This window comes from Tasmannia lanceolata, unplaced genomic scaffold, assembly GCF_043159265.1.
Source record: "Tasmannia lanceolata isolate RefF3 unplaced genomic scaffold, GAP_Taslan_0.1 ptg000007l, whole genome shotgun sequence".
NCBI classification, from domain to species: domain Eukaryota; kingdom Viridiplantae; phylum Streptophyta; class Magnoliopsida; order Canellales; family Winteraceae; genus Tasmannia; species Tasmannia lanceolata.
Genome location: NW_027518684.1, coordinates 1,664,291 through 1,735,875, shown reverse-complemented (window position 1 = coordinate 1,735,875; position 71,585 = coordinate 1,664,291). Strand labels below are relative to the sequence as shown.

The 71,585-nt window shown below is 38.9% G+C and overlaps 5 protein-coding genes, 1 non-coding gene and 1 pseudogene across 6 annotated transcripts in view; 6 read left to right on the top strand and 1 right to left on the bottom strand.

Annotated features, from left to right (window-relative positions):
* The window catches only part of LOC143880774 (H/ACA ribonucleoprotein complex subunit 3-like protein), a 15,068-nt gene extending 732 nt beyond the window's left edge, over window positions 1-14,336 (top strand). The window contains exons 2-4 of the mRNA XM_077383751.1: window positions 5,069-5,139; window positions 9,683-9,725; window positions 13,929-14,336. Coding sequence (XP_077239866.1) covers window positions 5,086-5,139; window positions 9,683-9,725; window positions 13,929-14,026 — 195 coding nt within the window. The 5' untranslated portion in view covers window positions 5,069-5,085 and the 3' untranslated portion in view covers window positions 14,027-14,336. The remainder of the gene's footprint in view (window positions 1-5,068; window positions 5,140-9,682; window positions 9,726-13,928) is intronic.
* A 1,783-nt stretch (window positions 14,337-16,119) lies between these two features.
* TRNAQ-CUG (transfer RNA glutamine (anticodon CUG)) lies at window positions 16,120-16,191 on the top strand. Its single transcript has one exon. It is a non-coding gene; the product is annotated as a tRNA-Gln (tRNA).
* Window positions 16,192-20,381: 4,190 nt separating this feature from the next.
* LOC143881242 (putative invertase inhibitor) lies at window positions 20,382-20,930 on the top strand. The gene has a single exon (XM_077384231.1). It carries the CDS (start codon window positions 20,382-20,384, stop codon window positions 20,928-20,930), a length of 549 nt encoding a protein of 182 aa, XP_077240346.1.
* A 1,486-nt stretch (window positions 20,931-22,416) lies between these two features.
* LOC143880773 (putative pentatricopeptide repeat-containing protein At3g01580) lies at window positions 22,417-25,032 on the top strand. Its single transcript, XM_077383750.1, has one exon. The coding sequence runs from the start codon at window positions 22,596-22,598 to the stop codon at window positions 24,945-24,947; it is 2,352 nt and encodes a 783-aa protein (XP_077239865.1). The 5' UTR covers window positions 22,417-22,595; the 3' UTR covers window positions 24,948-25,032.
* A 2,240-nt stretch (window positions 25,033-27,272) lies between these two features.
* LOC143881376 (protoporphyrinogen oxidase, chloroplastic-like) lies at window positions 27,273-54,647 on the top strand. The gene is made up of 10 exons (XM_077384416.1): window positions 27,273-27,621; window positions 27,710-27,848; window positions 29,125-29,310; window positions 29,489-29,573; window positions 32,927-33,074; window positions 33,208-33,288; window positions 33,842-34,013; window positions 43,322-43,481; window positions 53,002-53,105; window positions 54,059-54,647. Exons 1-10 carry the CDS (start codon window positions 27,314-27,316, stop codon window positions 54,356-54,358), a joined length of 1,683 nt encoding a protein of 560 aa, XP_077240531.1. The 5' UTR covers window positions 27,273-27,313; the 3' UTR covers window positions 54,359-54,647.
* A 5,105-nt stretch (window positions 54,648-59,752) lies between these two features.
* Window positions 59,753-61,584, top strand: LOC143881375 (auxin-responsive protein IAA4-like). Its single transcript, XM_077384415.1, has 4 exons — window positions 59,753-59,954; window positions 60,683-60,888; window positions 60,989-61,085; window positions 61,330-61,584. The coding sequence occupies exons 1-4, from the start codon at window positions 59,791-59,793 to the stop codon at window positions 61,382-61,384; spliced, it is 522 nt and encodes a 173-aa protein (XP_077240530.1). The 5' UTR covers window positions 59,753-59,790; the 3' UTR covers window positions 61,385-61,584.
* Window positions 61,585-62,370: 786 nt separating this feature from the next.
* LOC143881374 (putative pentatricopeptide repeat-containing protein At3g13770, mitochondrial pseudogene) lies at window positions 62,371-65,145 on the bottom strand (annotated as a pseudogene).
* Between the last annotated feature and the right edge of the window lie 6,440 nt (window positions 65,146-71,585).

The following is a 71,585-nucleotide window of genomic DNA, read 5'->3' as shown; positions in this document are numbered from 1 at the left end:
CTTAGAACGATGATCAATGCAGTCAAAATAATCTTGGTCTTTTCCTCATATAGAAAAAAATATTATTACACTAAAGATACAAATGGGATTACCAAGTAAATGTTAACATTGCATTGTTCAAATTCTATAAGGGCCCGTTTGGATACTCATTGGATTTGGATTTGGAGGTGAATTTGGATTTCTAAAATCCATTGATTTGAAATCAAGAATTTTAAAATTCACAAATTTATAAATAATGCCGTTTGGATGACCACGTATAGATTTGGATTTCAAATCTAAATTAATTCTTTTTTTGTTTGGATGCTCTTTGGATTTGAATTTGAAATCTAACAAAACCAAAAAGCCCTAAAATACTTGATATATGGGCATTTCAGCCATTTTCCATGATCCAGGGGTATTCTAGTCATTTTACCCTATATGGGGGTATTTTGACCGTTTTTTATGTCATAAGGGTGTTTTAGTCATTTTCCATGACTCGGGATATTTGGTCATTTTCACCCGCTATAGGTGTATTCCGGTCATTTTGCATGGCCCGGGGGTATTCTAGTCATTTTACCAAATATGGCGTATTTTTATCATTTTTATCTCATGAGGGTATTTTTAGTCATTTTAGTCATTTTTCATAAGCCATGATCTTGGGGTATTTTTACTTGATATAGGGGTATTTCGATAATTTTCTGTGATCTTGGGGTATTTTAGTCATTTTACCCTTTATGAGGTTATTTTGATCATTTTTATGTCATAAGGGTATTTTAGTCATTTTGCACGACTCGGAGGTATTTTGTCATTTTTACCTGGTATAGGGGTATTTCTAGTCATTTTACCTAATATGGCGTATTTTTATCATTTTTATCTCATTATGGTATTTTTAGTCATTTTAGTCATTTTTTATGAGCCATGGGTCATTTTTACTTTATCTAGGGGTATTTTAGTACTTTTCCATGATATTGGGGTATTCTAGTCATTTTACCTTGTATGAGGTTATTTTGATCATTTTTATATCATAAGGGTATTTTAGTCATTTTGCACGACTCGGGGTATTTTGTCATTTTTACTTGGTATAGGGGTATTTTGGTCATTTTGCCTGACTCGGGGTTTTCTAGTCATTTTACCTAATACGATGTATTTTGATCAGTTTTTAATGTCAAGTGGGTACTTAAGTCATTTAACACTTTTTTGGTATATTTTGGTCATTTTAACCCCTTATTGGTCAGATTTAGATTTATAAATAACCTCTCGCAGAAAGGATTTATAAATCCAAAAAATTACACTAACATGAGGAATTTGTAAATCTTGTGGATTTCACTCAAATCCAAATCCAGATGTCATAAAGGCTTGCCAAACGTCGAATTTGGATTTAAAAATCCAAATTCACCTCCAAATCCAAATCCAAGGGGTATCCAAACGGGCCCTAACCTCATTTGTTTATTGGGAATGCTTCATGTCATGTTGTATAGCTGCTGAAATTATTATCACACCTTTGTATGAATGTTACGAATACATGTCTCTCTCATTTATTACCATCAATTACAAAAACTAAAATCAAATATTACGAAGGCTCTTTCTCATACATGTCTCTCATTTATTACCATCAATTACAGAAACTAAAATCAAATATTACGAAGGCTCTTTTTCTGTATAAAATAAAGATTTAAATAAAAAACACAAACCTTCAAAGTTACTTTTTTTTTTTTATGAATGTTACGAATACATGTCTCTCTCATTTATTACTATCAATTACAGAAACTAAAATCTCTCTCATATATTACCATCAATTACAGAAACTAAAATCAAACCTTTCAAACTTGCTTTCTTTTTACTTCTGCATTGGATTCCATACTCTTGACTTGTGTCTTCTCTTGTGGGAAATCATCCTAAATATTAACCTTGCCAAGGCTCTTGAAGAAACGATTGCTCAAAGCAATGAAAGTGGAGGAATTCTAAATTAATTCAATATTAAAGATAACTCCAATTAATGCTAAATTCAAACGTATACAGAAAACTATTTCAGAAAGGAAACCTTTTTGAGATAGATACGAAAGTAATTCTATTTGGCAATAAATCCAACAATTAACGTTTTATCATGCATAAAGAGTAACTGCAATTTAAATTTCCTTTATGGTAAAACTTAATTAAAAGTGAGATAAATAGAAAAACCAAATTTTAAGGAGGAAAACTATTAGTAGGATATCTTGGTTAATCTCAAACCGATTGAGCAGGTAAATCCAAAATTATAGGGGCGATTTAAATTTCAAATGCAAAACCGTATTGATAGCATGAAATTCAATTTTGAGGGACGTGGGCAATGAAATTTATTGCCGCAAATTCAGTTTTGTACGGGTGGCAAACCAAAATTAATTGTGGCAAACGATTTTGAAGGAAAAAACTTTTTCCAGAAAAAACTTTGAGACTTTTTCCAGAAAAACTTATCCCGGAAAAAAGACGAATGACAACGGAAAGTTAGCTGCTTAGTATATATTATAGATACCACATTTCACATGCTTATAAATATAATTGTTTTTTGAATGGTAATAAATTTATTAATAGCAAACGGGACCAAGATGGTCAGAACAATAAAGGAAAGAAAAAAGATACAAAAATTGACAAACCAACAAGAGGAATAAAGAACCGAAATCAAAGTGGCAAGGAATCATAGATTTCTAACAATTCCTTATCCACGCTCTCTCTCGCTAAACTGTCTGCTACACTGTTGGCAGATATTCTAACGTGAAGAAAGGCTGAAGATGAGGATCTCATCTAGTCTTGAATTCCGTCAAAGTAACGATCAAATCTCCAAGGATGATGAGGAGAGCGCGAAACCCAACGGATGTAATTATGTAGCACATATTAATATAATATACCATTATACCGCTAATGCATTTGCAATTTTGATTTGGATGTGCATTTCGGTTTCGGTATCATTTTGGTAGGGATGGAAATGGAAACATTTCAGTCGTTTCGTGTCGGTTTCGATGAAAATTTAAACCCATGCAGTGGAGTACTTAGTGAGTGACCTATTGTTTCTATATAGAGCATATACAAAGATGACATAATTAGTTTTTGGAAAGACAGTTGGTGCAAGAGATGCCGTTAATGAATATGTTCCCAGAACACTTTGCTATAGCTACAAGTAAAAAAGCAAGAATTCAGGATTCATTTGTTTGATTAAACGACAGGATTTTGTAGAAATTGACGTTTCGGAGTAACTTTTTCGATAGGGTGATTGATAGGGTTGCTATGTTTATAAATTCTTTGGATTCCGTTTTCATTAAGAGGGAAGGAGATGAAAAAAGGGTTTAGATATGGAACTCCATCGGGGTTTTTAATGTCAAATCCTTCTATCATCACTTCTCTCCGATCTTGTCGTCCTTGCCAGGAAACAGAATTTGGAGGATTCCTACTCTACTTACAGTGTGCGCTTTAGGTTGGGCGACTCTTCTGGATAAGATTATGACAGTAGATCACCTCAAAAACCGAAACTTCTTAATTTTTTATCATTGTGAGCTTTGTGTAGAGGTGGGAGAAACAGTAGATCACCTTTCCGTTTTGATGTGTCATGGGTTTTCCCTTCTTCGCTTGATGAGCTCTTTAATAGTTGGTTCCTTGTCCCTTGCCACAGAAAAGGCAGAATCCTTTGGAGATTGGTACTGTTAGCCACCATTCGAGTAATCCGGAAAGAAAGGAGCAATCATATCTTTAATAATATATCCAGAGGCGCCCTTATTTCATATATACAAAGGTGATCCCATTAACTACCATTTGGGCAAAAGTTTTATCGCACTTTAGCCACGTCTCAAGCTATGATTTTTAGATTGTTTTGGAAGGAGGTTTGCTTAAGTGTGGAGAAGATAGTCATTATCTCCACACCCCAATGATCCCCCCTCTGGAACCAGGCATGTTGAAATTGTATTTTGATGGGTCAAGTATTGGTAACCCTTGACCTGTTGGAGTGGGTGGGGTTTCTTAGATATGAGTACGACATGAACAAGTGGTTATTTTTTTTCAGGAGCCAGTTGAGGGAATTCAGTCATTTTTTCATCATGTGAGGAGATCAGCCAATAGCAACGCCGATAGATTGGCTCAATCTGGAGTTGGTAGGCCTTGTTTCGAGCCTTTTCGCCATCTTCCGCGTTGATTTCCTTATGTTGTAGATTTAGTTTGACTTAGTCGCTTTTCTTTGGTCTTTCTTTTATTGAATTGACCATCTCGGTCGATGGGGTTTCTTCACCTTTCTTTTTTATTAATAGATTTATCTATAAGATTAGGCCACGTTTGGATACCTCATGTTTTTGTTTTTGGATTTGGATTTGAGTTTTGGATACAAAATACATCAATCATCCTCTTGCTGATGTTGTACGAGAGACGTCTGGCTGCTGCAGCGGCAAGGTCGAGGAGCAGTGAGGGTGAAGGTAATTGCCACAAATATTGATTTCCAAATAATGTCTTGTGGAACAGATTTGAAAATTGGATTTTTTTTTTCACCGTGGTAGCTGATTTGGAAATCTAGGGATCTGATACAGTTCCCAATCTTAACTGCAAATGTGAGAAATCTAATTGAAATCTTGTGGGTATCCAAACATGGCGTTAGGGAATTCCTGAAGGGATGATTTCTCTTTTAAGTTAATTTTTAATTTTTATGATAAGGCTTATATAATAATGATTGATGTCATATCCCTCCCAATTTCTTTGTTTTTTTTTTTTTCATTTATTTTGCAAAGTATGATTGCTCAATATATTGTGACTTTGGATGTCATATCCCTCCCAATTTATTCCGTCTTTGCTAGTCTATGCAATTTGATTTTGTTATTTTCTAGTCTGAGGTTTCATTTACATTATCGAAGAATATTAAATCAAGTCGTTACGAATTCTTAACTGAATTTATTTGATACATATATTAGTGTACAAAATAAGAATCTAGCTTAGATTTGTGTACACTTTCTAAGCCTTACGTCGCAGCTTTAGTATACCTAAGCGTGAGTTTGGGGTCTACTTGTATGGAACTGAATATTCTGCCTATCCTTTTTGTAATTGGGCTTGACTATGCTTTTATCATATTTGAATTTGACAGAACGAAAGTTTGCTACAATGTATCTTCAGTTTTACATAAATGAAAATGGTGATAAAGTTTACACGACCAAGGTACATTTCATTTTCTGCTTAGCTTTCTTTACTTGCGCTTGTACACATATTTACTTATCTGTTAGGCAGCCCATCTTTGTGAAGTTATTTGTTTAATTATTCTGTGTTATATTTTCCCTTAAATTTAACTTTTCTATGCAAAACTGGAGAGTTGTACCCTTGCTTGGCTCTTGAGCTTGGTCTATCCTTTTGCTTTAGTTAGCATGTGATGGATAGGGGACCTTAATGTTAAGTACATCTTCCTTGAAGATATGATTTTAGGACATGTGTCATTGCAAATTTGCAGTAATTAATCACGACCATGTGACTTTTCAAGCCCAACTTACCTACAAGAAATGTCATTGTTGGAGGATTTATATGTTGTTGCTTATGAGAAAGAGGCTTTTGTCAGTGACTGCTTTGCTCGTAGCCAGAGTAGCTTAGTTTGGTCTCCTAAGTTTAGGAGAAATTTCTTTAACAGGGAGTTGGATTCAGTATTCCTTTTTCTTAAGCTTTTAGATGGGTGCTATACTAAGAGGAATGGGCTGGATAAGAGAGTATGGACTGCGGATTCCTCTGGTATTTTCACTGTTAAATCTTTCTATTTTGCCTTGTGGTGCATCCTCTATCTCAGCCAAGGTATGGAAAATTCCTTGCGCGCCTAGAGTTCGTATCTTCGGGTGGGCGGTAAGTTGTGATCGGATTCAAACGATTAATTTCCTTCGGAATCGTGGTATGATGCTTGTTGACCATTGCCCCCTGTGCTTGGAAGATGGTGAATCTGTGGGTAATCTCTTCATGCATTGTTCTTTTGCCCGTCAGATAAGGAGTCTCATATTTCAGAGGTTTGGAATTTGTTGGGTTTTTCCTTTTACTATTTCCGAATTGATGCGCCATTGGATTTTTGTGCTGTGGAAAAAGAAAAGAAAGGGAAACTGTTGTGGAGTATTTGCCTTCTTGCGACTTGGTGGGTGATTTGGAAAGAGAGAAATTCTAGAGTATTTGAGGGGATAGCCAAATCTCGGTATTGGCTATATATGAAAATTATTGCTCTCACTATATCTTGGGCGAGAAGCCTTTCGGCTTTCCGTTTTGTATCGGCCTTTGACTTATGGGAGGGTTGGATGGAAGTATGTTTCAGTAGGGAGGATCGGCCTATGGTAGCGCAGCGGTGGGAGGCTTCGCCTAATGGGATGTTCAAAGTTAATTTCGACGGGTCGAGTCTTGGGAACCCGTGCCAACTGGGGTTGGTAGTCTTTACCGTGATGCTTGCGGCAATGTTAGTTGGGCTTATTCCGGCCCTCTTGGGGTATGCAATGCCTCGGAGGCAGAGATGAAAGCGTTATATCAAGGAATGAAAAGGCTTGATAGAGTGAGTATGGATTGTACTTGTGGAGGGTGATTCACTTAATGTGATTAGATGGTTGCGTGGATCGGGGTTGCCACCTTGGAGATTTTCTTCTATTTTCGATGAAATAGACGATCTAATATCGGGTTCTTCTATAGATTCAATCATGTGAGGAGATCTGCTAATGGGGAAGCAGACTCTTTGGCTAGGAGTGGGGTTAGCCGTTTGGAGTTGGAGTGGTTTGACTTTCTACCTCTTTGAGAGTTTTCTTGCTTTCTTTGTATTTGTACTTTCTTTCTTTTTTTCTTTTTTTCTTTTTGTTGGGGGGGGGGGGGGTCATCTCGGCCCTCTTCTCTTTTAATGAGTTCAATTTGCCATTTCAAAAAGAAAAAAGAAAGAGAAAAAAGAAATGTAATTGTTGGCGTAGTATATATTGAAGAAACTCAAAATGTTGGCAGGAATATATGGTATGTTGAACACTTTATGTATAGGAATTAGTGACAAACTGACATTGTTGTCAATAAGTGAACCGCTTTTGAGAAACTTGATTTACTCAAAAAAGTTTCTTTAATCTAATTGAGAGAAAGATCTTGGTTTTTTGGAATTAGAAAAACCTTGATCAAATAGTCATAGAATCAAACTACAATATGAGCGTTTAAACCTGAAAATTTTCAATTAGTCAACGATGAGCTTAAGTTTATCTTATTAAATGTTAGATGGAAATGATAAGATGTAATTGGTTCTAGCTGCCCCCAACACCCTTCTTACATTTGGCAAATGAGGACAATTAAGCCTAAAAGTTCTTTGATCTTGAATGTGTGTATTTTACTATTTTTAGTCCACTTGATCTTGTTTAGGATTCTTTGGCCAAGTATTCACTTGTAAAACTCTAGAGCCCCACAACAATGCCATGCAAAGTGAGATTTACCAACCAATCTTTTTAAGAGCTGATCACATGTTCCACTAACTTGAATAAGAAGGACACGAGCAAACTAAGCTTTCACTGATGGTTCTACACTTCTACCCAAGGTTTCATGTTTCGCTTTCGGTATGCATTTTGTTCATGATGGAAATAGAAATATGTCAGTTTCGAATGGGAATTTCAGTGGAAATCCTATGAAATTGCGGAAACTTATGGAAACTCCAAATGATGGGCATTTAAGATGAATCTTTAGGAAGTGATAAAATAAGCACATACACCCACTAAAAACCATCACATAAGCAAAAACTCCCCCCACACCTAGTGACATGCGTTGTTGCACATATCTGATAATTCAGTACATACCACTTTTCACATGTAATTCATATAAGTATCTATCCATAATACATAAACTACATTTCACATGTAATTCATATCAATATAATTCTGATTTCTGCAACATATAACAGTATAGTATGCCACTAAACTAATACACTTGTATTTTTGTTTTGGTATGCATTTCGGTTTCGGTATGTGTTTAGGGATCACCATTCACGCCATGCTTCAAGGGCATCCTCTTGAATCCCAAAGAGGCAGCCTTGAACTAACCTAGGCTGTATGTTGATTAACATCCGCATTACTTTCTTGATTCTGAATGTATGATTTTTCAAAAGGATATTGTAGACTATTGTTTGACTATGATTTTTCAAAAGGATATTGTAGACTATTGTTTGACTAATGAGTTTAGACTCTTTGATGCTTCTAACATTCGTTGGTGGTTTAATGAAACACCAAAAGCATCATGGCTTTTTGGGAGAAATAATACCTTTTAATATCCATAATATCTGTGGGTATCATCTCTCAAAATTTGTGAAAAGAAAGCTTCCAAAAAAAAAAATGTGAAAAGAAGCAAAGTAAAATCTTCAAGTCTGGAATATCTATCCCTCTTAAAATTTAAAGCTTTTGTTGTAAAAATCTTCTAGCTCAGGTGCTACTCCACGTATTGAACCTTACACACACACACACACACTCTCTCTCTCTCTCTCTCTCTAGCTCCCACTTCTAAACCTCTTGCTTCTATCACCAATTGCCATTATGATACTCTTAAAATTGAAGGCCTTAGTGGTAGAAATCTCCTAGTTCAGGTGCTGCTGCTGCTCTCTCTCTCTCTCTCTCTCTCTCTCTCTCTCTCTCTCTCTCTCTCCTGCGATGCTCCCACTTCTAAACCTCGATTCTATCACCAATTACTCCTATGATACCTTTTACGAGGAATGCCTTTTTAACTCAATAGGTTGTATATTGTTTGTATTTTTTTCCTTACTTAGCTACTAGAGACTAAATTACACAGTTAATAAGATACATTTTTGCCATTTCAAAAAAAGTAAAAAAAATAAAAAATTAAGATACATTTTTTTGCAATGTTTGTCACCAAGTTTCACTAATTTCTATCTTTTATACATATGTAAATTTGACACGGATTCCATCTTTTTATACATTTTAATTTCATATACACTTGCCAAGTGCTCCTGCTTCCTACTTTTTTAGGAACCAACACCTTTTCTGCATCCACTTCATCCAGCTACGTGGAATAGTATGTTAAAACTTTGGGAGCATCTTATGAACTATTAGTGATATTTGAGGTGACGTCGTAGTTGGTTTTGAGTGTCGTTTAAAGGTGAATTAGAAATCACAATGTCCAATGTCTTTTAGTCTCTATATAGTCAAAATGCCTATTTCTAAGACATGCCAGCAAAGATTATTATCCCATCGAGAATGATTTCAAAGCGCCTCTTGTGATTGCTTAGCAATGTTAGTTCAAACTTTGCGACATATATCCACCTATTTCTAAGGAATGCCTGCAACTGAGGCATTTGCATTCCTATCCCACAAACTTCCTTCTCAACTCTAAAATTCACAATGAGATAATCCAAAACTTTGCTTGTCCACAGATTTAAGAAGATTGGGAATCACATCAAAATCTGTTGTTTTAAATTGGCATTAGGCCTAACTCAGCAGCAGATTTGTCATCAAATACCTGTTGTTTTGGGCTCAATTAATGATTTATTGTAATTAGAATTTTGATGTATAGAAAGATTTTTGTCCATGGGTATAATCTAATTGGAGTTATTTTTAACGCTGTTCATTGATTGGCACAGTAGAAAATAATTTTTCAGTAGGTGTTTCTTACATGAAGTTCATTGATGTTTAGTTACTCTTATGCTTAACGATAATGTTTGTTCCCAAATTATCTATATATATTATAGTCTCCAATGAATGCTTGATTGTTCTGCTTGCAGAAAGAATCACCTCTCGGAGTGGCAACTCAATCTGCTCATCCAGGTAACTTGAACATGACTCTCAGTTCATTTCTTTTAACACTATTTTATAGTTTACTAATGGTCACTATCTCCTTCAATTTTCATTTTACATTAAAAGGAAAAAAATGAATTATGTTGTCATGACCTCTTCAATGATAATAAGTATTACCACAGTCAAGGAATCCAAGTCATCTTCCTTTACCTGGCTATCCCCAAGGTTCATTTTTGCTCTGCCATGCGAGCGGTAGCCTATCTAGGAGAGGTCTTACTTGATGGAATCTTGCATTTTTTTTAATCTTTGCCCTGGATCTACGCATAGATGACTCCGAAATACCCTGAAATGCAGATAGAACTCCTACCCAACTCACTATTGGGGAGAATATCTTTTGTTTGATGGTGTGGAAATTCTGACTCATCCTTTGAACTCGTTTGTTTCTTTCCTTCCATAGAGCCCAAAAGATCTCTACTAAAGTCAAGTACCAAAGGAATTTTCCTTTCTTAGTACGGGGGGGGGGGGGGGGGGGGGGGCAAACGACCATTCCTCCACTACCTCCACAATGTGATGAGGAAATTCTCACTACACCTTCGAGTGGTAAGCACGAAAGTCCATATTTTCTGGCGAACCTGGAATGAATGAATAGATGGTCCATTGATTCTCTTGCAACTAAGTAAAGATCACAATGATAGTAGTCTAAAGAAGGGATCTTATTAAGGGCACACTGGCCAAGTGAATGGGCAAGCCGTAAAGGGGTCGGGATCCTCCATATTCTGCAAGCTGGGGAATAGGTGTCAGGTGTCAGCTGCTTGTAGAATGGATGAACAAAGAATTCTCCCACTTGGTCCCATATCCACACTCTACTATCCTCTCCTCTGTTCTTGATGAAAACCAAATCTTGGCTCTCCATTAGCTGTTCCAAGCCATTAGTAATTGGGCAGATTCTTTCAAGCTTCTTTGATGATGTTGTTCAGTCTTTAATGACTCTTACCACATTTTGCTGGAAAAGTTGTTTTTTACCCAATATGAATAATTTTCTTTAACAGTTTCAAATATTGTAGCACTATCTATATCTACACAAAAAATAAGGGACAAGTAACTATCAACAGAACAAACATAAAATATATCAGAAGCATAAAAGGATCACTGTCAATCGCAGTTTGAAATTCAACATATTGTAGCACTATTTATATTTTCACAAAAGCAACCTCTAAGCATAAAAGGTAACAGAAAAATAACGATCAATATTACAAAAAATCAATTATATTATTGGCACCTGTTTTTATCATGAATGGTTACTATCCGAAGCATTATTCATGTAAAAGGTTCACTGCCCATTGTAATTTGAAAACTAGACTCAAGAGTGAATATAGTCATTTCCATTTGAGCTACTCATGATTCAATACAAGCATGAGTGGGTTTTCTTGTTAAATACTCATATTTATTTCTTCATATATGTGTCCTGATAATGTGAGACAACCAAATTGCATAGCTCAACGGATAAGTTGCTTGACTTTACTCTAGAGGTTGTGGGCAGTGGACCTGTTTTTGCTTGATAAGCATTCCCAAGCAATCTGATGTTGACACCAAAGTTATCGGAAACGCCCACGGAATGTGGGAAGCATGTTTCGGAAGCGGGAAACGCCGTGCTTCCCGAATATTGGAGAAGATCATTTCCGAAATGCCCCCAAGATGGGAAGCACATATCCTCATACGTTTCCCCAATATTTGGTTTGTATCAGTTATAGAATTACAGGAAAACAATATTACAGGGAAATACCATGTTCATTGTATTTTCATGCAAAGTTATTTAAGTATTCATGCAAAGTTATTTAAGTATTCATCCCCATTGGATTTATTGAAAATAGTTTCAAGACCCAATCTAAAATGATAAAAAGTCAACTTTCCGGTTCTTGTACAAAATCCGACATTTTTCGGTCATTCTGGGTATCTCCAAGCGATGGGGTATTTTGCCAATTTTAAAATTTTATAAATTCTATCATGTCCTAATATTATTAAATCCTAAAAGTCTTGTAAAAAAATCTCATAATTTGGTCTTTAAAAAAATTCATCTAGTCAGGCAGTGGTCAACATAGGCATTTCAGTTGACAATGATTTTCGTTTAAGTACATGTTGCATGTAATTTATGATGGTTGGATTCAAATTGCTTATTCTGGTTGGAAACTAGAATTTACTTGTTTTTTTTCCAGTTTTCCACTTATTTACGCTTCACCGCCTCTTCCCTTCATGCTTCCTTGACCCTTCACGCTTCTCGCTTCTCGCACTAGCAACTATGGTTGACACATGTGAGACACACTAATCACTTGACCGATATCATGTGCAAGTCTTGTCGCTAAACTATATGATTTGTCATAATGAATACAATGACACCTTTTGTCGACAGCTAAAACCTAAACAAAACTTCTCGCTTCCCACGTTCCTGAGAGCCTTCGCTTCCCGCTTTCACTTCTTTTCTTTTTTTTTCTGCACTAGCAACTATGGTTGACACATGTGAAACACACTAATCACATGGCCGATACCATGTGCAAGTCTTGTTGGCTAAACTATATGGTTTGTCATGACGAATATGGTGAAACCTTGTGTCAACACCTTAAACATAAACAAAATTTAGTTTGTGAGCAGAAAGCTACATTTGAAACCACATAGCTATAACTCTGAGTACCTTAACCCTTGTACACTTGTCATTCTTCTCAAACGGGCAAGAGAGAAACATCTTTGTTTTTTTTTTTGAATGATGCAAGAGCGAAACGTCTCCCATATGACATCCCTCAAACAAATGATTTTTGGAAGGGAGGATGAGACACAAAATGGACATTGAAGAAATGACAGGAAAAGAGCAATTAAGAGAAAAAAGAGAAAAAATATATGAGGCATGTGCTTCCCTCATCTGACTGTCGTTCCTCTTTGTTATAATCGTGAAAGAGAAGTGTCATCTATTTCATGGGAAGTGGAAACTAATTCAACTTTTGGTTCTTATGAAGAAAAATTCTCCATTCTGAACATTTTGTTAATTCAAAGAAAAGATAGAAAAAAAAATGATAGAATCAAGTCCCAACATTTTAAAACCTTGCACCTTCAGACTTATTTTCGAAGCCCAAATTGTTGAATCGTCGAACCCTAATATTCCAAACCAAGTTACTCATATATTATTCTTTGGGGGGTTCTTATTAACACCCCCTTTCCTATGATTTGTGGACACGGACACGAGTGTCACGTGTCGACACGGACACGGAGTGTCGGACACGGCAAACCCCCAAACTTTAGAAACGGGGACACAACTAAAATTGGAAGTATACGTAATCATGATTTGTGGATATGGATTCGTGCGTCCAGTTTCGACATGGATATGAGTTGTGTAAATGAGGTAAACACAATATTCAATAAAAAAAACAGAATGTCACACTTGAGATGGTACAAAAGCATGTCCACACACCCACATTAAGTCTAACACTTTCGGCAATACAAGTAAAAGTGTCCAAAGGATTTCGACATACGTGTTGTGTCGGACACGGCAGGACACGTGAGTCGGCAATAAATTCGAAGTGTCGGCCAAATCATAGCCCCTTTCTTTCTTCTAATTACTTAGTTAAGTTAGTGCCGCATTATTGTTGGCTATTACAACTTTTCTCGGAAAGAGTTATTGATGAGTCAACTCTATTTTTTGGTAAGTGGAGTTGACTCAACCAAGATCTCTGCTAATCGAGTTGACGTGCTAACTATTCTCAGTTTTTTGTTGAGCCAACTAGTTTGTAGAGAATGCAAAAAAATTTGTAGTAAAAGCGACATAAAATATGGGTAGATTAATAGTGCTAGTAAGTAGTTTGGTTTGTAGGGATGCTATTTATGAGCCCAACAGGTCAATGGATGACCATCAAACTAATCTGGAAAAAGGAGATCAAAGTGCAAAATTCTTGGAGGAGATGGTTCTACAGAGACTGTTGAAGAAAAATGGCCGAAACGAGTGACTCATGGGTGAGTTCAAGGGATGTTGAACACATGATTTTGGTATATCAGAGGGGTCAAGGGATGATGGACAGAGTCACTTTTGTGTGCCTGAATTGAGTCAAAGATGAAAAATCCTGTGGAGGACAAGCATTGATAATCATATGCTTATTGTTCATTATTTCCTCATTTTATTTTTTCTCATATGAGCATTGGTAATCATATCATATGCTTACTGTTTATTATTCCTCACTTCATTTGTCACAGCCCGCTTCTCCCCCGATGACAAGTTCTCAAGGCAAAGAATTCTTCTGAAGAAACGATTTGGTTTACTGCCCACACAGAAACCCCCTCCCAAGTATTGAGGGACTGGTATGCTTCAAAATGCTTGCCATTATTGTGTTGGGAGCAAATTTCAATTGCTAGTTGCCAGAAATTTTTTGGAGATTGTTTCGAGTTCTTTACAACATGCAAGGTTTTTCAAGCCTTTCTTCTCAGTTTGAAGAACAAGACTACTATTTATCACTACAACAGAGTTTGTCCAATGATTGATGGAATTTTGATCATAGCATATATGGAACATGTAGTCTTAGATATATTGTTGAAATTTCAGTCCTATATTGGGAATGTGGATTGACATGGATTGTCTTTGAAATTACAGAAATTGTTTTCTTATTATTATGTTTATAGGAAAGGTCTGGGCTGGTCGGTGTTTCCATATTGTGACACGGCGCACCTCATAGGGATGGAACAAATTACAGATTTTTTAGGTGATGTTGCGGTTTTCATGTATGAAACCCCTTGAAACAGAGCAAAGTTGCTCTACACCATGACCTTGGTAACCATACAATCTGTTTGCCTTCTGTTGAGCGGCAATTTTCGGTTTTCCCTGATCCGTCATATTTCCTTATCATTTTCCTATTTTATTTTATTTCTATGTGCCATTTTGTGTGACCAAAAAAAATCCTTGGATTTAGTTTATGAGATCGTTAGGTTCCTTAGTGGGATTTGCTAGCCAATTTCGTGGGAAGCCATTTTGCGGCTGACTTTTGCCCGAGTGAACAACCACACAGGATCTTTTTTAGCAGATTTTGTCTTAATTCATTTAATTTATCTGAGAAGGCTGTTCTCTAGTGCAAAAGTCAGCTGCATGAAATTGCCTAGCAAATCCTTTTTTTTTTTTAAATATTGCCTCTTCTTCTTAGGGGATTTTACTTATTTGCATATCTTTAAACTACGCAGACCCCAACTAGTTTGCCTTTATTCTAAAAGTCCCTAGCAAATCCTTAGTAATATATAGAGTCATTCAATATAACTGTTTGTTGTGCAATGTGTTTAATAGTTACAAAGAAATTTATGCTTATAAGGTATTTATTAAGAGAAAAGAGCGGCTACTCTATAGAGTAGATAAGTTATCTACTCCGACGGTTCCAAATACAGTGGAGTCCGGCATTTTTTTGGTGATGCAAACCATTCATTTGATGGGCCCTGACGTACATGGGGTGTGACCAAAAAATCTGCTCCATAGGATCATCCCAACCCTTCGATTTGTGGAGGTTATTTGTTCAATTTTTCTTGAGGGTATATTGGTTATTTTGTAAGAGAAATGAGCATTGGCATTTTTATTATTAAATATGGGAGTTTTTGGTATTTTTGGTCAGTCCCCACATTGTAGATAGTTCACAAATGACAAAACTCCCATGAAGATTATATGCAAATAAGTTTTAGAAATAATGGCTTCTAAAGAGGTCTCATTTGAAAATAATCTTATTTGCAAGGGATTTGCTAGGAATTCTCCTAGAAAGGAATTTCTCGGTTGGCTGTTGCCATCTCAGATGAAAATCTATTGAAAAGTGAAACATTAGACAAAATCTATTTTGGGTTGCCTTTTACATTAAACATTAGACTAAAAATACTCGAATTAGGAAATATCTCATTTCTGGCATTCCGATTCTAGTTATAAAAAAAAACCTCAAATCCCAAAAATTTCAGCTGAGTTTAGGGATCTTTCGTTCTGTAGTATGAAGGATGTTTACATTTTGTTGTGATGGCATGTAGGATAGAGGGTATGCAGGGTGAGCATGAAACCCCCATCTAACTATGTTATAATAGATTTCTTACGAAATATGGTTTTCTAGGCTTTTTTTCTTCATCTTCTTATATTTTGTCCTGTGTAAAAGTGAAATTCCCTCTACCATAATCGAGTTTGTTATGTTAAATTCATAAGTTAGGATTGTTCTGTAAAAGATAGTTGCTCAACAAATTCTGAATAAACACTTGTTCTGGAATAAGTGTTGTCCTCGAAAAATATACAGTAAATTACAAACTGATTCTGTAGAGTTCATCACGGGTAGTTGTTTGGTTAGCGTGTGGCAAATGTTCACATGAGGGTTCTGTACCCGTAATTTTATTTTTTTGAATCAATAAATATTATTTGTAGTTTTCGTAATAACAAAACGGTCCCATGGTCTAGTGGTCAGGACATTGGACTCTGAATCCAGTAACCCGAGTTCAAGTCTCGGTGGGACCTTTGTTTTGCTTTTTGGAGAACGAGTAAGACGATTGACCTAACTGTTTAGAAAAGCCATAAAGACGTAGGAGCAAGTTGTCTCACCCCAAAACAATGCAGTTTCTCTAGGGTTTCTCTAATATGAGAAAACATGTTTTAAAGGCTAATGTACGACCACCAATTTATGACGCTCGTCCGCCGAGGCTATTGGACGACCGCCAATTTATGAAGCACGTCCGCCGTAAAAAAACACCATGCAGGAAAAATTTTCCGATGATTCATCGAGTGACCGCAAGGTAAATGCCTGTCAACCGCCATTAAACCTGCGTTCTGTAGGTTTGTAACCAAGAAAACAGCGGACGACCGTAAATACCGATTGACCGGCGACGAGTTTTCAAATTTTTTTAAAATCACTCCGGAATATCGCGAGCGACCGGACTTCATCTGTCCCGGCCGTTCAAAACCCATAACGGCTAGTTTTTGCCTAAAATTTATATGAACTCATCTATACTTCATTAATTAATGATGGATTTTCACCTTTGCAAAAACCATCTATGAACATTGAAATCAATCTTCTACCTCCCGGGTGATAAAAGTTCTTCTTTCTCTCATTTATAACCCCTAAAGTGCCCTAGTTTGAGATCCCTTTGAGAGGATTTAGGATCATTGCTATAATCTTTATTTTGAGAGAGATCTTGTTAATATTGAGTGTTGTTTTAAGCCTAATAAGAGGCTAAGAGAGCTTTTATTTTTCTTGATTCTACTCAAAGCAATAGTGGTGTGGTGAGAGAGATTAAATTCCCAGCTTTAGTTTGTAAGAAGCCTTCTGATCGCTTGGTGTGGCATCGGAATTTTTAGTGGAGTTCGCCGGGGAGACAAACTTGCAAGTGGAGTAGGCGTTCGTGGAGAAGCTTTGAACCACTGTAAATCGATCGCGTCATCTCTATTGGCTCTCTATTCTCTCTCGTGTTGTGATTGGTAATATCGTTACTCATCTTTTATTATGCAGAATTAACCAGGATTGTCTGTTTTTAGCTATAGACTCATTAAAATAATTTTTTAATTACCCAATTCACCCCCTCCCCCACTCTCCTGGGTCGTCCTTTGGGATTTTAGGAAAGTAAAGAGGGAAAAAAAATTGGTTTTGCGCTGGAGAGAAAAAGTGAAAAGTGAGGGTTGGGCGCAGCGAAGATAAGGTTGTGCAAGGTGTAAGCCCTTGTAGTCCCGTATTTTTAAAAAAAATGTTGTACAAACCACACAATAGGATAATCCAAACCGTACATTTGATGGAAGACAACGTAAATAGGTTGTTCCCCAAAAATCATTTCCATAGGATGATCGTAGCCCTCGAGTCTATAGATGTTTCATAATATGCAGTTCCACCATAGATCAGAGGGCTAGGATCATCCTGTAGTAATGACTTTTTGCGTACACCCTATTTACGTTGTGGCCCATCAAATGGACAGTTTGGATCATCCTATTGTCCGATCCATACAATATATGTTGAAAAATAAGGGACTATAAGGGCTTACACCATATAAAAACTCTGGTAACATTGGCATGCGACCATTTTTTTGGTAACAAAGTCTGGACCATCTTTGGCAATCTGTCGTGCTTGCGTCCACTGATCTAGTGGGCCACCCACTAGTCTAGCCACGGTCAAGCTTTACTACTGACTGAGTACTTCCCTATATGTTATGAAGTATTGATCCAGTCTGATTCTTGCCAGCGATCACATGTCTAACCCATTTCCCTTGGTCCCACGCTCATAAGATGATCCTGCCTACAAAGAGTGTTGCTACAGCCTTCCCTAAACATTGCTTGAATGTCACTTAAACCTTAGCCATTTTTAACAATGTTTACCAAGGTATCAAATAGAAGTAAACGAAGCTAGATCAAATAGGAAAACACTTACAAACCGGATTTAGTTGGGAAAATAAAGACAGAAGTGGATGTATAGAAAGTTTACACTAATATTATTTAGTCACTCATATTATTGAGTCAAAATTCCGGGCCATTGCATAGGATTAGTGACGCTGTATAAAGTCGCCACTAGATTAAATCTTTAGTGGCGACTAAAAAGTCTTTTCACTAAAATCTAATTATTAGTGGCGACCTATATTTCGTCATCGGAAAAAGATTTTCCATCAGACCATTTTAGTGGCGACTTATGAAAAGTTGTCACTAATATTATTCCCGAAATGTTTAGTGACAAGACAAATATTGTCGCTATATTTAGGCAATTACATAGGATTAGGGATGAGATATAATGTTGCCACTAAATTATAATCTTTAGTGGCAAGAAGTTTTCAATTAGCGACAAGATAAGAAGTCGCCACTAATGTATTAAATTTAGTGGCGAAGGTGTTTTTCTCGTCACTAAAAACTTGTTATGAGTCGCCACTAAAAAAATCGCCACGAATGGCCCAATTTCTTCTAGTGTATACATGCATTCAATGTTTGTTTAGAGATAAAGAAGCAAGCAACATGGTCATTCAAGCTATCTTCTTGGACGACATTGTAGTTTCTAGGAAATGATCAAAGAAAAATTGATGCAGTAGAAGATATCTGTAACTGCATGTATATACAAAGATCTGTAAAATTTGAATTCCTTTCTTAGAATTAAAAATTTTTCCATTGAAACTTTGTATCAATTTATCGCAATGAAAGTATATATGTTATTTCTGCATTGTAGGAGACAAATGTAGTTGGGAAAACCTAACGTAATTTTTTTTAAAATGGTAAATAACGATAAAATTATTAAAGGAAGATTGAGATGGGATCCGATAGATTTTGAATGATTTTCCTTTAGAATCGTCTCTCTAAGGCTAGGGTTCTCTGGTGTGCTTCTCAAGGTAGACAAAACCGAATAGGGGAAGGGATAACTGTGCATAGACAAGCCAATGAACCTTGCGCTAGGGGTGCAACTCGGGTCGGGTTCAACCCGAAAAAAGTCAGGTTAGTTCGGGTACGGGTTGAGTTTTCCCAACCCAGGTTGGGTTTGGGCCGGGTTCAGGTTGAGGGTTTGAGCAACCCGACCAGAGTGAAACCCGACATTTTTTTATCGAATTTTTTTTTGTAAGCGTAAAAACTCAGGTTGTGTCGGGTTGGAAATCGGGTCGGGTCTGGTTCGGGTCAGAAAAATGGGTTCCTTGGGCCAGGTTGGGTTGACCTCAACCTCCCCTACCTTGTGCACATTGGGCAGAGGCAACTGCCCAACCAAGCCACCAGCGCCCACCAAAGGTGTTGCATATGCAACCCTATGCACATAAGGGCAGGGGCAATTGTCGGACCAAGCAAGGAGTTCTCTCCCAACCAATCCATGCTCACAAAGTGCAAGGTGCAACCACAAGTCATCATCCCTACTGCCATGGCATTGCACTCTGCCATGGCCTTACGCCCAGGGTCTTTGCAAGCCAACCTACGTGCCCCCCAATAGTCCTAAGGCAACAACATAGCCACGCTAGGATCATTATAATTGCTCGGTATTTGTGCTCTCGATATGTTTGCTTGCGAGGGAACCCATGCCAAACCCAACTAGAACAACCCTGTGTTACGGTAAGTGCGGGCCTGCCTAGGTGGAACCCAGCCTGGCATGGGACTAGGTGGAACCCAGCCTGGCATGAAGCAGGTTTAAAGGGCTTAGCCTAACCCGTTCCATTATCTCTAGAGCTTTTGGCGCATTGGTTAGGTACCTACCACACTGCTACCAAAAGGCAGGGCAATCCAGAAGTGCCCGGAAAAAGTGTTGTGGCAACATACTTCTGAAGACACAACAAAACGAGGCCATTTGTGATGGGAGTGGGGGCTCACGGCTGAGGCATTCTAGTGCAACATGTATGGCAGCTAACTCAGCATTTCATGCTAGTACCAACACATTAAGGTGGACTATCACTTTGGTAGAAATTAGTTGGCAATGGTAATCTTCATATCTACCAATAGCCTGCCGGTGAGTTATAATAAGGCGCCATTTAGTGTTGATTGGCACAAATTTCTCCATTAATTTATAGCAGCCAGCACAGAATCTCCCAATTTAGAAAAAAGATAATCTCCATGATCTTTTTCTCAAAATTAAGAGATCTTCTCTTGATTTAGGAAAGATTTGCATATGGGCAACAAGGCTATATTGTATATAAATAACTCCCAAACCAACAAAAAACCAAGCCCTTTCAGTTTCAGCATCCAAAAGCTCTTCATTTTAACCAAAGGGAATGGAGATCAGCCCCATCTTCTTCCTCCTTAGTCCCCTCACTTTCCTTCTCTTGTTCTATCCTTCTTCCTCATTGGTGAATATAAATGATGCACAAACAATCCAAGAAATGTGCAAACAAACAGAGAATTCCAGCCTATGCGTCTCTTCGCTTGAATCCGATACTCGGAGCAACACCGCAAATCCCCATGAACTTGCAAGGATTTCAATGCAATTGGCACTAGTAAATGGCTCTAGTGTTTCCTCCTACATCTCTCAGTTGGAGAAACAGGCCACCCAACCAGACATGAAGACTTGCCTTGCCTACTGCACCCAACAGTACGAAGATCATGTCCTCTTTGCCCTCAATGAGGCTCTGGGTAAATTCGATTCTCATGAAAATAATTTCGCAATTCGCTTGGTTTCGGGTTGTGTATCTTCAATTGTAGCATGTGAGGACTGTTTTAAAGAAACAACGCCCGTGCTGGAATCACCATTATCACAAAGGAATGAAGTTCAAAGTCACCTGTGTGGTATTTCATGTGATTTGATGCTTCAGCTTATTGAATGATTTGTCATTCTTTACTGTTTTTTCTACACCCCTTATTCTGCTCATGATATTGTTGGGTTCTCTTTGTTTACTCATCCATTGCTTTTCATGGGAAGTTAGTGACTATTTGTTTTTTGGAGGACCATGGTTTTATGTACTTTTTTTAAGAATGTGAATCATAGTAAAGAGAAAGAGGGACATTTAGGCCATGTTTAGCTGTCGTGAAAGTTTTTTTTCCATGGAATACTAGTTTATCAAGTGGTGGGAGAGGGACAATGGGGGTCCAAGAGGGAGAGAATCAAGAGGGAATGTTTGACCGGCATGAATGTCTTTTTTCCATGGAATATTAGTTTATCACGTTGTGAGAGTCTGAGAGAGGTAAAAGGAGGATGGGAGAGGGAGAGAATTGAGAGGGCATTAGTGAGGTGAGGGTGAAGTCCCAGGAAAATTAGGGAAAGAAAAACTCTACTCAAAATAGAGTTTTTGTTTTCCTTATTTTTAAAACTCTTCGCACCAACTCCTCACTCATGCCCCCCTTTAGGGCACGTTTGGATTAGGGACCAGAGCCCTACATCATCCTCTTCAAATTTAATTTAATAATTTCAAGTTGTAAGCAAGTACTATAGATGAAATAAACTATATGAGGAAGTCTGGATTGAAGGGAGCCCTTGCAAATCAGAGGTGAAAGGGCTCCCTCATTAGCTGCACATCACCATCATGTTTTCCTATTGGCTGCACATCACCATCATGCATTAATAACAGCTGAAAAGTCAAACATGATGGTGATGTGCAGCCAATGAGGGAGCCCTTTCACCTCTTTTTTGCAAGGGCTCTCTGCAATCTAGAATTCCCCAAACTATATATGTAAAGATAGAACCACAGCCTAAAATTCCTTAACATCCCACAAAAAAAAAACAGTGTTTTCAAAATTTTAGAGATTTTGCCTTCCTCGGCTCTCTTTCTCTCTCAAATTATATTTACTTCATATTTTCCTAATGCCCTCTCTGGATTGGAGGATTTTTTTATAAAAGTTTGGAAAGGAAAAATATTTGTAAATTTTCTTGCTTTTTTTTTACACACAATTACGATTGCTTGAACACGGCCCATTCAATTTTTACATATAAGGACTTTCAATTCATGATAATATTCCTAAAAATTAACCACAACCATATCTTTCCCTCTAAATTATAGAAAGAGAATTTTCCTAAAAAAGATTACTCCGTCAAAAATGTTTTTCTTGCAATTCAAACTGCCTAATATGGACTGCAAAAGTTATTAAACAATAGACATAAATATCCAAAATAATGCCTGATAATATGGTAAGCGCACCCCCCTGCTCTCTCTCAACCCAAAAATATAATTGTTTCATATTGCCCTATATGAATTACTTCAGAATATATAAATATCCGACATAAATACCCAAAATTATCCCTCAATAATTGGGGTTTCTATCTATGTATAATGTTACCAAAGTTAAAATCAAAACAATCTTCTTCTACAACTTTGTAAATCTTCACATACTATAGTCAATCTGGACAGTTTATCTAACAGGTGATACAGCAGATTAGCCATGGTATAAATATATTCAAATTGAGTCATCTTAACCATCTGTTCAATGGCCTTCAATCGAATGGATAGGACCGTTTAAATGCTTCAAGCTCTTGCCATGAAACCAAACACAGGAACATGCTTTCCCTGACTAGACTTTCTGAGAGAATAAAACCCAACAAAGCCACTCAAAAACTGACATTCAAACCTACTTCAACAATCCTAGCTAATTCACAGATCATCCATTACACCACTCAACAAGATTCTCATTTGGGTTTTCCAATTCAAACCAACCAGCTGCCAAAGTCCTTGCAAACCTCCACAAGAACCCAATTTCAGAACCACGTTTTCCTTCTCAGATCTTCTACTAATCTACATGAAGTTAGAAAAATGCATGGACTTTTGTTGGTTAGTGGTTTTATCAACCCAAATAGTAGTATGGAGTTGGGGTCACAACTTGTGTACATTTATGTTAGACTTGACAGTCTCCAAGAAGCTCTGCTTGTGTTTAACCAACTGCCCAAAAGGACAGTTTTTGCATGGAATTCAATACTTAAAGGTTTGATCAATGTGGGTCAGTTCTCAGAAACAATTGAATTTTATCACTTGATGCTGAAAGAAGATCTGATACCTGATAATTTCACTTACCCACTCGTTCTAAAGGCATGTTCTGGATTATGTGCACTAGAACAAGGCAAACAGATCCAAGAATTGATAAAATTCAATGAAATCCATCACAAAATGAAACCCAATATTTTTGTGGAATGCGCCATGATTGACATGTTTGCCAAATGTGGCAGCTTGAATGAAGCGCGCCGAATATTTGATAAAATGTCTCAGAGAGATTTGGTGTCATGGGGTGCAATGGTTTGTGGTACTGTCCAAGATGGAGACTGGTATGAAGCTTTGAGTCTGTTTAGAAGGATGAGATTAGAAGGTTTTAGTCCTGATTCAGATACCATAGCGACCGTTCTTCCTGCCTGTAGTAGATTGGGAGCTCTGCAACATGGAATGGGATTACATAGTTTTGCTATAAGGATTGGAGTAGATAGTGATTTGTATGTTTCTAATGCTTTGATTGATATGTACTGTAAGTGTGGAAATACCCATGAAGCCCGCTGGATTTTTCGTGGTATGGAGATTAAAGATGTAGTCAGTTGGAGTAGCTTGATTTCTGGTCATTCACAGAATTTTGAGTATAATGAAAGTTTGGACTTGTATCTTGAGATGAAGGGTTCAAATATAAGACCCAATTCTGTTGTGATTGCCAGCGTTCTTCCCGGGTTTGCTGATTTGAAACTAATCAAACAAGGAAAGGAGATTCATAACTATGTCATAAAACATGGATTTCAGTATGATGTATTTGTTGCAAGTGCATTGGTAGATATGTATGCGAAATTTGGGTCCCTTAACAAAGCAGAATTCATCTTCGAGATTACTTATGATAGAGACATTGTGATGTGGAATTCAATGATCGCAGTGTATGCTTTCGCTGGAGATTTTGATTCAGCCTTCAGGATATTGCAGAGATTCCACACATCAAAATTTCATCCGAACTCTATAACCATTATGAGTGTCCTTCCACTATGTACCCGTTTGGCTGCGCTTAGACATGGAAAGGAAATACATGGCTACACATTTAGAAGTGGTCTGAGCTCTGTAGTTTCTGTTGAGAATTCGATTATAGATATGTACTGTAAATGTGGGTACCTAGAACTTGGAAGGAAGGTTTTTGAAAATATGGTTGATAAGGATATTGTGACATATAACACAATCATTGATGCACTTGGGATGCATGGACATGAAATTCAGGCTTTTTCTATATTCAATCAGATGAAGAAAGAAAGAATTAAACCTGATAAAATCACCTTTATTGCACTCTTATCAGCTTGTAGTCATGGGGGACTAGTTGATAGTGGTTGGTTCTTTTATAATTCCATGATTGATGGGTATGGTATTGTTCCAGAGATGGAACATTATTCATGTATGGTAGACCTTCTTGGTAGATCAGGGCACCTTGAAGATGCATGGGAATTTATAAGAAAAATGCCGGTGGAACCGGGTATTGATGTGTTAGGAAGCCTACTTGGAGCTTGTAGGGTTCATAAGAAGATCAAGCTTGCTGAGGTTGTTGCGGAGTTGATTTTTAGTAAGAATCTGGACGATCCGGGGTATTATGTTCTTTTATCTAATATATATGCTTCTGTAGGGAGATGGGCAGATGTAATGAAGGTTAGAACAATGATAAAAGAGAAGGGTTTGATAAAGAAACCTGGGAATAGTTGGATTCAGGTGGGATGTTCTGTTCACTTATTTATTGCAAGAGATAGATCTCATTTGGAATTCGATAGAATACGTAAAATTCTGAAGAGTTTGAGTTTGCAAATGAAGGATGAAGGCTACATTCCTGATATAAGTTTTGTTTTACATGATTTGGCAGGGAATGATGAAGAATTTGCATCTGTTGATAGAAACAGACTCTATGTATGACATGGAATTTTTTTATTAAATTTTCCTTCCAGTAAAAATATGAAAAAAAAAATTATTTAAGTTTTCAACATGGTTAGCAGGTATGGGTGGCAATTCTTAATATATAATATAGTTTATCTGAAATTCTTTGTTGGGACAGTCATTAGAAAGAATTACTCATTTACTGGAATCAGTTGCTGGAAAAGTAATAACCTTGCAAATCATTTGTGATGAAACTCCTTGAGAATTTTCTGGTCTAGCAGTTGGTGAAAGCCATTTTGCTTTTGTTCAGAAACCTGCACAGGATATAGTATAAAACATTGAGAATCTATTCCTGCTAAATTTTGTAGAGGCCCCCTTTAATTGTTTCAAACCTCTGTCCATGATTTGTTATAAAAGTTTTGGATTGGGAAACAAGAAATTCACATATTATAGATCCTGTAAAAACCGTAGTGACACTGTGGGAGCCTCTATAGATCGGAGGGTTAGAATCATCCTATGGAGATGATTAATAGGGTACTCCCTATTAAACGTTGTGGCCCATCAAATGAAACGTTAGGATCATCCTAAGAAATGGGCCTTGTGAAACAACTAATTACTTCAAAAGCTTAAAGCTGTTAGAGTTGGTGCTAATTAATCATTTATACTTAAATAGGCCCCAATCTACTTCTTGAAATTCTCATATACGAGGAAAGTGTTCCTAAGCAATAGCTTATGTAAGCTTATCTAAGCTATAGCTCAAAAACACATGTGACCCCATATATTTTGGGGATCCAGAGCATTCATTTGGAAGGCCCTTCCATGGATAGTGTGTGTACCAAAAATCAGCCTTATAGGATTATCGTAACCCAATCAAAGGTGGAGTGGGAAATGGACAGACACTGTGTGTGATTGGTTCTGCCCATTTTTTCCCTCAGTAGATGGCAGGGTTAGGATGATCCTATACGGCTGATTTTTGGTACACACCCTCTCCATGGAAGGGCCTTCCAAATGAATGCTTTGGATCCCCAAAATATGTGGGGCCAAATGTGTTTTTGAGCTATAGCTTAAGAACACTTTCCTCATCCCTGAATTCCAAAGAGAATCCGTACCTTTTTTTACCCTGAATTTATCTTGGAAGTGGAGGCTGCACCTTAAACTTTATAGTGAACGAAAAGAGTTATAAGAGGGGAATATACCGTCTTACCCCTAAACCCAAAAAAGAGAAATTATATAATGCCCGACCGTGAGATTATAAAGGGCGGGTAGGGACAAAACCTGCTGCCTTGGTTTTTGAACCAAGAAAAAGTCAACAAAAGGGCTTTCTCTTGGATTAAAATCCAAGGGAGAGATGGTTTTCTTTCTTTGCCCTTTATAATCCCACGGTCGGCCACCATATATGTTCTCCCAAAAAAAGAATCCACTACTCACAACAGATACTTGGAATGCCTAAAGCATACATCTTGTAGCATAAACTCTTCCTTTTTCTTTTTCTTTTTGTGAAAATTGGCAAATTGGTGATCACCCTTCCTACCTTCTCCTACTCAATTGCTCATCCCTTCTTCCCCTTTCTTGCTTACCTTTTATCTGTCCTCTTACTTTTCAGTGATTGAAACATGCTAGAAAACATTATAGGGGTGCAACTCGGGTCGGCTTGAGGCCAACCCTAGACCAGTCCGAGATAGCATTCACTCAACCCTAACCTGAACCGAGCCTTGGGATGAGGATGGTCAACCCTAACCCAATCCGCTATCTCGCAAACCTAACTCAACCTGCTATCTCACAAACCTAACCCAGCCCATCTAATCTGAAATCAGGCCGGGTTTTCATGTTGGGTTTGGGTTCACCTTGGCCAAATAGAAAAATACAAGAAAAAAGAAAATCAAGATAAAATTAGAGAACGGAGGTCGGGTTCGAGTCAGGTTGGGTTGCCAAGGCCTCGACCCTAACCCAACTCGAAACTAAATTGGGTTGGCTTTCACTGACCCTAACCCTTCGCAACCCGAGGAAATGGCCATCTAACCCAAACCAAATTCGGGTTGAACATGTCGGGTTTAGTTTGAGCCCGACCCAAGTCGCACCGCAAAACGACATTGTCATGTGTACCTAAATAAGGGTACACCTATTATTTACTTAAAGACGTACAAATACTTTTGTCCTTCAGAAAAGGTCATTGATGGCATTTGTCGAGTACGTGGCACAATAGGGAGGGCCGTTAATGAGCTCCATAACACGGGCATGTCTTCCAAAGTATTTCTCGTAGGTTTTCATAGACGTTCTCCAAGAAGAGTGTCGTTATCAAAACAAGGAGCTGCGGATATAATCTCCCGCACAATTTTTCTTCATTTTTACAGGTGCAGGACGTTAGAAGATAACGTCCCTCTCTCTCTCTCTCTCTCTCTCTCTCCATGGTGACTCTCACCGACCTCTCCCCTTTCCCATACCGTCCATCCTTTCCCGCCAGAATCAACGGACGAAATCCATCCACGTCATCCCACTCCCCTAAACCCATTCAACCTTCATACAGAAGCATTATTTCCTCTCCCAAACAATGCCCTAGCTCCAAATTCCGATGCTCAATTGCCGGAGAATCCACCGTTTCTCCGTCCCAGCCCCTCTCCGGCGAGATTCCGGCATCCTTCTCCGTCAACTGCGTCATCGTCGGTGCCGGAATCAGCGGCCTCAGCATCGCCCAAGCCCTCGCAACGAAACACAGGTTGTTATGGAGCCCTAATACAGATTTTTAGGGTTTTTGACAAAAATACCCTTTACTCCAAACGAAATTACAGTTTTGGGTTTTTCAGGGATCTTGCCGGAGATGTGATTGTGACGGAGGCGAGGGATCGGGTCGGAGGTAACATCACGACCGTCGAAAGGGATGGGTACTTGTGGGAAGAAGGTCCCAACAGTTTTCAGCCGTCCGATCCAATGCTCACATTAGCGGTACGCCTTAGCTAGGGTTTTGGTTTTTTTTTTCTAGGGTTTGATTCTTGAAATTGAGATTGGTATTAGAATTGATTGTGATTTCAGAATTTCAATTGAGAATGTTAGATACTTGGCTCATCTCACATTCAGATTGAGTCGAGTTTTCAGGCTTTAAAATTGTCGTTGTAACACATTTTCCCCATCGTATCAGAGACATGTATCATGATCAAATTGCTTCAGTAAGATGCAGGTTCTTGCATTTATGGCCATAGGAAATGCTCTTTGAAGTTTCATGGTCTTCTTGTTTGTAGAAAGCAGAGGGTCCTTGTACTGTGGTGTGCTTGGAATTCAGAGGGTTTTTTGTTTGTCCGAGGGGATGAAAGTGCCTCTAAATTGCCCGATTCAACTACTGAGACCTAAGTTATGAATTCCGTTTTGGCCTATGAAACGAAACACTTCGGTGTTAGATACCTGGCTTCGTTCCGCGTTTCGGCTGTTTTGTTTGGGTGGGCTACGACGTCCAAAATTTTTTAATAGTTAAAAATATGAAAAAAAATCCAAAAAATAAGAAATTGTTAAAAATTGAAGCAACAAGGTCATCCTCTACGACCCAATCCATCAAAATGGATGGATGAAACGGAACGAAACAATAATTATACCATTTCTGTTCTGGATTTCGGTCCGGAACGAAATGTTTCCACCGTTTCGGACAAAACAAAACATATTTTGTAACTTAGACCGAGACCGTCTAGGAAACAATCATAAGTACACTTCTTTATTTTTCTGTGGAAAGTTTCCTTGATTGAGTTTAAACTTCATATTTAAATGAACCTTGAGATGAATAACTGATGAACCTAGGCATTGTCTAAATGGAAAGTTCATAAGATGTCTCTGCAATATACTATGTGGTTTATTACTTCATCACTCGTGCAGTGAACTTTGGATTTCTTTTGTCTAAAGTTACTTGTTTTATGTTTTTATTCATGGCTAGGTATATACTTGTTTGGGGAAGAATTTGTGGTCATATTTTTCATTGGGGTTTCAATCTCACTTACTATAACAGAAAGAACAAATTTTCCTTTGTGAAATGAGCATCTAAATCGTTAAGCTTTGAAACCTCTTACATGAAGTGTTATTTTCTTTTGTCATTTATACATCAAGTTAATGTGATCCCATGTTTCTGCACATTATTAATATTATTATTTTTTGAAATGGTCCTCCACATTATTATTTTTTTATTTTATTTTGAATGGCCTCCACATTATTTTTTTTATTACTTGTGGTGGCATTGCAGGTGGATAGTGGTTTGAAGGATGATCTTGTATTGGGTGATCCTAATGCTCCACGTTTTGTATTGTGGGGTGGAAAATTGAGGCCGGTGCCTTCAAAGCCAACTGATTTACCTTTCTTTGACTTGATGAGCTTTCCTGGAAAGCTTAGGGCTGGATTTGGTGCTATTGGCATTCGTCCTCCTCCACCAGTTTGTCCTCTTGATTCTTCTCTATGAAAGCATTAGAATATGGATGGACATTCTCTTTCACATTCCTGCATCCTCATATGCTATAGTCCATTCATGTAAATCTTTATCTGCTTATGCATGGGTAAGCATACATTCTCAAGTACTTCTCTCATATTTTATCATTTAACAAAGGTTACAGGCTCATGAGGAATCAGTTGAAGACTTTGTGCGACGTAATCTTGGTGATGAAGTTTTTGAACGGTTGATAGAGCCATTTTGTTCAGGTGCTTAACTTTTCATGTCAGTTCCACTTTTCTTTTTAACGGCATTTTGTTGCCTATTAGTTGCTAATTTATACTGATTTATGAATTTATAATGGATCTAAAAGTTCATTAGAAGAACCCTATCAAATAGCAACCCATTGGGATGGAAATAAACAACATAGCACTTGGTGTCTGATGGAATACTGCTTATATTTCATGTTGAGTTGTTGTCTTGGATGGAGAGAAGGAACTCTATGAGCCAGTCTTGAGGGCTGTTGTGATGAATTTGGCACTTTCATCTTTGATAAATAGGCCCTTTTCATATAGAGTCTCTTCAAGACCCTCAAGATTGGCTTTAATCAACTCCTAATCATCTTTGTAAATGGCCATGGTAAATAAAAGCATTTCCACCTGGGGCCTTGTCCATATCGGTCGAGCAAATCGCCGTTTGCCTCTTCTTAAAAGCACTCTCCAACCAACTAGCTTTCTCAAAAGATAAAGTAAGGAATCCAAAGTCCAAACCTTCAAGAAAAGTTTATTGCCACTCAAGATCTTTAGATTAAAGACTTAGGCAGTAACTTAATATATATCTTCGACCCCCTCTTATTGTCGATTAAATATCCATTTACTCCATGGCATCTAATGTGATTTGGTTGTCTTCTTGCTACTGTGATTTTGTGGAATAATCTTATGTTATTGTTATTTTGTGGAAGATTCTTATGTTATTGTTTCCACCTTTATTAAATGACAGACCTTTGTTAAGAGAACGATGAAGAAAAACAAGCTAAGTCCAGACCGTCATGGGCAGCCAACTACACTAAGGAACAAAAAAAGAACAGAAAGTTCAAATGGCACTCGAAAAGGACTAACAACCAACAATCCTCTATAAAAATGTTGCATGCCAAGGAATCTGCATATGAATTTGTCAACCGAAGGACGTGATGGAAGAAAACCTCATGCCCCCAACCCCTCAATATTATTCAACACGTCCTCAATGATGCCCACAAATCTTGAAGACCAGCTCTTCCCATCTTTCATCTAGCAGATGACATTACCCTCCACTACCAACGAGTCAACTAAGGGAGGGCCCACGAGAAGATCACCGCACTTAAGTGCCATAACTTTCTCTGCAATCAAATCCTATACCCCAACTGCTCGAAAAATGCCCACCCGACCTTCCTATCATGTGCCCCTAAGATACCCCTAGTGCTTCCCTGGCTGGGCTCGGATTTATTTTCCTAGGCTGGAGCCTAGACCCATCAAATTTAGGCTCAATAGAATTGAGGAGAGGAACAGATCATCTCGGAGTAGGAGAGTCATGAGAACAGTGTTTCAAAAGTTGGACTCGAACAAGACCTCAATCATGCTAAAAGAGAATCTACCGACTCAAGCGAGTCAATCAATTTTTCATTGGCTCAGGCAAGTCAAAGATGTTTTGATCAACTTGGTAAGCAAAACTTAGATTCAGATGAGAACTTGACCAAGGTAAAAAGGAGTCAACTCGGGTGAGCCAATGATTGATGTGAGGAGTTTTTAAACAGCGCATGAAAAATAAAAATGAGATAGACACATCCCGCAGGATGCATAAATCAGAGGCTGAGACTCTTCTAAATTCCTTCGCAACTGCTGCCCACTGAACCTACTCAACTCAACTCAACTCAACAAAGCCTTTGTCCCAAACTAGTTGGGGTCGGCTAAATGAATCCTTTAGAAAAATTTCATGAAGAATGTGAAAGGAATCTACCCGGCTCTAATGCTAACTCTAGTTGGGTTCTTATACGTGGATCATTTTCTTCCATTCTATTATCCAAGGTCATGTTCTCTGTTATATTCATAGCTATCAAGTCTTTCCTTACTGTTTCTACCCAAGTTGTTTTCGGTCTGCCCCCACCTCTTTTTACTCCATTAATTTGGCATGAGTTGCCTCTTCTCACCGGAGCATCCAAAGGCCTACGTTGTATATGTCCAAACCATCTTAAGCGGTGCTCTCTCATCTTCTCCTCAATTGGTGCCACCCCCACCTTTTTACGAATGTCTTCATTTTTAATTCTATCTAACCTTGTGTAGCCGCACATCCATCTAAGCATTCGCATCTCCGCTACACTCATTTTATGCACATGCTGCTTCTTGGTGGCCCAACATTCTGAGCTGTACAACATGGTTGGCCTCACAGCTGTTTTATAAAACTTTTCCTTTAACTTAGTATGGATTTTACGGTCGCATAGAACTCCTGAGGCAAGCTTCCACTTCAACCAACCTGCTCTTATTCCATGGTTAACATCCTCTTCAATCTCTCCTTCCTTATGTAGAATTGAACCAAGATAGCGAAAGATATCCCTCTTAGGTACCTCCTGTCCAGTCATATTTACTACATCCTCGTCCCGCCTCCTTACATTACTAAAGTTGCACTCCATATACTCTGTCGTAGTCCTACTCCCTCTTAGGTACCTCCTGCTCCTCACTGAACCATGGAATAGAAAACCATGTTCTTTATCTATCTCACCAGCTTTTCCATTTACTTAAGTGTTGTCCTATTGATTCTTTCTGCACCGCCCACAATAAAGAAGTTATCGCAATTCACCACAACTTATTACCTCTTTCAGGCCATGGGGGTACGCCCATGAATCAAACAGATCATCAATACACTATGACATACCCAACTCACCCCAACAAGCTGGAAAGGAAACTGCAGATCTCCTCAAACACCTTCCATGCATAAGCTAGTTCTGGTTTGGCCAATGACTCGCACATGATGCAAATATTGATGATAATTACATTTTTTGAGATGTTTCTTGGGATTCTTTTGATAAAATTTGTCCAACAAAATGAGGGTATTCCCTTATTTACATGTAAATCTTTAGTAAATGGACAATAAAGACATTTACTTAAATGACTTTACATGTAAATACTAAGAAGAGGAAAGGAGAAGAGAAGAGAACCATGAAGAAATCAACGAGGATATAAACTCTATGACTCGTACGAGTCTTAAGTTTTCGAGTCAACTTGCTCCGATTTGTACGAGTCTTTAGACGACTCGTACGAGTCTTCAACACTTACGAGTCACCCATGTGAGTTGGACTCGACATACTCATGACTCGATATGACTCGCGAGTTGACTCGTACGAGTACGGCAACTATGCCTCTTCCTGGAGAGTGAATCATGAGGCTAGCCTTTTCATATGCGCCTATGCTATGCACTGTTCATCTTAAGAAACTTACCATATAGACGCTCAAGTCTACTGTTCAATGCTGAAATCTAATGTTCAATATTCCATTTCTTATAGCCAAGAGTGTTACAAAACTTTCTAAGGTGGCTTGCCTTTCTTTGATGCGTAGGTCGAATCTCATTCTTATAGAACTAGCATTGCATGCAGGTGTTTATGCGGGTGATCCTGCGAAGCTGAGCATGAAAGCGGCATTTGGAAAAGTTTGGAAGCTAGAGCAGAATGGTGGCAGTATTATTGGTGGTACTTTTCAAGCAATTCAGGAGAGGAACAAAAATCCAAAACCACCTCGAGATCCGTAATAAAACTGATATATTAAGACCTATTTTCCTTATAGCTTACAAAACTGATATATTGAGACCTATTTTCCTTATAGCTTACTTTAGTTGATTATAGCATGTTCCAAAGGATTGAATTCAGTTAAAATGCAGGCGTTTGCCCAAACCAAAGGGCCAGACTGTTGGATCATTTCGGAAAGGGCTTGCTATGCTGCCTAATGCAATTTCTACCAGGTATATTTGATCATTGAGTGTTTCTATTCTTGAATAATAAGCCCTTGTCTGATGATTCTATTCTGGCCCATAGCATATTTAGTGGAATATCAGAAGGGACAAATGTCTGGTATCTATTCTTTATGTCATGTTGGTGTTAAATTGCAAAATAGTCGCCGCAATCATGTTATTATGTGCTTTGACCACTAAAGCAAAGATAATTGAACGTTGAACTGCAGTATCTGCTAATATTCATTGGTATCTCAGGGATTTTCTTGTGATATGGTCCGTTTTTAGTTCCAATTAGTCCTCATATGCTAATACTATCCCTTTCTCCTCATTTTCAAATTTTGGTGGAATTTGATTCCTTTTCTACTTTTGTTATCTATTTGAATTTAGATCTGGAACAGCATTTTTTATGGGCCAATTCTTTGTTTTTCGGTGTAATTGTTGAGAATTGTCTTTTGAAGAAAACATTGGCTCATGATCGTTTGTTTCACAAGGGCGTATACATGTTCATTAACACTTTGTCCACAAAATTTGATTGTTCTATTCAATTTTTCTTTTCTTTCAGGTTGGGTAATAAAGTTAAGCTCTCCTGGAAACTGTCATGCATAAAAAAATGGGACAACAGAGGATATATTTTGACATATGAAACACCAGAAGGATTGATCTCTGTCCAGACCAAAAGCGTTGTCATGACTGTTCCATCCTATGTTGCCAGTAGTTTGTTGCGTCCTCTTTCTGTATGTTCCATTCCTGAACCCTTCTCGAATATATTTTTCCATTGTTGCATTTTTTGTACACATATTCCACAATGAATTTTCTTAACAGATTTGGCTCAACGAATTATTTTATTTGACTGGAGGAATTTGATTACTTTTGCATCATTACTGTAAGCGGTGAAGAGTAAAAATATTTACCTTGGCGCCAGATTTTAGTGTCATATCACGTGAGAAATGAGAAGTGGAAGACATGCTCTTCTGATTGATTTTCTTATACTATCTAATGATGTTCTCACTTCTCCTTCCTTGTATCCTCTGAAGGGTACTTTGTGATGCCTTGTAGTATTAATCACGGAAGACAAACGAATTTCCATCTGCATTTTAGTTGGTGTCTTTCTTAATTGATGCCAAGTTACTAATAGTTCAGTCTTCCACTAGGATTTATTTGCTAGGTGCTAAAATTTTAACATGTAGTTGAAGAAGCATCTTGTGCAAAATCAAACGAGATTTCATTATATTTAATTGAAAATAATTTTAGTAATGGATCCTTCTAATTTGTTTGCTGCTCATGCATATATGATATGCAATATTGTTATAAGAGAAACAGCTGTTGAAATCTCTCAGGACAACAATGAAGGGTCTCTGGATTGTGGTAGTGAGCTTTGAATGTACTAGCATATAGATTTCGTTAGTAGTGCCTTGAACTTAGACATGTCAAATAAGTAGGGCAAATTGATATGATAATTTTTCAAGATAGATATATTTGTGTACACACACACACACACACATATATATATATATATATACATATAATGCACATATGTGTGTGCGCGCGCGCGTTCGTGCGTGTACATATTTATATATGGTAGTTGTTCATGATACATGTATGCATGTGTATGCACACATATATCTGTATATATTGGGACATGATATGTCCATCCCGTTTTTTTTCCATCCACCCCCTTGAACACTTTATTTTTAGCTTAAGATTTATTTTCTAAAAACAAAGAATTATCATTCCCTTGAGTTGTATGCTTACAAAAAATGGAAGTGAATGAAAATTGAAATGCTGAACTCCACTGGTTTCCACTAGCTGCTTGCACTTTTGAAACCTCTTTTCCCTCACTTATCCTCCGAACCCAACATCACCAGCCCTGCTTCCATCTGTTCTTCAATCTGCTCCTTTTTTCATGAAAATGCATAGTGAAGGGCTCAAAGTCCCTCCAACCTCACCGAGAAGAGCCCAAAAGAATTCAATTTCAAGAACAACAGTGAATCAAACAAGTATCATGATGGTAGATCGTGTTACAAAGGGCTCATTGATTTGGCGACCCTCTACCTCAGCCACATCAAGTGCAGGGGGTTGAACCTTGGGCGGAAGAACCGTTGCAATGCATCGTCTTCCAACTCCTTCTCAATTGTCTTGGTTAGGACTCAATATTGGGGTGCAATTGCTTCAAAGTAGATTCAAATGATAATGAAACTGATGCTGTTATCACTTCAAAGGCGGCAGCTCCTCTGCCTCCTCTACTTTATTCAAATGTTGCATTATCGAGACGATCATACATGAGGCAATTTTGGTGTGGTCTAATGAGGGAAAGCAAAAGTATGCAGTTACACTGATAGAAGAGGTCATGACAGAATGGAAGCCAGGAGAGACTTGGGAGGATTTCGATGGAGACTCAAGGTAGCCAAAATGTGGGGACTAAATTTTTCACCCATTTTGGAAGGTAAAACTGAAGTGGTTCGGCTCCATCCCCAGATCTACCTCTCTCCTTCTCCCATGCCTTCTTCCTTCACTCTCCATCTAACACCACTACGAACATTGATTCTGCCACTGACCTTTGCCTCTCCTACCTGAAATTTCGCCACTAGTTCTAAACCCTATCCCCTCTCTCCAAACCTTGCTTGAACTCCTACTTTCCGTCCACTTGTATCTCCTTGAGCAACTCCACGCACACCATGTTCCATACCTTCAAATCATCCTCCCTCTATTAAAAATGCTCTGCGACGCGTAAACACTCAAAGACCCTGACATCGCCATGCTCACCTCCAGATTCGAGCTCAGTGATCGCCAGTAGTGCAAAACTAAATGGTTTAACCACTAGATTGCAATCTTCAAAATTTATCTCTTCCCTTCCCTCTGTTGGAAATTCTTCTTTTGAATCACATCTTCTCCCTCCATCCCAGTTGGTTTCATTCCAACACCCCCTCCTCTCATTTTCTTCCTTTTGATCTTCTCTACTAGCTCTTTAGGCTTTATCCTGTGTGATGCAGCACTGTGAAGAAAAGTTGAGGCAAGGGGAGAGAAATTGACGGAAGGAGAGAGAAATAGACGAAGGGGAAGAAGAGACGAAAATAACCTGAAGAAGTGACGAAAATAGGGAGAGAAGAAGAAGAATATGGGAGAAAGAAGAGATGAAGACTTGGGGAAGAAGAAGAGAGGAAACTAGAGGGGAAAATATCAATTCATTCAATTAATCATCAAAGTTCACAAAATAATCTGTAAAGAGGCCTATAAATAGGCAATTAACAACCTAAAAGATAGAAACCTACTAAAATAAGAATTTCTAAAAGACTAAACTTCCTAATTCTAAATAACATGGAAAATAAAATCCTAGAAACTAAATAACATAAAAATAAAATCCTAAAAACTAAATAACATGTAAATAAGCAAATTGATGCAGCACCGTGAAGAAAAGTTGAGGCAAGGGGAGAGAAATTGATGAAAGGGGAGAGAAATAGACGAAGGGGAGGAAGAGATGAAAATAACCTGAAGAAGAGATGAAAATAGGGAGATAAGAAGAAGAATAGGGGAGAAAGAAGAGATGAAGACTTGGGGAAGAAGAAGAGAGGAAATTAGAGGGGAAAATATCAATTCATTCAATTAATCATCAAAGTTCACAAAATAATCTGTAAAGAGGCCTATAAGTAGGCAATTAACAACCTAAAAGATGAAAACCTACTAAAATAAGAATTCCTAAAAGACTAAACTTCCCTAATTCTAAATAACATGAAAAATAAAATCCTAGAAACTAAATAACATAGAAATAAAATCCTAAAAACTAAATAACATGTAAATAAATCATCATATCTGCATCATTGTGTCAGTATGAGTGAGCTATTGAATTGAGAAAGAGGGTATTTTTTTAATCATTTGGTCTTAAAAATTTTACCCCAACTAGTTTGGGACCTTAGAAGCAGGAACCTTCTCTCGGGGTGCCGCTCGGCGCTCCTTAGGAAGGAGCTTCCAGGGAGCGCGACCCCAGAGAGATGGGAACTGCTCTAATGACGCTCCTAGTCTGCTTCTATTACTCTAGTTCCACCCTCATCAACTTCTCTACATCAAACTCCTCCAACTCTTCACAGTCCTACATTGGAGCAAGCACAAAGGATTGTGCATCTTCAGAAGGCACGAGGAATGAGTGCACACAAATGAAGATGGTGAAGATGGTTACAAATTAGCTTTTAAATGTACTTAAAATTTGAAAGATACGTATGAAAATGGTTAGAAACTGTTATTTTTTAATGTACTTGAATTTTGAAAGATATATAAAGAAGCATACACGCTCCCATGGCGCTCCCAAACTTAGAATCTTCTAGACCCCCTACTTCCCCGCCCCCACCCCTGCCCCCGCACCCGCTTCGTGCTTCTAAGTTTGGGACAAAGGCTTAGTTGAGTTAAGTTGAGTTTGGTCTTAAAAATTTTAGCCAATAAAAGGGGCGGACAAACAAAAGGGGGGATGGAAATATCAGGACCCTATATACCCTATATCTATCAAGATGCATCAATTTACCTTATGTTTCTTGAGATACCTTTTTGGTTGGGACTGTGGTTTGGTCAAGAATTGGAGCAATGTGCGAAGAAAAATATGATAAAATCGATAAAATAGTCTTCATTCGAGGAGTGTCTAGAAGCTTTTACTGCTATATTAAGATAGTTATCTAAACTCACTTTATATGTTATGCTTATGCCTTACTTTATTAAGAGTTATGTTTTTCTGCTGTATTTGGGATTAGGGAAATTTTCAACCCTAAAAATTGACAATGATCTTTGATTTTGGATTTTAAGGCTTGTTAACTAACCAACTTCTCCTAAAGCTTAAGCTATTGGAGAAAGGTGTTATTTATCTTTTATACTTTAACACTCCCCCGCACGTGTGGCCCACTTGGCAAATACGTGGCACATGTGGTCCTACTTTGGGCTGACCATCGCATGTGGAGAAGTTGGTTAGTTAACATGGTATCAGAGCCAAAGGTTTCGAGTTCAAACCTCCCGGATAGCAAAAATCCACATGCGATGATCAGCCCATAGTAGGACCACATGTGCCACGTATTTGCCAAGTGGGCCACACTTGCAGGGGAGTGTTAAAGTATAAAAGATAAATAACACCTTTCTCCAATAGGTTAAGCTATTGGAGAAAGGTGTTATTTATCTTTTATACTTTAACAAGGCTATTCTTGTCAAGTGATGAATACTCTTTAAATTCTAGTTAGAGTATGATGAATATGAAAAGAGAGCTTAGAGAACAGAGATTTCATATTGGAGTAAAAGATCAATTCTATTCATCATCATAATAATAAGTTACAAGCCATGTATATGAGATTTTTCAAATGGCCAAAACACCCTTGCGAATACTTTCAACCATTTCTCCAGTCTTGATTTTTTCATGGATGAAATGGTAATTGATCTTGACATGCTTAGCCTTGACATGAAAGACCGGAGAAACAGTAATTGATCTCGACATGCTTAGCCTTGACATGGAAACTGTGATTTTGTGACAAAATGAAACTTCGATTATCACAACACAAAAGATGAGTGTATGATATCAAGTGAAGCTTTTGAAGGAGATGTCTTAGCAATATAAGCTTATCTGCAATTGTGGCCATGACTTTGTATTCTTCTTCTGCACTTGACCTAGCTACTGTCTCTTCATTCTCACTACTTGAAACCAAACAATCATTCATCAAAATACAATGCCCGATAACCAGCCTACGTGTTTCATCATTTTTAGTCTATTCAGCATCTGAAATGCCACATCTTGATTGCTTTCTCTTGAGAGACTGTAAAATAACCCACGATCCATTGTGCCTTTTAGATATCTCATAACTTGCTTGGCCTCATAACTTGGTTGACCGCTTGTAGATGCTCTTCTTGAGGATCATGTAGGCATTGACACGCCTGGCTCATGACATATATAATGTCTAGCTTGGTAAGAGAGATAGTGAAGTGCCCTTGAAAAGCCCCTTTCATGCTTCAATAGGTGTGTGAACATTTGATCTTGTGGCCTTCCTTTCCATTTGAAAATAGGTTAGCAATTCATCATGCAAAGCTTGATGAACAAATTTAAAGCATACATCCTTTGAGACAAGCACTCTCTTCCTTGGACCTCTCAATTGCTACTCCAAGTAGAGCTGATGTCCCATATCTTTATTATCAAAGCTCTCTCTTAGGTTGTTTCTAAGTCTTTGAATGTTTTCTTTCTTTTGATGATGATATCGTGGACACACTAATACTTCGAAAAGGGAATTGTCAGATTTGCTTCTCCTATACCGGTTGTTCCTGAGAGCCTAATGAAGCTTTTCAACCCACGCTGTAGGAGCTTCCTTCCGCCCATGAAGGACCTTGTTAAGTCTGGATAAATAGTTGCCTCTGTATGTAACTTCAAAGCCTTATGGCTACTCCATATATGTCTCCTCTTTCAAAGATCCATGAAGAAATACATTCTTTTTGAAATGAAGAAATACATTCTTGACATCAGTTTGATTGATTTTCCATTGATTGTCCGCCCATCAATGATGGTCCAATGCCAAGGTGAACCTCACTATAGTGAGGCTACGAGATTGAATATCTCATCATAGTCAAGACCACGTCTCTGATTGTATCACTTGGCTATTAAGCTAGTGGCCTTTTGCTTGTCAATAGTTCCATTAGGCTTTTGTTTTAGCTTGAAGACCCATTTTCACATTCCTGGCCTGTCTACCTACTACAACCCATGCATTGATTCTATAGAGAGCATCTAATTCTTCTTTCATGACATATACTCATACGCTATCCGAGATTGTCTTAGGCTCTGTTCACTTGCGTTATCGGGTAATCGAATCCCGCGAAAACACCTTTTTTTCCCCCAGAAAGCTAAAATGAGGGTGTTCACTTGTTTTCCTGGGAAAATAACATAGTCTAGGTGGAAAATGAAATTAATGGCAAATAATGACGTGGATATCTCTCTTTTCCCACAAGAGTGGGAAACCAAATCCCACTAATTTGGTGCGATTTGGTTTCCCAAGAAAAGAAACTCGTGTGTTGTGAAACAAGAAGGCGAGAGAAAAAAAAAATAATGGGCAAGAGGGACTCCTCCTGGCTCGTTTCAACGTGGGTTTTTTCCTCCTCGACCAGCGTGGGTTTCTTCCTCCTCGAGAAAAAAAAAACTCGTGCGTCTTCTTCCTCGACCAGCGTGGGTTTCCTCCTCAGAATAGCAAGTATGGGTTTCTTCTTTTTTTTTTTTAATTAATATGAGTTAGGGTTCTTGGCGTTTTTTGGGTGGAAGAAGAAGATAATGGTGGGTTTAGAAATGGGTTTCTTGGCTGGAAAAAGAAGACAATAGTTGGGGTTTAGAAATGGGTTTCTTGGCTGAAAGAAGAAGATAATGGTTAGGGTTTAGAAATGGGTTTCATGGCTGGAAGAACAAGATCATGGGTTTGATTTCAGCTTTTTAGGGTTATTGTCTTTTGCCTTATTCTTAGCAAAGATGGCAGAAGGGAAGCCCAAAAAAAAATCTATGATTTCAGCTTATTCTCCATCGTAATGTAGCTAAGATGGCAGAAGGGAAGCCAAAAAATATAGAAGAGGAAGAAGACGATGGAGATTTCAGCTTTTTTTTTGGCTTTAGCTTCTATTCTGCTATCACAGATAATTTTCATGGTAGATGGAGGTTTTGATTTCGATTGGCTCTGTGAAGAAGGTTAGAAACCCAACCAATCGACACTGTAATTTGCTCTGTGAAGGAGGGTTTGATAAAACCCTCCTCAATCAACACTGTAATTTGTGGAGTAAACACTGATTCTCTGAAAACCTGTACAACAATTTTTTTGAATGGCATAAAGCCCAATTTTTTTTGAATGGCATAAAGCCCAGTTTGTTCACATTACTGTAATGTTGTGAATGAAAAACTTATTACTGAAACCATTTTCCAATTAATTTGTCTGTACACAAAAAGGGTCAATTGATTCAGGAATTTTAAGATATGTACCTCTATTCAGGAATTTGTCTGTATGGTATAACAAGGGATATGTACCTCTATTCAATGACCATTTAACCCTCTCATTGATCAGTTGTGGTTACCCATTGTTTACTATCCTCACTTTTGTTGGGATGGGGACGACTCATCCCCCACATGTATTACTTCAATCTAGCTCCACCCCATACAAACATGTAAAACACACACCAATCCAGGGTATCTGCCAATGTTTATGTTTATGTTTAAAATGATTTTTTATGTTTGTGTTTCCCACCAATGTTTAATTGGCAAGTGAACAGGCGCGGGAAACCATTTCCTGCCCAGTTTCCCGAGATTTCCTGCGCAAGTGAACAGGCGCGGGAAACCTTTTCCTGCACAGTTTCTCGGGATTTCTTTTCGTTTTGCCACATCAGATTCTCGGAAAACCTTTTCTTTTCCTTTCCCGGGAAAACAAGTGAACGGAGCCTTAATGAATGTCATTGATTCATTTGCTTCCTTGAGTATTTGTGTTGATAGCACTTGCTTACTCGTGTTTTGACGAACATAATGCTTTGCATATAGCTGCATGGGACTTCCCATGACGTGGGGTAGGAATGGAAGTCAAGGTGGAGGTGATATATGCATCCCGATGAATGCCTCTGACCATGTAAAATCTGGTTAGAATATGGAAGGATAGATAAACGGAGGAGAGAGATTTTGTATTGGAGTCAAAAATCAATTCTATCAATCATCATAATAATGATTTACGAGTCACACACATAGAGACACACACACACACATACATGTAGTCTGTATGTAGATATGAGTCTGTATCGTAGATTGAGTCTAACTATGATTGATCCAAGCCATTCATGTATTAGACCTCGCCTTAGATTGTTCAATGCCCACAAATCACTATGATTGTGTGATCCTAAATATCCGATCAAGATCCATAAAAAAACTACGAAATATGAATATAGAATGGTCCAGTTTCAGTGACCAATACATTTAAGACATGGTTAAACTGGTTGATTTTTGTGCAACAGCCAATCTATGGTGGAACTTACAGCGTGAATGATTCATCTCTATCAAGGTGTGCCCATTGTGCATGATAGGCTAGGAAGCATGGCAATGCAATGAATCCAAGATGCATGTGACTCTCTCTCTCTCTCTCTCTCTATATATATATATATATATATATATATATATATATATAGAGAGAGAGAGAGAGAGAGAGAGAGAGAGAGAGAGAGAGAGAGAGAAAACGGTTCCTACACATATGTGTAGAGAGTTCTCTACACACTAGCTTAAAATACAGTGGGGGCCCACATTGTTTGGGTGATCCAAGCCATCCATTTTAAAGGCCCTTACATAGATAGGGTGTCTACAAAAAATCAGATCCATAGGATCATCCCAACCCTACGATTTGTGGATGTAAAATGGATGTCTTTAAACCTTCACAAATTAGTCCATTTTTTGTCTCCACAGTTCGAATGGTTAGGATGATCCTATGGATCTGATTTTTTGTGGACACCTTATCTATGTGAGGGCCTTAAAAATGAATGGTTTGGATCACCCAAATAATGTGGGCCCCACTGTATTTTAAGCTAGTGTGTAGATAACTTATCTACACATATGTGTAGGAACCATTTTCTCATATATATATATATGCAGGTTGCGAAAAAGAAAAAGTCTTAACTATTGTAAGCTATTAAGTTCTTATATAATGTTGCTAATGCACCAACCATTTTTGCAGGTGTTTGATCATATCCCTCCGAGAGACTTTTGTTCTTTTTCCTTTTTCCTCTTTGGGTGTTTGTTTTCCTTGACCACCTTGGTTGAGGGGCCTCATTGCTTTTTTTAATAAAGCCTTCTTCATCATTCAAAGAGAGAGAGAGAGAGAGAGAGAGAGAAGAAAAAACTTGTTTGATGAAAAATTTGTGTACTATCCAAGCATTTTTTTTATGCAGTATGAGTTATTGAATTTTACCATGACCATTTTACTTTTTGCACACCATTAGGGCTTCATTATTCATTATTCGTAATTTCTTTCTATTGTTTATGGAAATTGAATGCCCAGGTTTTTAATGTTTGTTACTGGTTTATTGGCAGAATTTGGCCGCAGATGCCCTCTCAAACTTTTATTACCCACCAGTTGCAGCAGTTACCCTTTCATACCCAAAGGAAGCAATTCGGCAGGAATGCTTGATAGAGGGTGAACTTAAGGGATTTGGTCAGTTACATCCACGAAGTCAAGGAGTGGAGACTTTGGGTATTCTTTCCTATAAGCTTCTTCCCCGTGCTTCTATATGCTTCAACATGGGTGTTGTTTCCATAGATGTTATCTGATAGATATCTTTGTCTTTATCATGCTCTTTTGTTTAACAACACTATTTGTCTTTCTGGTATGTAAGCTGGTTTTGCTGGACCCCTACCCCTACCTGTATGTTTAAATAATGTTCCAAGTAATGTTTAAATAATGTTACAAGTAACATGTGTTCAGAGTAGCTATATCCAATAGAAATGGAGCGAGGGGGAAGAGCGAGGGGATTTGTTCCTGCGAGCAAGCAAGCATGGCAAGGGCAGAGGGGAAGGTGGAAGAGGGTTCTTAACAGGAGAGATCAGAGATTTGCAAGAGCTGTGCAAAAGAGGGGGAATGAAAATCTGGGCGATTGGAACTGTGCTAGATGCGGTTTCCTCAACTTCCGAAAGAGAGTGGAATGTTTGAAATGCAAGAAAGTTTGGTCTTCTGTGGATTTCAACATCCCTATCGACTCTATGACTCATATCATGGGTGGAGGGTTTGAACATCGCAAAGATCCGGTGGGTATCGATTTGGATAATTTGAAGGAAAACTCAGCTGTGTCGGAAGGAATTGCTTTCAACATTGAAGTGATCCCTTTGAGGTCGATCTGCAATGCGGACATTAGCCTCTGGGGAAAGATAAAAGATGGGTGGTCTGGAAACATTAGGGCTCTTGAGATATGGTTGGGGAAGAAATTTAGTAATCCTTGGTCATCTAAGGCTTATAAAATTGATGCTCTTGAGGTTATGGTTTTCCCCCCAATTGGGGTGAATAGTTGTCATGCTAGATCTGTTTGGATGGATGCAGTTAACTCACCTTTTGTGGATCTATTACCTTGGGAATCAAAATTTCCTAAAGATGGCGCATCGTTTTGGTGGCGTATTACCGGAATGCCGCCGGAAGCATGGTGCGAGTCCAAATTTCGAAGGGTAGGAGAAAGGCTAGGTTCTGTGCAGAAGCTGGGTGGATCATGCTCAGCTGGTTCGGGGTATATATCAGCTTTGATTATGGTTTCTACATTGGGAGACATCGGAAAGGAGGTGTCGATGCAAGTGAATATGAATGGCTCGGTGAGATGGATAAAGGCGGAAAGATCGGATCTCATTAATGAGCCCAGATCGGGGAGTGATACGTCATCGGAAAGCTTTGAAGGTGGATCAAATGGGGATGTTGAGTCTCAGTCGTCGGAGGATGAAGGAAGTTTGGATGATCTTCTGGGTTTCAGTGGAGAAGATGAGCCGGTTGAAGATAGAAGATTTTACTATCCTGAACCGATTGAGGCGCAGTTTAGCAACATGGGCGGTGGTGGTGAATTTCAAAATTCATGCTCTCCAGCTGTCAAACGTTGGAGAAGCGTGTGTGGAGTTGGAAACGTGTCTCTATCCTGCATGGGTCCCACGTCTAGCATAAATAGCTTTTTTCGACATCATCGAGGCCTTATCTCCTAAGTCACATAGAGAAGCTTCGTATAAGAAAGGAAGTAATATCTCTGGTTCGGGTAGGGTGAGCCCCGGTAGCATGAATGGGCCCGAGATGCCTCTTTCTTTTGAAGATGGGCTTTATCACACACCGGGGGCACCTGCTAGGTTTGAAGGGTGCCGATCTTTTTTGTCTTATTCAAATCTCTTGGAAAGGGGGAGTTTGCGGTCAATTGAAGAGTGGGAAATATCAGTGGAACGCAATCCATCTGAAGGTGGTTTGAATGTTAGGCATTCCTCGACGTGCCGGAAATTCTATCGTTTTCATAAGGATCAAAGATTAATGGATATTGCAACTATTCTAAACTTTGAAGTTTCGGAATCTGCAGATGTTCCGAATTATGATCTTCTGGGAGGTGGAGGCAAGTCTATGAATATCTGCCCGATGCTGGGGGGAGGGGGGGTCGGAATTCAGTGTTTGTTCCCTGCCATAGGAGGAGTGAAGGTTTATTGTTGCTCGGTGCGAATTTTCACTCGAGGCCTTCGAACTCTAGGGATGATCTTGTGGGTTCGTAAGGGAGATCTTATAGAGGGGAGCCGGTGTGGGGTGAATTAATCACAGCCAATCAACATAATTTTGAGGGTTCTTTAAAGACAAATTGTTGTTGGGACATCTGGGATATGGCTTCAGATGCTGGCCGATGGGGGAAAATGTTCCAAGGAGGTGACAATCAAATTCTATCTCCTCTTGCAAGAGGGGATTATCTTGCTATGGATAATGGCAATATACCACAGCTGGAGTTGGGGGCTCTTAGCTCCTGCGACATGCCTGAAGAAGGTTCGAATTTTAATTTGGTTTTGGCTAATGAGGTTTTCTGCTCTTGTGGTGATATGCAGGATATACCAGTGGGCTCTAAAAATTCTAATAGTACAGTTGGCAATTTGATTCCCAATGATCCGGGTCCAGTCGCTTTTGTGCATCCTTCAATTGCTAGTGATGTAGCACCTGTTCTAGAGCTTTTGAGTCCGGTAGATAACTCTGTTTTCATCGACTCTGGTTGTCCTATCATTGAGAATAATCAGTTCTGTTTAGAAGGGAAGAAGGGGAGAGGGGGGGATATAGAGTTAGTCGTGGACCACACGATTGGGATTTTTCATAAACTTGGTGCGAAGTATCTTGGCCCTTTGGAGGAGTTCCGAGAGATGATTAGATCTTCGGAGATTAGGGACAATATTGGGGTAGGTAAAAATCGGAGTTTTTCGATTGAGACATCGAAGAAAAAGCTAAGGGAGCTTGCAAGGTTGAAATCTGAAGTGAACTATGGTGAGATCCTTGTAGGGGAGGGGTGTGAGGTTGCTAGTTTGGGATATAAAAAGAGCATTATGAAGGGGAGGAAGTCTGGCAAATTTGTTTCCTTATGAAGATGATATCTTGGAATGTTAATGGTTTGGGATCTTTAGAAAAAAGGGCTCAAGTGAAAGATCTTGTTAAAAATTTGAAGCCGGATCTTATTTGTATTCAAGAAACTAAGATGGAGTTAATCGATAGAAGCATTATTAAAAGCCTCGGTGCAAGATCAGAATGGGGTTTCTCCTTTGTCGAAGCTATTGGTGCATTGGGTGGTATCTTAGTAGCTTGGGATGAGTCTTGTTGGATTATGTCTGAGGAATGGAAGGGCATATTTTCTATTTCCATTGTCCTTCGTAGGGTGGAAGATGCGTCTATGGTGTTGTTTTCTAGAGTTTATGGTCCTTCTGCATGGACAGATGAGGGTTTATTATGGGATGAATTAAATGAAGTTAGGGAGAGTTGGTCCTACCCTTGGTGTATTGGGGGGGATTTTAATGAAATCAGGTATGTTGGTGAAAGACTTGGATGTCGAAGATCTAACCGAAACATGGTTGCATTTGCTGACTTTATTTCACAGCATGAATTAATCGATCTTCCTATGTCTGGTGTCAGGTTTTCCTGGAGAAGAGGTGATAGTGCTAGTAGGATAGATCGATATCTCATTTCTCCTGGTTGGGTGGATTTGGTCCCTGAGGTATACCAAAAAGCACTTACTCATTCAGTTTCGGATCATTGTCCCATTCTTTTGGATCCTAGACTGGAATCTTGGGGACCCCCTCCATTTAGGTTTGAAATTGCATGGCTTAAGATTCCTGACATGGAGGAGAGATTGGGTGAATGGTGGGAATCTCATAAGTCTGTGGGCCCTGCGGATGTGGTTATAGGTCAAAAACTTCGACATGTCAAGAAAAAGTTGAAGGATTGGGTGGCGGAAAGAAGATTAGCAGACTCTAGCAGGAAGTCGTGGTTAGAGAATAGAATCAGAGAGTTAGTTTTTGTTGGAGGAATCAGGGCTAGGTAGTGTTATATCGAGAGAGGAATTGGGGAGAGTTAAAGAAGAGCATAAAGGTATGTTGTTACATGAGGAAATTACTTGGAGACAGAAATCGAGAGTGAGGTGGTTACGGGAAGGAGATAAAAATACAGCTTTTTTCCATGCCATAGCTAGTGCTAGAAGGAGGAGAAATAGGATTGAATCTTTAGAAGATAAAGGAGCTTTGATCTTGGGGAAGGATGCGATTACAAGTGTGATTCTAAACTTCTATGTAGCCTTGTATTCGTCTGAGTGTATTACTAGACCTTTGCCGGATGATCTGGAGTTTAGTGAATTAAGTATGGTTCAGAGTCTTGCATTGGAAAAACCTTTTGAGGAGATTAAAAAAGGTGTCTTTTCATTATGCAGAGATAAGGCCCCTGGACCGGATGGTTTCTGTTTAGCTTTCTTCCAGTCTTGCTGGTCATACGTTTCTGTCGACCTGATGAAATTATTTGATGAATTCCATAAGGGTTTGGTATTGGACAAAGGCACTGGGGCAACTTTCATAGCCCTTATCCCAAAGGTTGCTGGTGCGCCCAAAATTTTCGAATATCGCCCTATAAGCCTGGTTGGTTGCCTCTATCAGGTTCTGGCAAAAGTTTTAGCAGATCGGCTTAAGGTGGTCCTTCCATCTATTATATCTGATTGCCAAAGTGCTTTCGTTGCTAATCGGCAAATTTTAGATTGTTCACTAGTAACAAACGAGGCAATAGACTCATATCTTAGACTCGGCGTGGGAGGAATATTGTGCAAACTGGATATGGAAAAGGCTTATGATAGGGTGGAATGGGACTGTTTGGATTATTTGCTCGGTAGAATGGGGTTCAGTGAGAGGTGGAGATGGTGGATTAGGAGTTGTGTATCATCTGCGTGGTTTTCGGTTTTGATTAATGGGTCCCCAAAGGGATTTTTTAAGTCATCTCGAGGTCTAAGACAGGGGGATCCATTATCCCCGTTTTTATTTGTCATTGACTTTGAGTAGATTGATGTCTAAAGGGAGTGGGTTGGGATTATTTAATGGTTTTAAAATTGGAAGTGAGAAGGTTGAGGTGTCTCATCTTCAATTTGCTGACGATATTCTTCTTTTTGTGAACCAGAGTTGAACCAAGTGCTGAATTTAAAATATGCTCTGAGATGTTATGAGCTTATTTCTGGGCAGAGATCCAATTTCCACAAGTCTAGATTGTACGCTTTAAACATTCAGCAGGAAGAAGCATTTCTTTTGACTGATATTCTGGGTTGTCAGTTGGATCAGTTGCCATCCACCTACTTAGGCCTTCTTTTAGGGGTAGGGAGACCTAGTAGATCTTTGTGGGATCCTGTGGTGGAAAGAATAGAAAGGAGGTTGGAGACGTGGAAAAGGAATCTCGTGTCTAGAGGGGGTAGACTTGTGTTAGTCAAAGCAGTATTGGCTAATATCCCCATTTATTTTCTGTCTTTGTTCAAATGTCCGATTAGTGTTGTATTGCGGATTGAACAAATTCAACGTAGATTTCTATGGGGAGGTAATGTCGAGAAGAAAGGTATTCTTTTAGTGGGCTGGGAAAAGGTGTGCCCCCCTTTCAAGAATGGAGGTTTGGGTATTAGAAGAGTAAAGGAATTTAATCATGCTTTGTTGGGGAAATGGTTATGGAGATTTGGAGAAGAACAAAGTCAATTGTGGGTGAGGGTGATTAGTAGCAAATATGGTTGTTTGCCAGGCAAGTGGGAATCTGATAATCGGTTTAAAAAACAAGGTCTGACGGTGTGGTGTGACATTTTAAAAATGTCTCCTCTGTTTAATTTGAGTATTAGGTTTAAAGTTTATGTGGGGGATAGGATCAAATTTTGGAGTGATGTGGTGTTCGGATGCTTCTCTTATGGATTTGTTCCCGGATCTTTATAGAGTAGCTTCTTACAAAATGCTTTCGTTTGTGAGTGCTTTGATCGCAATGGAGGTGGTTTAGTGTGGTCCCCTGTATTTAGAAGGAATTTGTTGGATAGGGAGTTAGAGTCGGTTTCTCGGTTTCTTAATCTTCTAGATGGGTGTTATATTAAGATGATTGGTTTGGACAAAAGAGTATGGACTGCGGAATCTTCTGGTATCTTCTCTGTCAAATCCTTCTATAGCTTTTTGGTGCCCGGTGGTGTATCCTCTATCTCAGACAAGGTTTGGAAATTTCATTGCCCGCCTAGAGTTTGCATCTTCGGGTGAGCGGCATGTCGTGATCGGATTCAAACGATTAACTTCCTTCGTAAGCGTGGTATGTTGCTTATTGATCATTGTCCTCTTTGTTTGAGGGATGGGGAATCCGTGGGTCATCTCTTCATGCATTGTTCTTTCACTCGTCAGATATGGAGCCATATCCTTTCGAGGTTCGGCATCTCTTGGGTCTTTCTCTTTTCTATGCCGGACATGTTGCTGCAATGGGGTCATGTTCCGTGGAGAAGGAAAGGTAAATTGTTGTGGAAAATTTGCTTGCATGCTACATGGTGGGTGATTTGGAAGGAAAGAAATTCTAGAGTATTTGAGGGGATTGCCAAATCTCCGTATTGGCTTGACATGAAAATTATTGCTCTCTCTATTTCGTGGGCGAAATGTCTTCCGGCTTTCCGCTTTGTATCGGCTTTTGATTTATGGGAGGGGTGGAGGGAAGTTTGCTTCAGTAGGGAGGGGGCCTCAGATTGTTCAGAGGTGGGAGGCTCCACCCATTGGGATGCTCAAAATGAACTTTGATGGTTCGAGTATTGGCAATCCGGGACCGGGTGGGGTTGGCGGTCTGTGTCATGATGATTGTAGTAATGTGGTGTGGGCTTATTCCGGTCCTCTAGGGACTTGTGACGCGTCAGAGGCCGAAGTGAAGGCGGTGTATTATGGCATTAAAAGTATTGATAAAGAGAGTATGGATCGATCTATTGTGGAGGGGGATTCACTAAATGTCATTCGATGGTTGAAGGGCACGGTTGTTCCCCCCATGGAGATTTTCCTATATTTTTGATGAAATAGAAGATCTAATCTCGGGCTCCGCTATAGTGTTCAATCATGTGCGGCGATCGGCTAATGGGGAGGCGGATGCTTTGGCTAGGGGAGGGATTAGCCGTATGGGTTTGGAGTGGTTTGATTTCCTTCTTCCGTGAGAGCTGTATTTTTTTTGTTCTTCTTTTTGTTTTTGTGTTTCTTTTTCTCTTGTAGTGGTCCTTCTCGGTCCACATCCTCTTTTCTTTATTGAATTTTCTCTGCCATTTCAAAAAAAAAAACATGTGTTCAGAGATTTTTGTTATTTGATACTTGACTAGTTTTTGATTGATCTATGGAAGAACGGAACCATACCGAAGCTTTTGATGATTGATCTCTAGAGCCACAAAGCAATAACAAAATTAGCTCTTGAACCAAGCTGCAAAAGAAAGGAGTGAACAGAAAAGGAACCGATGGTATTAGGGGTCCACACTCTATGGTCAAGGACTCAAGGTTATATGGAGACCAATACTGGGAACCAAGGAGACCAAGGAACAAGGAAAGACTGACATTCTCACTATCCATAAGGTTTCTCTTGAGCCTAATGGTCCAATCCAACACCCCACCCCCTTCCAATTCCCTTTTCTTCTTTCTATTTAGTCATTCACTCTAGTTTCTCTATGGGTTTAGCGGTATAGGTCCAGGTATGAATGACACAACAAAGACTCGCCTTTCCAGAGATCTACCCAAAAATGAGTTCCCTCTCCCCTCCCCACTCTAAATCTCACTAGAGGCTCATACTAGGATCTGGATGCACAAATAGACTCCATGCACTCGAACATTTTCCTAGTATAGGGTTCCGAGTTCCAACTCTCCTAATCCAACCCCCCCCTCCCCCCCGGCGACCATGCCCATACCGGTCCCCTATAATTCCGTGCCACAATGCCTCCATTCTCCTCCCTATATCTCCAAAGTCATTTTCCTAAGAGCTTTGTTCCTCAATCTTATTCAGCCAATTGCAACCCCACCATTAGCCTTCAACCTGCATACCTTCTCCCAACTCATTAGGTGTACTGTTTGGAGGCTAGTACCTTTCACCTTGCCAAGGCACATATGGAAAGAGAGGAACAACTGCATCTTTTAAGAGAAAAAAGAGGGTTGGAAGGATTGTAGCTGGAATCAAAGTTGTTCTTGTTCTCATGGGATAGAAGTAAAAATATATTATCTTCATACTCCATGATGGACATGCTTAGAGGTCATTTTAGAAAACAAAATGGCAAAGGATAAAATCTCTCCCTCCTTCAGGGTAGGTGATGCTTGTACTTCGATGGAAGTTCCAAAAGGAATCTAGGACTAGCAGGTGTAGGAGGCTTATTCCGTGACAATAGTGGTTGTATGATCCTCGCTTTCTCCGGACCAAGGGGGGAGCGGAAGCTAGAACCCTTCTCTGGTGTTTGAGATGGTATGCTAGTTACACTTCCATTACTCTTATTATCGTAGGGGATTCCGCTAATGTTTTGGCTTGGACTAGGAATAAACCACGTGGTCCGTGGGAATCGGCCAACATTATCTTAGAAATTAGAGATAGCTCGACTTATGAAGAGGTCAGCAAGTGACCAAGCTGGCAAGTTGGCGAAAGAGGGAGTGGAGAGGGAAGCGGTGGAGATTACTAGCCTTTAAGTGGTGGTGGGACTGTAGTTAGTGTGGGCTAGGTGGTTAGTGCTGGCTGGGTTCTGCCGCTGTAGTTATTGTGGGGGATGTCTTGTCTCCATTTTGCTTCTATTTCGGCTATTACTTTTATTAATAAGATTTGTTATTTAAAAAAACATGCTTGACTAGTTTTTGTAGTTCATGAGGGGGAAGTCAGTCAGTCACAAGAATTAAGTCACTCCTCATGTTAAGATAACCAGGTATTTGCTTCTCACCAAGTGCGAGAGACCTTCCGTTTCGTAAATCTTGTCTAAAAGAGTGGATCCTTGCATCCAAGGGCATGGTATTTCACTTTTGTTGATTGGAACAGGCAGTAGAGAGTAACTTTTAAATTGTAGGTGTGTGATCTCGTGATCAATGGCAATTTGAATGGCTAGGAGAGTAGCTTGGACCTCTGCTGTGAACGCATCAACCTCAGTGACATAAATTGGCCCTTTCTTTGTTTTGACAGAGAATGCAAAGAGTGGATCTTAATTTTCATCGCCAAAAATGCCTCTAGTTGCATTGATCCCTGTTCTGATTTTACGTCATCAATTGTTGTTTTTTTTGGGTAATTGGGAATTTAAATATATATTTTTTTGCCTGGTTTCTCTTTTCCTTGGGAGGGTAGGAGTTTGATTTGGATATTTGTGACGGTGTACTGAAGGATCTTACTGTAATGCTTTGTCTGATTTAGATAGATCTCATTTCTTTATGTCCATACATTTCAGAGAATTCTACAAGAGGTTAGTCTCGTAGCTTTAGATGTTTGATCCTCTGTAATTACTGTGGATCCAACTACCTTTGTCTTTCAATTTTCTTTTAATAATCAACTTACTCAGAAGAGTGGTGTTTATGAGTTTGCGATCACATTTGAAATGCAAAAAAATTTTAGTTATTTTTTCCTTCGTTCGGTTACATATGAGAACTGTTATTAGTTTTTCTTTCAAAAAATAAAAAATACAATGTAATTGGGCTTTTAATGTTGGGTACTGCTTTTCTCATTTGGAACTGTAAAAATCATTAGTGTTTCTCAGTGCAATAAAATTGCTGTCCAGGAACATTATACAGTTCGTCTCTCTTTCCTAACCGAGCACCGCCGGGTAGGGTGCTCCTTTTGAACTACATTGGTGGGGCTAAGAATGCTGGAATTGTATCCAAGGTATGCAACTCAACTCATATTGCAGTTTAAAATTCTGGGGAAGAATTTGCAAATGCATGATAGGCATCTGTTCCTGTTGATAGACAATGATCAGATTGATTTTGCTCTTAAGGCCCTGTTCGTTTCAGATTGTGGCAACCGATGGTTGGGGCCCCTCACCATCGGTTGCCACAATCTGAAACGAACAGGGCCTAAAAAGTAGTGTAAGTTTTTGGAATTGGCATTCATTTTTGCACGAACTAGTAGATGGCAATCAACTCTTTATCCTCATTAGACATATTTCAGTGTGTCTATGGCTATTCGATTCCTGTCTAAATAACTCAGATTCTAGTATCATATTGCACCAATGCTTTATATCAGATCTGTATCACATAATGCTATAGTTATGATACTTTTGGATGCTCACACTTGTACATATTCTTCCTTTGCTGTGTATTATGTACAAGTCTATTTTTGGCAAGGAGTCCCCAATTTTTCAGAGAATCCTTGAAATTTTAGAGAAATCAGTATTCCCTTGCCGTAGTGTTGACACACAATCATAGGGAATGATATCAACACTCCCATAAGTCTGTATCCTGAATATTGGATTTTGCCTAACCATATCTCCCTTATGCACCTTATAACAAAGTTTGGATTGCAAGATGTTTTTCTTTCTAAAATGAGTTTTCAGTGTTTACATTGATGCGTTGGAATCACTTGATTGATATAACTGTAATAAAATATGAGAAGATTTCACTAATATCTGTTTTTCTTGAATTGATTACAATTAGCCTTAATGAGTGTTTATATAGAACACTCAGATGGATAAATATAGCGAGAGATTAACATTCAGGAAAGTGATAAGGATAGACATCTTAACTACTAAATCTAGCTTAGCTGCCAATCTATTCAAAAGTAGCTAATCTAACACACCCGACGGATAGATCTGATATCCTCCAACATTATGATTGCAGACTGAGAGCAACCTTGTGGAGGCAGTAGATCGTGACCTCCGAAAAATGCTTATAAATCCAAATGCCAAAGACCCACTTGTTCTCGGTGTGAGGTTATGGCCGCAGGCCATACCACAGTTCTTGATTGGTCATCTCGATCTTCTACAAGACGCGAAAGCTGCCCTCGCAGATGGTGGGTTTGAAGGGATATTTCTCGGAGGCAATTTTGTGTCTGGCGTAGCCTTGGGCCGTTGTGTGGAGGGAGCTTACGAGATTGCCGCAGACGTATCTAATTACATGGCAAAGTGTCTGAACAGGTGATCAGGAAAAGGAAATTTCCATCTGATGTATTAGGTACGCAGGTTCTCATTATTAGAGTTAATGCAGTTTAATCTTCGAAGAGCTTTTTTTCTTCATGTGCCTGTAATTTTTGGGTGAAAATTATGATTTGCTATTTCAATTTGTTTTGGTTGAGATGTACTCACAGGGTTGCATGTGGTTTTCGTATTGGAAAATCTCCGGAAGAGTTGACAAAACCAGAAAACTTTTCAGTGTTCTTTACTGATTGGATTCACAATAAAATATATTCAGGCTACTAATATTGGCACTACCATGTTTTGATAATTGCACTACCTCACATTTTCCATTTTTTCTTATTTTGCTTATGAGAGGTTTTTTGGAAATTGTGATTACATTTGACAGCTGATTACACAGTAAAAGACCAACTGAGTTAGTACAATTATTCTTTTGAGGGACTGATATTGGCACTACCATATTTTGATAATGCCATTACTTTGTTTTTACGTTTTGTAACAGTGTGAAAGGTAGTTAAGAAACTGTAAAACATGGTGGGGAGTACCGTTAACAAATTTTTTTTTTTTTTTTGAATTGGCACCGTTAACAAAATATTGTAGTGCGATATCAGTCATATTTTATTGGGAAGATTCAAAATAGGGATTTGCTAAAGCTCCATCGCAAAAGGCTTTTCACGGCTGGTCTGTTGCACGTCAAACCAGCCACCTTGTGAATGGAGACAAAAGCTGTTGTCTTCATTAACGAGGTGGCTGGTCTGATGTGCGACAGACCAGCCGCAAAAACCCTTTGCGATGGACGCTAGCAATTCCCTTCAAAATATTATAGTGTAAAATTTTATATGAAAAAAAATTATACATTTTTATATATATAATAAAAAATGTTTTTAAAATGGCAATGAGGATCTTAGTAATTTAAAATAAAAATAGGAATGTTAAACTGAAGTGTGCCTTTGCAAAAATCAGCCGCAATGGTTGCCTCCATTGGGCCAGGGTTGGGAAAAGAGGCCAAAAAATGTGAGCGAGTGCTTGGAGGTTAGGGAACTAAAATTTTTAGTTTCATATAATGGAGGTTTTACCGGTAGTTTTATATGACCGGTAGTAAAAAATAAACATATATGAGCGGTAAGAATAATTTGCCGATATAATATTATAATTTACCGGCGGTAAATACTGAGAGTTTTTCTCCACCGCCTCATGGAAACCTTTCATGGGAAAATCACATGTCATGGAAAATTTGACTGAAAAAAAATCAAACACAAGGAAGGATTAAGCATGGTGGAGAATAAATGGAATCAAGAGCTTGGGAAGAGAAAAAAGGGAGAGCTTGGAAAGAGGGGTGGGGTTTTGGAAGTGGCTTTATTGGGCTTGCAAAGGAAAACCCATGTATGGGTGAATAGAGACAGTGTAATTGAGATGTTGGGATGGTGGTCCATTGGGGTTAAGACATTGGGCTTATCAAACGAGGTCCTCTTTCATCCCCCACCTCACCCAACTCTCCCATGTCTTCTTGTGTGGTTTAAACATTGAACTTTGAATACAAAGTATATGCTTGAGTTGCACTTGTACCCAAAGTGCAATGTATCCAAGTCATCGGAGAAAGAGAAAGATGGCTAAGGGAAGCAACATATGGGGAACAACTCACTCCTTTCCTTTTCTTCTTTTCTTTTTGTACAACTCAATCCTGCCCGTTGGCTTTTCTTAAATCCAATTAAGAAAAAAATTGGCATATGGAGAGAGAGACAGATTTGTTGGTTGTTTGGGGTTGATTTCCCCCCTCGTGTCTTCTCTTTTGAGTTTTGAGAGGATGTCTTTGATTATTTTAAAACCTCAGCACTCCCATCAAATCCAACATCCCATGACTTTCACTTTTCTAACTCCGAAGTTTCAAACCACATGTCCATCTTGTCTCCCCCCCCCTTCAAATCTTAAAAAAAGAGATACTTAACCTCCTCATCAATCTAGACTGTACATGGGCTCGTAATCAATGGCAGCCAATTTTAGTCTTACAAAGACAAACCGCTTTTTTCACATAGTATATAATTATATCGTTGTTAATGATATTATCACTATATTATATATTATTATCATAATAAGAAGGTTAACATGTAGCTCAAAGGAAGAGAAGGGATACACGTTAACCATGATTTTGAATCAGCCAATAGATTTCAAGAAATGGCCGATCAATTCACTCTATCAATAATCGAGCCGGATCTGGTGTATCGCAAAGGGTTTGCTAATGAATGTCAAACATCATATCACATTGCCATCAATTAGACACCTTCTAGACATCTCTTTTGTGTCAGCTCTCGCTCGGCTTGTCGGTCACATGGAAGGGTTATGGAAATAAATTGAAAAGAAAAAATTGGTGGCTTAATTTGGTTTAGTTATTTTTAGGAAAAGCAAAAATTAAGGAGTATTTTTTTTTTATTTGCTTCTTGTTCACAAAAGGAAATGAGAGGAACCTTATAAGAAAAGGAGGGGCAGATTGTCTGCCCTCTTGATAGAAGGAGATAGTAACCGGCATAATTTTCTTGGGTGCTGATAATGGAATGCAATTGAATTGCATGCCCAACTTACTCTACCTTTTGTTTTGTTGAAAAGCATTTCCTTGATGTTGAGTTGTAGCTAATGTGGAAATGGAGGAATGGAGTACTAGCTTTTCCACATTATTACCCATCGAGGTACCAAAGAATAGCACTTAAAGGGTGGGAATAAGGTTAAGTTGGCAAAGAAGTTAGGTAGTGAGTCAGACTTTCTGAGGTCCCCTCTGAAATTGATTGAGGCGTGTGGAAGAAACCTGTTCCATTGAGACTAAAATAGGTAGTGAATAACAACTCTTCTGAGGGCCTCTGTGGCCCTCTTTTGGGTCCGTGCAAGGCTTTCATTTTCATGGAGGCTCATAATAGGTTCTCTAATGGGTTTAGGACCATGTTAGCCACTTAAAGTCATGACATGGTTAGAGGGGGAGGAATCCCCGTGTCGATGCTTTTGACCCATTTCTTTGAGTCCCCTCTCTAACCTTTGATGGAGCATCTCTGACACAAGAATCATCAGGGTGCCCAATTTTTCTTATTTTCTTTTTCTTTTTCTTTTCTTTTCTTTTCTTTTCTAGAGAGAACTGTTTTAAAACTCGAGTTATCCTGAGTTGACTCAGCTTAACTTTTAACGGGTTCTTGTTCAAGGCCGAGTTAATTTTGAGGCACCATGTCAATAAAATCTCCTTTAACTGACCCGACTTATCTCAAATCCCTATGATATGCAATAAAACGAAGTTTGGAAGTGTTTTCCTAATGAAGGGTCGGTAGCAAAACGGGAATCCCATTTGGAAAGAGAGAGAGAGAGACTCAAGCATCCCTAAAATAGCTAAAAAAATCAATTTGAAATATTGACCAAATCATCCGTCAATTTCCCAATCTTCTTTATTTTCCAAATGGGATCCCGTTTTACAAGTGTTTTCCATTATGATCTAACGTGCATGAGCGGTCAAGTGTATAGATGGTAAATGTGGTGTCCTATCTTAAGTCTCGAGGTACAATGATGGTGGCTGATGTTTCTATACACCAAAGAAAAACCGTGTATACATGTACCCATTCCTATGTAAACTAACATGGAAAATAATAACTTACCAACTTCTGCAAAAGCTTAACATGTACTCATTCCTATGTAAACTAACATGGAAAATAATAACTTACCAACTTCTGCAAAAGCTTAAGCTGTTAATGAAAGGCATTATTTATCTTTTATACTTTAACACTCCCACACACGTGTGGCTCACCTGGCAAACACGTGGCACATGTGGTCTCACTTTGGGCCGACCATCGCATGTGGATTTTTACTATCTGGGAGGTTTGAACTCTAGACCTTTGGCTCTGATACCATGTTAACTTACCAACTTCTCCAATGTTAGGGAATTTAACCAGGTAGAACTTGCCTCTAAAAGCCAGCTGTTAGAGGGCGGGTGCCCATTCCCTTATAATCCACCCACATCCATTTCACATGTCCGATGTGGGACTATTGCTTTTGTGTGGAACCACAATAATCTCCCTCTTCATGCGGAAGCAACGTGGACCATCTTGCCCCTCCATGCGGCGGCAACGTTGGAACCACGAGATCTTCTCCGAGAGAATCCCACCGTCCTCGAAGGCACACCGGGGTTACCGAGATCTTCCCGGGAGTTACCACGCCCGGCAATCAAACCATTCTCTAACAGCTTAAGCTTTTGGAGAAGTTGGTAAGTTAACAGTGAATACCAACCCATGAGGTGAGTTTACAAAGACATAAAGACAAAAGGTATGCTAAACTCAAGGGTGCCCTTGCGAAAATGGAAAATGGGATGAAAGGGCGCCCCCATTGGCTGCAGGTGACTAAAGTGCATTTAATACTCTTGGACTTGCAGTCAATATAAATGGACAATGTTGAGGTGCAGCCAATCGAGGCACACTTTCAGCAAATTTTTGCAAGGTGTCCCTGAGTTTAGCATTCTTCTAATGATAATTAAACTTACAAAGATAGAGTTTGGTCTATCTTACGGTCATGTTTGGGGACCTTGAAAAAATATTCCATGGAGTATGTGCTGGGCCAGTTGTGAGAGATAGGTAGAACAGGGAGAAATCTGAGAAGGTGGGAGTGAAGGGAGAATGAGAAGCAATCAGGAAAACATAAGGCCAACTTTAAGTAGGTGTTTTTTTTTTCACTATTATTGTCCTTCCATGGAAACCTGTTAAACCTGGTCAAGCTTCCATAACATATAATCGGGCCACTATGCCTGTCCGATCAGTGTTATTGTGTCATCACCATGGTTTTAAATATCGGTTTCAGAATGCGTTCTGGCCCTCACTGAAACTGAAATTTCAGCTGAAATGGGGTACACCATTAAAAAATAATATTTTATTTTATACCAAATTGCAGCCGAAATTTAAGGGGAAAATGATATATGGTTAAAAAAATTGAGATTTTCGGGTTGAATTTCTAGGAATTTTGGGCGAAATATTAAAGAATGAAATTTCCAAATTTCGGCTGAAATCCAGTACCATTTCGGGTATGTTTCGGTGTTGACCGAAATCCAGATTTTGGTCGAAATTTAAAACCATGGTGACTCACCGTGGTAGGGCCAATAAGATGAATGGTGTGGATCATCCAAATGCATGGGAAATTTGTCCACATGGGTTACTGTGATTGACCCAAAGACCACGACTTTTGACTGTAGCTAAGAACATATAAAAAGGGTTGCAACCCCACAGAGCCCTCAGCCATGACCTAAGCCTGGTTAAGGGAGGCCGAGTGGCATCTGCCACGTGTCCATGTCGGCCACCTAGACAACAACAGTTCAAACGAACAAAGTCCATTGAAGCTTTGCTTCCCTCGCTCTATTACTCCTTTGCACTCCTCCTCGCTATATATAGCCAAAGGTGCTCTCTCTCTCTCTCTCTCTCTCTTCCAATGGGAAGGGCAAGCAATTCCTCTTCTTCCTCCATAGACAGCAATACCCATCCATCTCTCTCCTCTGAATCATCTCTCTCTACCTCACAAAAAGATATGAACACAGATCTAAGGCTAGGCCTTACCATTTCAAACTCTCAACTTGAAAACTCCTCAAAATCAAGGTAGATACAACTAAACCAACCACACCCATTTTCCCTGTTTTTCTCTGTTCTTCATTCATCTCTTTTTTTTTATTAACCACTTTTTGACACATTTAGGATCACACCCATTTGATTTTTCTTTCTTTTTTTATATTTTTCTATTGGGATAGTAGTTTCAACCATACCATGTCTGAAATTTCTCTACCCTATTTTTCTACAACTGAACCAACCATATTTGTTTCAATTTTTCCTCACTCCCTTTTATCCTGTGTCAGAACACCCGGAATTAATTATACCCTTTTCTCTATTGGTTTCCTCCTTTAATAGAACTTTGTTTAGTACCAATATCTCAGTTCTCTCCATTCAAATTCTCTTGATGATGTGCTCTTTCAATCATTCTTTTTGTTCCCCATAATTGTTTCATTTTCCCTTCTTTTTATTTGTGGAACTTATAATAATACCCATTTGTTTTTCTCTCTTTTAGTCTTCTTCTATTACATTTTTAAACCATACCCTTATCTCAATTTTTAGCTATCAGTATTCCACAGCTATAACCAACCTTGCCCATTTCCATTTTTCATTCCTTTCAATCTTTTTCTTCATTTATTAGATCAAACTTATTATACTTTTCTCTCTTTTCTTCATTTATTAACACACTTGAGAGCACACTTAGAATCAAACTTATTTTATTTTATTTCCTCTATCAAATTTGCTTTTCTCATGATCAGATTAATCATTCAATTTCTTAGGGAACAAGGTTCTGATTGGCCGCCGATCAAACCACTCCTCAGGAGTACACTTACAGAGAATGGAAATCAAAGGCATCAGACAAACTTTTTTGTAAAAGTTTACATGGAAGGAGTTCCAATTGGAAGAAAATTGGATCTTTTGGCACACAATGGTTATGAAGGCTTAATAAGGACACTTCAACTCATGTTTGGAACCACCATTCTTTGTAAGTGACCATAAATTCCATTTGAATGACTGCATCAATCCTTGTGTTTACAACTAATAATGAACTTTTTTTCCTTTTTCATTTCAATCAATTGATATAGGTCCTGATGATTTTGCTCAAGTTTCTTCCAATAACCATGTGTTAACTTATGAGGACAAGGAAGGAGATTGGATGATGGTGGGGGATGTTCCTTGGGAGTAAGATCAATTAAACATTATTGCAAATTTGCAACCCATGTCTTTGATACTTTTTCCATTCCCATTTCACCTCTATTAAATTGCCAATTTAAACACAATTGCAACCCATTTCTTTGATATTTTTTCCATTCCCATTTCACCTCTATTAAATTGCTAATTTAGACACAATTGCGACCCATGCCTTTGATTTTTTTTCCCCTTCCTATTTCACCTTTATTAAATTGCTAATTTTCTCCCTTGGCAGGATGTTTTTGACTACTGTGAAGAGGTTGAAGATCACTAGAGCCGACAAATGCTAATCTCTCTCTCTCTCTCTCTCTCTCTCTCTCTCTCTCTCTCTCTCTCTCTCTCTCTGTAAATATCTCTATACAGATATCTCCATTTTTGTCTTTTTGGGTAAGTTTGAAAAGAAAACAAACCAGACAACATAGTATGGAACTTGATGGATTATAGATGTACAGCCACACAAAATGATATAGATACAGCTTTCTTCCTTTAATTTGCTGTACTGTAGAAAAAGGGGAAATCTATCCCACTCGATGAGGATAGAAAAATGATGGTGTAAAGCTGTTGAAGATTTTCTTTAACTTTTTTAACTTGTTCTTTTGCTTTGTGGGTGGATGTGATCCTCCTCCAACCGTGTCCTGACATGAATGAGGGCTTAATCTTCTGGTTAATTGAATGGGACCACAATTAGAAAGGAAAAAAAAAGGAACTTGAGACACGTCCAGACACGTCAAGATGTTGTCATCTTGGTTGGTGGCACTAAACTTCTATATGATAAAGAAACTCTTCCAGTACCTACCAGATTTCTTTTTGTTAGTGTTAGAATATGATATCAGGTCAATTAAGATCTGACTCTTGGATTGTGTGGGTAGTACATTAGTTACTTTAGATACATTAGGATACTAGTCTTGAATCTTGATTAGGATAATCCAAATTTAGTTATTTCCAAACTTATCACAAGATCTTAATCTAAATTCAATCAAGATCTGGCATGCCCGCGCATGTAGACCTTTGGCCAAGGTGCTCGGGAATGGTATCTGTCCCTGCGCATCGAGTGGGTGAGGCATCTATCCCCTAACATTACCAAAATGAGTTACTTTGTACTTACAATGAGATTTTCTTTGCAAATGATGAATTAATCAGTGCAAGCTACTATGAATGGTTGAGAAACTGGAAGTATGGGCTTCATACAAAATGAATTTTATATATTATCTAATACAACAGCAAGGTGCATTTGTTCTAGATGCAGAACATTTTCATGGTGAGAAAAACACAATCATGGAAAGAAGTAGCTAGCCGCTGGTGTTGAGTTCTCATTGAATAATAAAAGAAACATGTTTGTCCAAGTTAGCCTGAATACATCTATGGAACTGATCGAATAGTTGTTACCAAGTTCTCTGTTATACTCAACTTTGCTCAGGACTACATCGAATTATCCACGACTACTAAGATTCAAGCTTCAATGTGCCACCATTTTACATATGATTCAGACCCTCTGTTGCATTTCGTTGTTCTTTGATAAATAATCATATAATTTAAGAAAAAAATCCTTTGGGTTGAGCTTTACAGTTGAAACTTTCTTGAAGACCCATTGTAGCTCTCATGTCCCTCTTGGACAGTGTTTCTAAGAAAGCCTCCAATGGTCGGATCATCCAAGATTTGGTTTATGTTATCTATCTTATGAAATGAATCAGCCTCAAATATAAGGCTTAAAACTATGTTATCTGCAGCAATAGTGATTTACCCAATTGATTACCAGTAATCCCCACAAGAACATGTACCTCTGCTGAAGTGGTGAAACCGATTGATATCTCTAACAATGATCTCTCTCTCAAAAATCTCTGAAACAAGCTTCATAACAGTATGACAATCACCACAAGTCCTCAGGTTCTTCTTTATCCTAATTGGGGCACTAATGGGAAGGCTTATTAATCCAAATGCTAAGGCCAATTTCTCACTGTGATACCACAAGCTCTGCTCCTTGTACTCTCCTATATCATTAACTGCGAATTGGATTTCGGCCACATACCCTTTCTTCTTTACAAGTTCTGCTATCTTACTTAACATCTCATATATCTCATCTGTTTTAGAATGTGATTTGTCGTGCACTGTAAACACATAACTCATGTTCTTAACATCAATCCAGCTACACCCAGGCTCCTTTCTCACCTTATTCACCCCCATTAGTCTCCTTACCTCCTTAGCTTCTTCCAACCTTCCATAATGTGTATAGATGTTAGCAAGTAAAACGTAATTCCCTGGATTGTCTGGTTCTGACTCAAAAAGCTTCTCTGCAACTTCTCTACCCATCTCCAAATTCGCATAATTCCTACAAGCCCCAAGCAAAGCTCCCCAAATAGATGGGTCTGGTTCAATTTTCATAGACTCTATAAACGTCTTTGCTTCATTCAACTGGCCAGCTCGACCGAGCATATCAACCATGCAAGCATAATGCTCAGGCCCTGGTCTCATCCCATGAATTCGAGTCATAGAATCAAAGTATCGGAACCCTTCTTCTATTAGCCCATTATGGCTACATGAGGAAAGGACACAGACAAATGTTGTGTAATCAGGTTCAATCTGCCCTGCCAGCATTTCCTCAAAGAGTTTGATCGCTCGGTCCCCACACCCATGTTGTTGGAATGCTGCAATCATAGCCGTCCAAGATACCACATTCCGATCCCTGATGTCTTCGAATACCCTGCTCGCATCACCCAAGCTGCCACATTTTGCATACATGGTGATCAATGAGCTTCCCACACACAAATTTCTAACAAACCCAGTTTTAATTATCTGATCATGTACTAAAGTCCCTTGATCCAATGCCGCTATACACGCCGAGGCATGAAGAGCTGTAGAAAAGGATGCCTCATCTGGCGAAATCCCTTCCCTTCTCATGACCCAAAAACAATTACAAGCTTCTTCAAAGCAATCATTTTGGACCCAACCCATGATCATAACATTCCAAGTAACAACATCTCTATCCTTTATAGTCCTAAACAACTTGAAAGCATCTTCAAAGCATCCACATTTACTATACATGTCAACTAATGAATTACTCACATAAGCTAAAGACTTCAAACCAAGCTTAACAACAAGAACATGGACCTGTTTGCCAAAACTCAAGCCACTCATATTCGCGCAAGCACTCAAAACACTTGAAAAACTTACTTGGTCCGGACTAATCGACGACTCCATAAGAAGCTCACAGAAAATCCCCGCTGCTTCTTCGTAATGCTTGTTCTGCACAAAACCAACAATCATAGTGTTCCAAGAGACAAGATTTCTCTGAGGCATTTCATCAAACACTTTTTTTGCTGCACTTAGATTGGCACATTTTCCATACATATTGCTAAGTGCACTGCCCACAAAGACATCAAACTCGAACCCGCCTTTACGAACAAGGGAATGGATTTGTTCCCCGTGGATTACCGACCCGGTGTCCGTGCAAGCAGGGAGAATTGCGGAGAATGTGTAGTGGTTTGGTTGAAGGGTTGTGTTCCTCAACTGGCAGAAGAGAGTGAGAGCTTCAAAGGGTTTGTGATTTTGTGAGAAATGGCTGATGAGAGAGGTCCAAGTGATGATATTTTTGTCTTGGATGTTTGAGAAAATGAGGAAACTCTCATGGATTTGGCCACATTTTGCGTACATGTTGATGAGATTGTTGAGGAGATAAGGGAGAGATATGTAGCCATGTATAATGATTTGGGCATGGATTTGGGTGCCATGTCTGGTGTTTCTCGTTTGGTTGGTGGTGTTAAGTAGAGAGTTGAGCTGAGTGGGGTTTTGGTGAGATTTGTGAAAAAATCTCACCTGGGAGGGATTTGAGTATTTCAGTATATTTATGTGAGATTTGAAGGGGAAGATAGATTTCATAATACAAAACTAGTTGTAGGAACCAGGAGTAATATAACTCATACTAAGGTTACAAATCTCCCATATCACATTGAAACAAGATGTGTATGTGTTTCTAACAGCTAAATACCGTTACAATAGCCCAACCCCGAGACAGCATTGCCTCAACTATGAGTTTATGACACAACCCAAGTTTCGGGTCGAGGATGGTCAACAATAACCCTAATCCTAACCCAACCTGCCTCTAAGTCTCTCATCCCTAATCCGACACGCCTAACCCGTTTTATCCATGTCGGTCGAGTCGGGTTGGGTTCGGACTAGCCTCGTGGAAAGTGGCTAAAAATTTGGCTACCATTATTTTTTTTTTTTTTTGGGGAATTGATATATCCGCCCCTATTGTTTACTTGGGACAGCTAGGGCTAGTGTACGTGGCAATCAACCCAGTTGAATCCTTCTGACGTGAAGTACATCAGTCCCTTTGCAGTCATTGATACACTGTCGTTGGCTGTCCAAAGTAATCAAATGGGGCACATATATCACTTCCCTTTTTATTTTCATGGTAAACTAATGTCTCCAAGTAGTGAAGCGGCTAAAAATTAGGAAATAGAAATCAGGAAACTAGTGTCTAAGTAGTGAGAAGTTGAAACAAAAAAAAAGTACTTAAAATAGGATTGACTTTTCCTGATTTTTAGCCACTTCACACCACCTCTCTCATCACTTGGAAACACTAATTTATCATGAAAAAAAATCCTAGCTGCCTGAAATGGCTTTACAACTTTAGTCCTATTCCCGAAGGGGGTGGGGACACCCTTCGTTACCAAAAAAAAGTACTTTAAAAATAACGATCGAGGATGGAGGTCGGGTTGGGACTCAACCTAACCCAACCCTAACGTAACTCAGCCCTAGCTGAAATCGGGTTGAACAGGTGGGATTTGGGTTGAGCCCGACCCAAGTTTCACCCTTACAACAAAACCGTTATTTCAACATTAACTAAAATCCAACAGTTGCGATGTGATGGATAAGGATAACAAATAATGATAAGAGAGACCCATGGCCTAGATTCTGGGCCCTCCATTTGGGGGGGCCATGCCCTAACATTCTAATAGCCTTATAATCTATTAATTCAATCGGATGATCATAACTCTAAATAAGTGGCCTATAAACGGTGTTCTCAATTAAATTTGGCCAGACTTATGGTTTCTGTTTAGATCGACGAACTGATCATGTACGAGACCTGATAAGTGTCTGATGGTTACTTTTTTCCATCGTCGTCTCTTGACTACTTTCCCCTTTGTGATTAGGTGCGAAAGGTCAATTTTTGTGGAGGAATGTGTGGTTGGGCCTCTACCTCAACTACCATTACCATGTGTATATCTCCAAAACACATTAATATGGTGTAAACCAAGAATCTAAGGAGAGATCCACTGAGCTATAATAGGAGCACATCATTGTAATACAATGAGGTGGTGTCCTACTGATGCATTCCGCTTGGAAATATAAATCAACCATAGGGTTTTCAATTGATCCAATTCAGATCGGACCCACCTATATATATGTCTATGTCAGGATCCATTTGAATCTCAACTCAGTTGGATTTTATTCATGCAGATCCACGGATCCTAGTCCCTTTTCTGGATCCTAGTCTTCTTTGGAATGTTCTTAGTCATACTATTATTTCATAAAATTAAAATTGGGTATTTGCTAGGGGCCATCGCAGAAGGCATTTTATTGCATGACAGGTCAGCCACCTAATGAATAAGGACAAAATCTGTTGAAAACCAAACCTATGTGGCTGCTCTCTCATGCAACAGCCATTCCGTGAAATGCCTTCTGCGATGGTGCCAAGCAAATCCCTTAAAATTGTATAGAGTTAAGGTTTTCATAGTGTATTTTAAGTCAGTTACGAAGATACGTGTTTCTACTATTTATCTATATATTTGGCGAAAAAGACCTAATAATGGTGATGCCGCAAAAACAAACACAGGAACAATGACCGACAAAATGAGTTACAGGCCATGATTAGCAACCATGAAAAATTATTCCATAGAATAATCATAGGTACGTGTGAGGACAGAGGATAAGAGAGAAAGAGAGACTGGAGTTGGTAGGAGTGGGGAGAGCACTGACAATCTATAAAAATAGGGGGGGGGAAATTCCTACTCAATATTGATTTTTTATTTTCCTACTTTTTACGAGCTTTTCATGCTCCCTTCACCCCCACAAACAAAAAACTTCCTACTTAGTATTTAGTTTCTCCCTTGCCCGCCTATCTATGACAAAAGGCCCCGCAAATATTTCAATGTTGCCAAACGTGGCTTTAGAGGTCTAAAGGAAACGGCTAAATATCTACATCTATGAAAATTGGATTTACAACTATTGTTTACTACATATGGTCGAGTGTCTTCGAAAGTAAAGCAAGGCATAAAAGGATTTTACTAAACAATATCCTTAGTGCTATTGGCAGCAGAGTTATTCTTCTAAAGATGGAGGGCCAAGATAATCCAAGAAATCATGTAATCACAGCCAATCAGGTGTATTCCCGCTACAAAACTGCTGCCTGATTTTCATGCTTGTTTTTTACTATTAGATGGAAGAATATGAAAAAATGGTAAATTAGGAAGTTATAGCCCTTTGAAAGATGTTTCCAACGAGTACTTGCACTCTTAATTTGGCGAAGTGGTTAGTGAGATATGATTGTTTTAGTGGACTGTGACAATAAGTTCCTTGGCTAATTAATGTGTTTGCGAGTTACTAAGTTTTTTATGAGTTTGTAAGTCCCTAAACTAGTTAGTAGGCTAGCTTGAACATTTTTTTCTCTTGTATTCCTCCATTAAAAATGCAGCAAACATTTGTAAATAGAATTTTTATTGAAGAAAAGTTTTTCTAACATTTTGGCAAGAATTCTACATGTTCTTCCTCCACAACCCTAAGGATTGCATTCATCGATCCGAACGGCGTCAAATCTAGTATGCACCCTCATTCTAAACCAGAAGATCATAAAATATTACATTTCGACCAGACCAAAAAGAAGCATATACAAACTCAATATAGATGCTTCTCTTACAAAACATACTACAAACTCGATATAGATGCTTCTCTTACATAAAATAGTGCAGCTATATATTGGAAACGGTATTTCAGCCAAAGTTTGATGAGTGAGTTGGGGTTAGGCAAGACCCCCACAGATATATTAAAAAAACCAAACTATCGAAGATAGCAACAAAAAGATTATAAACGCTGATACATTGTTCCAGTTCTATCATAAAGGATGATACTCTTCAACTCCTCAGGCATGTGTTCTAATGGGATCTGAGAGCCTTTGCAGGGGCAGTCCATTTTCGATAGGAAATCGGCAACTGCATTTGCCTCTCTCCATGCATGGGTGATGCTCCAGGTTATATCTTGCAACTGATTCCAAGCTCTCTTGACAATGCTGATTTGTCTCCATGGAGGCGGGCTTTTTTTGTTGAAAGCATTAACTACAAGGACAGAGTCTGCTTCAAGCCATAGATTTGTGATTCCTAGCCTTTTTGCTGCACGGACACCTTCACAAATTGCCTTAATCTCTAAGCCAAAAATGTCTTCTCTTTCAGTGTTCATCGGATATGGCCAGCAGAGTATAAAAGATTCTAATTCTTATCTTAATTTTATTAATACATCTGGTGCGGGTATGCCTACAAAAAATTGGCTTTAGGGTCCGGAGAGAGTGAGAGAGAGAGAGATTCCTCGTTTTCAACTTATTTGAATGAGATATCTTTAAAGAAAACACTTCTAAAACGGGACCCCGTTTAGAAAATAAAGACAATGGTGAAATTGTCCAACGCTTATTCATTTTCACATGACTAATTCCGTTGGGATGCGAGCTTACCTTCTTGTCTCTTGCCTGTTACTTACATCATAGTACCCCATCTTTTTTTCCCAAACGAAATATGGTTTTCCTAGCAGCCATGAGCCATCTCTGTTTAGTTTTGTTGCCTTATATATAATGGGATTTTATATGCTGTGTGCGTCGTCCAGTATTTTTTTCAAAAAGTCATACAAGCCCACTTCATAACATGATCCAAACCGTTCATTCACTGGACCACGCAAATAGGCTATATCTCGTAAATGATCTCCATGCGAGGAGCTAACCTTCGATCTATAGAGATTTATAGAGTGTGCAATTGCTCTATGGATTGGAGGCTTAGGATCACGCCATGGAGACAATTTACATGATACAACCTTATTTACGATGTGGCCCAACATATTGTTGAAAACAAAAACACTGATGACGCAATACCACTTTCCTTATGACAAAATCCATCCCCACTAGTAGTGTGAAAAGGGGATTCACAAACTGCCTCCAAGATACAATGAAGCTTTGTAGGAATTTCCTACTAACATATTTGATGATGCTATGCACAAGCGGAATCAAATCCAAAACGCTGTTAGAGAATTGCAAGCCTTAGCGAAAGATCTAACTACTGTTTCTGTATAACAATAATAATTAGAGAACAACATCAATAAAAACAGTATATAAAAAGACTTTCGGGGACTAAAAGAGAGTAGAAGTGTGTCTGGAAATTCTTAGAATATCACTATAGGGTTGCAAATTCGTTTAAGTAGAAAACTGGATGAAATATGCTCTATTTATAGAGCCTCTGGTGTCTTTTATGTGTAAAATGCACCTCTACCCTAGCCTCTAGATCGCGACCGACCACCATTCCATGCCTCGGATCGCACCCGATCGCCTTCCGATCGTTGGTACACAACCGATAGCGAGCCGAGGGTCCAGATTGAATCCGATAGGACATTAGTCACATCCGATCAATCCGATCTTTAGCTGATGGCTCAGGTCAAATTTTAAAAAAATTAGGCGCTCCAATCGCTCCCCACGACGATGCGTAGATGCAAAGTGCGCCAAAAAGCGCCACTAGCACCCTGCAACCCACGCTGTGCAGGGGGTGGGGGTTCACCCATGGGAAAAAAGTCCCACATTGGAAGTTCAGAAAAATAGTCCCACACTTCTACACTCTATGCAAAAAGCAACTTTTTCCAAAAGAAAAGCTTTTCTTTTTCAAAATATTTAAGGAAAACTTTCCAAAACAGTATATTTTCATCAAAATTGTTAGAATATGTGAGATCTCACAATGAGATTGGGTTGAAATACTACCGTTGGATCATCACAGTGGTAGATTAGGCAAGTTGGTTAAAGGGGTAATCTTGCTAGATTAGGAAGCTAGATTAAATTATTAATTAGGTTAGATTAGAATATTCTTCCAATATCTCTTTCCATGTTTACCATGATCTTCTTTCTATGTTTATCATCTAAGTGCTCAATATAACCACTATTTGATTCTCTTGTAATCATATCCAAGATTAGTGAAAATCTCCAAAATTCTTCATGGTATCAAAGCAGGTCGATCCGACCACGCATTGAGTACAACCCTAGCAAACCCGTCCTCTGGCGGACGGTGGATCTAGCCGTCGTCCGCCGGGCCGCCATCAATCCCGGCACAATTTTCTTCACCATTGCAAATCCTTCTCTCACACCCCAACTATCTCCTAGACTGGTTCAGCCATGCAACCGCAACCACCGAGCGTCGTCCTCATCGAATAGACTGCTTCGGCTATCATCAAGGGCGTCTTTGCTCAAATCCCGTTTCCTGGGCGCCTTTCTTAAAACCAATGTCCTCGGTGCCTACTTCTCGGCATGATCAATACTTTATTAGTTAGATCCGTTGAAATGTATGCAAGGAAGAGGAGTGGTCTCCTTGGCCATATATTCCATGGTCATTGAAAACAAGAAGCAGCATCAACTTCAATAAAGGTATCAAGTAAAGAAAAAGAAGGAAAAGCTCTGCCGTTTGTACCTTATGGTGTGACAAGGAGATAAGAGGGAATAGAAGAGTGGAAATTGAATCCCACCTTTTTACTTGAGACACTCCCTCTTTTGTCTTTCCACCACTCCATTCTTATAGCTGGACCGTTTTAGATCTCATCATTTCTATGCAGTTTTTCTCTCTCTTGCTTTTCTCTAATCTGCATGCCCTTGTTTTCATCAAGACACCCATCTTGATTTTGATATCAGCACTCCCTTGCTTCTAATTTTTCCAAATTTGTCTTCCCTGCACTTTTTTTTAAATCCCCTGATTTTCGTGGAAGCCTCCTTCATTCTAAGTGAAATTGAATCCCTATATTTGATATTTGCACCTTTTTTTCATGCAATGTCAAATTTCTGCAAAATTTTGCCGATAATTGCCATCATTATCTCAACTGCTTGTTGCCTTTGTTCTCATTTTCTTCTTTTTTTCTCAAAATTTTTCATTCTTCGACCGGTTTCAGTTGAGGTGCCTTACAAGGTGCGTGCCTGAAACTGAACTCTTTCCAGTTGAGGTGCTTCAATTCATTTGAAGTGTGTGCCTGGAAGAGTATTTCATTTCCATGAGGATCGGTACTTGCCGACCTATGATGTCTTGCCCATTGAGACCCATTTTCGCCCATCTAGGCTTTCTTTTGCCCATCGAGGCTTTGGTCCAATGTGACCTATTTCTAGAATGTTCGATTTCTAATGACTTGCCCATTATGGCATTGGTCCATAGTGACCCATTTCTTGCCCATTTCCGGCTTTGGTCCGTAGTGACCCATTTTTTGCCCATT

Coding starts and splice junctions, on each gene's coding strand:
- LOC143881242 (XM_077384231.1), top strand. CDS start 20,382: ATGGAGATCAGCCCCATCTTCTTCCTCCTTAGTCCCCTCACTTTCCTT.
- LOC143880773 (XM_077383750.1), top strand. CDS start 22,596: ATGCTTTCCCTGACTAGACTTTCTGAGAGAATAAAACCCAACAAAGCC.
- LOC143881376 (XM_077384416.1), top strand. CDS start 27,314: ATGGTGACTCTCACCGACCTCTCCCCTTTCCCATACCGTCCATCCTTT. Junction 27,622..27,709: donor GCCCTCGCAACGAAACACAG/GTTGTTATGGAG, acceptor TGGGTTTTTCAG/GGATCTTGCCGGAGATGTGA. Junction 34,014..43,321: donor GTTTGTTGCGTCCTCTTTCT/GTATGTTCCATT, acceptor GTTTATTGGCAG/AATTTGGCCGCAGATGCCCT.
- LOC143881375 (XM_077384415.1), top strand. CDS start 59,791: ATGGGAAGGGCAAGCAATTCCTCTTCTTCCTCCATAGACAGCAATACC. Junction 59,955..60,682: donor GAAAACTCCTCAAAATCAAG/GTAGATACAACT, acceptor TCAATTTCTTAG/GGAACAAGGTTCTGATTGGC. Junction 60,889..60,988: donor GTTTGGAACCACCATTCTTT/GTAAGTGACCAT, acceptor CAATTGATATAG/GTCCTGATGATTTTGCTCAA.